Source organism: Anopheles funestus, unplaced genomic scaffold, assembly GCF_943734845.2.
Source record: "Anopheles funestus unplaced genomic scaffold, idAnoFuneDA-416_04 scaffold_31_ctg1, whole genome shotgun sequence".
NCBI lineage: Eukaryota > Metazoa > Arthropoda > Insecta > Diptera > Culicidae > Anopheles > Anopheles funestus.
The window spans coordinates 247346-313025 of record NW_026045360.1 but is presented as its reverse complement, the minus strand read 5'-3'; the positions used below and the strand labels follow the sequence as shown (position 1 = coordinate 313025).

The window sequence follows — 65680 nt, the reverse complement described above, 5'->3', positions numbered from 1 at the left end:
GCTAAGGTGTCTTGGCTAAGGTGTCTTGGCTAAGGTGTCTTGGCTAATGTGTCTCGGCTAATGTGTCTTGGCTTAGGTGTCTTGGCTAATGTGTCTTGGCTAATGTGTCTTGGCTAAGGTGTCTTGGCTAAGGTGTCTTGGCTAATGTGTCTTGGCTAAAGTGTCTTGGCTTAGGTGTCTTGGCTAATGTGTCTCGGCTAAGGTGTCTTGGCTAAGGTGTCTTGGCTAATGTGTCTTGGCTAAGGTGTCTTGGCTAATGTGACTTGGCTAAGGTGTCTTGGCTAAGGTGTCTTGGCTAAGGTGTCTTGGCTAAGGTGTCTTGGCTAAGGTGTCTTGGCTAGTGTGTCTCGGCTAATGTGTCTTGGCTAAGGTGTCTTGACTAAGGTGTCTTGGCTAATGTGTCGTGGCTAAGGTGTCTTGGCTAATGTGTCTTGGCTAATGTGTCTTGGCTAAAGTGTCTTGGCTAAGGTGTCTTGGCTAAGGTGTCTTGGCTAATGTGTCTTGGCTAAGGTGTCTTGGCTAAGGTGTCTTGGCTAATGTGTCTCGGCTAAGGTGTCTTGGCTAAGGTGTCTTGGCTAAGGTGTCTTGGCTAAGGTGTCTTGGCTAATGTGTCTTGGCTAAGGTGTCTTGGCTAAGGTGTCTTGGCTAAGGTGTCTTGGCTAAGGTGTCTTGGCTAATGTGTCTTGGCTAAGGTGTCTTGGCTAAGGTGTCTTGGCTAAGGTGTCTTGGCTAAAGTGTCTTGGCTTAAGTGTCTTGGCTAATTTGTCTCGGCTCAGGTGTCTTGGCTAATGTGTCTTGGCTAATGTGTCTTGGCTAAGGTGTCTTGGCTAAGGTGTCTTGGCTAATGTGTCTTGGCTAAAGTGTCTTGGCTTTGGTGTCTTGGCTAATGTGTTTTGGCTAAGGTGTCTTGGCTAAGGTGTCTTGGCTAATGTGTCTTGGCTTAGGTGTCTTGGCTAATGTGTCTTGGCTAAGGTGTCTTGGCTAAGGTGTCTTGGCTAAGGTGTCTTGGCTAAGGTGTCTTGGCTAAGGTGTCTTGGCTAAGGTGTCTTGGCTAATGTGTCTCGGCTAATGTGTCTTGGCTAAGGTGTCTTGACTAAGGTGTCTTGGCTAATGTGTCTTGGCTAAGGTGTCTTGGCTAAGGTGTCTTGGCTAATGTGTCTTGGCTAAAGTGTCTTGGCTAATGTGTCTCGGCTAAGGTGTCTTGGCTAAGGTGTCTTGGCTAAGGTGTCTTGGCTAAGGTGTCTTGGCTAATGTGTCTTGGCTAATGTGTCTTGGCTAATGTGTCTCGGCTAAGGTGTCTTGGCTATGGTGTGTTGGCTAAGGTGTCTTGGCTAAGGTGTCTTGGCTAATGTGTCTCAGCTAAAGTGTCTTGGCTAAGGTGTCTTGGCTAAGGTGTCTTGGCTAAGGTGTCTTGGCTAAGGTGTCTTGGCTAAGGTGTCTTGGCTAATGTGTCTCGGCTAAGGTGTCTTGGCTAAAGTGTCTTGGCTAATGTGTCTCGGCTAAGGTGTCTTGGCTAATGTGTCTTGGCTAAGGTGTCTTGGCTAAGGTGTCTTGGCTAAGGTGTCTTGGCTAATGTGTCTTTGCTAAGGTGTCTTGGCTAATGTGTCTCGGCTAAGGTGTCTTGGCTAAGGTGTCTTGGCTAATGTGTCTCGGCTAAGGTGTCTTGGCTAAGGTGTCTTGGCTAAGGTGTCTTGGCTAAGGTGTCTTAGCTAAGGTGTCTTGGCTAAGGTGTCTTGGCTAATGTGTCTTGGCTAAGGTGTCTTGGCTAAAGTGTCTTGGCTAAGGTGTCTTGGCTAAAGTGTCTTGGCTAAGGTGTCTTGGCTAAGGTGTCTTGGCTAATGTGTCTTGGCTAATGTGTCTTGGCTAATGTGTCTTGGCTAAGGTGTTTCGGCTAAGGTGTCTTGGCTAAGGTGTCTTGGCTAAGGTGTCTTGGCTAAGGTGTCTTGGCTAAGGTGTCTTGGCTAAAGTGTCTTGGCTAAGGTGTCTTGGCTAAAGTGTCTTGGCTAATGTGTCTTGGCTAATGTGTCTTGGCAAATGTGTCTCGGCTAAGGTGTCTTGGCTAAGGTGTCTTGGCTAAGGTGTCTTGGCTAAGGTGTCTTGGCTAATGCGTCTCGGCTAAAGTGTCTTGGCTAAGGTGTCTTGGCTAAGGTGTCTTGGCTAAGGTGTCTTGGCTAAGGTGTCTTGGCTAAGGTGTCTTGGCTAAAGTGTCTTGGCTAATGTGTCTCGGCTAAGGTGTCTTGGCTAATGTGTCTTGGCTAAGGTGTCTTGGCTAAGGTGTCTTGGCTAAGGTGTCTTGGCTAAGGTGTCTTGGCTAAGGTGTCTTGGCTAATGTGTCTCGGCTAAGGTGTCTTGGCTAAGGTGTCTTGGCTAATGTGTCTTGGCTAAGGTGTCTTGGCTAAGGTGTCTTGGCTAAGGTGTCTCGGCTAAGGTGTCTTGGCTAATGTGTCTTGGCTAAGGTGTCTTGGCTAATGTGTCTTGGCTAATGTGTCTTGGCTAAAGTGTCTTGGCTAAGGTGTCTTGGCTAAGGTGTATTGGCTAATGTGTCTTGGCTAAGGTGTCTTGGCTAATGTGTCTCGGCTAAGGTGTCTTGGCTAATGTGTCTTGGCTAAGGTGTCTTTGCTAAGGTGTCTTGGCTAATGTGTCTTGGCTAAGGTGTCTCGGCTAAGGTGTCTTGGCTAATGTGTCTTGGCTAAGGTGTCTTGGCTAATGTGTCTTGGCTAAGGTGTCTTGGCTAATGTGTCTTGGCTAATGTGTCTTGGCTAAATTGTCTTGGCTAAGGTGTCTTGGCTAAGGTGTCTTGGCTAATGTGTCTTGGCTCAGGTGTCTTGGCTAATGTGTCTTGGCTAAGGTGTCTTGGCTAATGTGTCTTGGCTAAGGTGTCTTGGCTAACGTGTCTTGGCTAATGTGTCTCGGCTAAGGTGTCTTGGCTAATGTGTCTTGGCTAAGGTGTCTTGGCTAAGGTGTCTTGGCTAAGGTGTCTTGGCTAAGGTGTCTTGGCTAAGGTGTCTTGGCTAATGTGTCTTGGCTAAGGTGTCTTGGCTAATGTGTCTCGGCTAAGGTGTCTTGGCTAAGGTGTCTTGGCTAAGGTGTCTTGGCTAAGGTGTCTTGGCTAATGTGTCTCGGCTAATGTGTCTTGGCTAAGGTGTCTTGGCTAATGTGTCTTGGCTAAAGTGTCTCGGCTAAAGTGTCTTTGCTAAGGTGTCTTGGCTAAGGTGTCTTGGCTAAGGTGTCTTGGCTAAGGTGTCTTGGCTAATGTGTCTCGGCTAAGGTGTCTTGGCTAAAGTGTCTTGGCTAAGGTGTCTCGGCTAAGGTGTCTTGGCTAATGTGTCTTGGCTAAGGTGTCTTGGCTAATGTGTCTTGGCTAAGGTGTCTTGGCTAAAGTGTCTTGGCTAAGGTGTCTTGGCTAAGGTGTCTTGGCTAAGGTGTCTTGGCTAAGGTGTCTTGGCTAATGTGTCTTGGCTAAGGTGTCTTGGCTAATGTGTCTTGGCTAATGTGTCTTGGCTAAAGTGTCTTGGCTAAGGTGTCTTGGCTAAGGTGTCTTGGCTAATGTGTCTTGGCTAAGGTGTCTTGGCTAATGTGTCTTGGCTAAGGTGTCTTGGCTAAGGTGTCTTGGCTAAGGTGTCTTGGCTAAGGTGTCTTGGCTAAGGTGTTTTGGCTAAGGTGTCTTGGCTAAGGTGTCTTGGCTAATGTGTCTCGGCTAAGGTGTCTTGGCTAAAGTGTCTTGGCTAATGTGTCTCGGCTAAGGTGTCTTGGCTAATGTGTCTTGGCTAAGGTGTCTTGGCTAAGGTGTCTTGGCTAAGGTGTCTTGGCTAAGGTGTCTTGGCTAAGGTGTCTTGGCTAATGTGTCTCGGCTAAGGTGTCTTGGCTAAAGTGTCTTGGCTAATGTGTCTCGGCTAAGGTGTCTTGGCTAATGTGTCTTGGCTAAGGTGTCTTGGCTAATGTGTCTCGGCTAAGGTGTCTTGGCTAAGGTGTCTTAGCTAAGGTGTCTTGGCTAAGGTGTTTTGGCTAAGGTGTCTTGGCTAAGGTGTCTTGGCTAAGGTGTCTTGGCTAAGGTGTCTTGGCTAAAGTGTCTTGGCTAAGGTGTCTTGGCTAAGGTGTCTTGGCTAATGTGTCTTGGCTAAGGTGTCTTGGCTAATGTGTCTTGGCTAAGGTGTTTTGGCTAAGGTGTCTTGGCTAATGTGTCTTGGCTAAGGTGTCTTGGCTAAGGTGTCTTGGCTAAGGTGTCTTGGCTAATGTGTCTTGGCTAATGTGTCTTGGCTAAGGTGTCTTGGCTAAGGTGTCTTGGCTAAGGTGTCTTGGCTAATGTGTCTCGGCTAAGGTGTCTTGGCTAAGGTGTCTTGGCTAAGGTGTCTTGGCTAATGTGTCTCGGCTAAGGTGTCTTGGCTAATGTGTCTTGGCTAAGGTGTCTTGGCTAAGGTGTCTTGACTAAGGTGTCTTGGCTAAGGTGTCTTGGCTAAGGTGTCTTGGCTAAGGTGTCTTGAATAATGTGTCTTGGCTAAGGTGTCTTGGCTAAGGTGTCTTGGCTAAGGTGTCTTGGCTAAGGTGTCTTGGCTAATGTGTCTTGGCTAAGGTGTCTTGGCTAAGGTGTCTTGGCTAATGTGTCTTGGCTAAGGTGTCTTGGCTAATGTGTCTCGGCTAATGTGTCTTGGCTAAGGTGTCTTGGCTAATGTGTCTTGGCTAAAGTGTCTCGGCTAAAGTGTCTTGGCTAAGGTGTCTTGGCTAAGGTGTGTTGGCTAAGGTGTCTTGGCTAAGGTGTCTTGGCTAATGTGTCTCGGCTAAGGTGTCTTGGCTAAAGTGTCTTGGCTAAGGTGTCTCGGCTAAGGTGTCTTGGCTAATGTGTCTTGGCTAATGTGTCTTGGCTAAAGTGTCTTGGCTAAGGTGTCTTGGCTAAGGTGTCTTGGCTAAGGTGTCTTGGCTAAGGTGTCTTGGCTAATGTGTCTTGGCTAAGGTGTCTTGGCTAATGTGTCTTGGCTAATGTGTCTTGGCTAAAGTGTCTTGGCTAAGGTGTCTTGGCTAAGGTGTCTTGGCTAATGTGTCTCGGCTAAGGTGTCTTGGCTAAGGTGTCTTGGCTAAGGTGTCTTGGCTAATGTGTCTTGGCTAAGGTGTCTTGGCTAAGGTGTCTTGGCTAAGGTGTCTTGGCTAAGGTGTCTTGGCTAATGTGTCTCGGCTAAGGTGTCTTGGCTAAGGTGTCTTGGCTAAGGTGTCTTGACTAAGGTGTCTTGGCTATGGTGTCTTGGCTAAGGTGTCTTGGCTAAGGTGTCTTGGCTAAGGTGTCTTGAATAATGTGTCTTGGCTAAGGTGTCTTGGCTAAGGTGTCTTGGCTAATGTGTCTCGGCTAAGGTGTCTTGGCTAAGGTGTCTTGGCTAATGTGTCTTGGCTAAGGTGTCTTGGCTGAGGTGTCTTGGCTAAGGTGTCTTGGCTAATGTGTCTCGGCTAAGGTGTCTTGGCTAATGTGTCTCGGCTAAGGTGTCTTGGCTAAAGTGTCTTGGCTAATGTGTCTCGGCTAAGGTGTCTTGGCTGATGTGTCTTGGCTAAGGTGTCTTGGCTAAGGTGTCTTGGCTAAGGTGTCTTGGCTAAGGTGTCTTGGCTAAGGTGTCTTGATTAATGTGTCTTGGCTAAGGTGTCTTAGCTAAGGTGTCTTGGCTAATGTGTCTTGGCTAAGGTGTCTTGGCTAAGGTGTCTTGGCTAAGGTGTCTTGGCTAAGGTGTCTTGGCTAATGTGTCTTGGCTAATGTGTCTTGGCTAAGGTGTCTTGGCTAAGGTGTCTTGGCTAAGGTGTCTTGGCTAATGTGTCTCGGCTAAGGTGTCTTGGCTAAGGTGTCTTGGCTAAGGTGTCTTGGCTAATGTGTCTTGGCTAAGGTGTCTCGGCTAAGGTGTCTTGGCTAATGTGTCTTGGCTAAGGTGTCTTGGCTAATGTGTATTGGCTAATGTGTCTTGGCTAAAGTGTCTTGGCTACGGTGTCTTGGCTAATGTGTCTTGGCTAAGGTGTCTTGGCTAAGGTGTCTTGGCTAATGTGTCTTGGCTAAGGTGTCTTGGCTAATGTGTCTTGGCTAATGTGTCTTGGCTAAAGTGTCTTGGCTAAGGTGTCTTGGCTAAGGTGTCTTGGCTAATGTGTCTTGGCTAAGGTGTCTTGGCTAATGTGTCTTGGCTAAGGTGTCTTGGCTAATGTGTCTTGGCTAAGGTGTCTTGGCTAAGGTGTCTTGGCTAAGGTGTCTTAGCTAAGGTGTCTTGGCTAAGGTGTTTTGGCTAAGGTGTCTTGGCTAATGTGTCTTGGCTAAGGTGTCTCGGCTAATTTGTCTTGGCTAAGGTGTCTTGGCTAAGGTGTCTTAGCTAAGGTGTCTTGGCTAATGTGTCTCGGCTAAGGTGTCTCGGCTAAGGTGTCTTGGCTAAGGTGTCTTGGCTAAGGTGTCTTGGCTAAGGTGTCTTGGCTAAGGTGTCTTGGCTAATGTGTCTTGGCTAAGGTGTCTCGGCTAAGGTGTCTTGGCTAATGTGTCTTGGCTAAGGTGTCTTGGCTAATGTGTATTGGCTAATGTGTCTTGGCTAAGGTGTCTCGGCTAATTTGTCTTGGCTAAGGTGTCTTGGCTAATGTGTCTTGGCTAAAGTGTCTTGGCTAAGGTGTCTTGGCTAAGGTGTCTTGGCTAATGTGTCTTGGCTAAGGTGTCTTGGCTAATGTGTCTTGGCTAAGGTGTCTTGGCTAATGTGTCTTGGCTAAGGTGTCTTGGCTAAGGTGTCTTGGCTAATGTGTCTCGGCTAAGGTGTCTTGGCTAAGGTGTCTTGGCTAATGTGTCTCGGCTAAGGTGTCTTGGCTAAGGTGTCTTGGCTAATGTGTCTTGGCTAAGGTGTCTCGGCTAAGGTGTCTTGGCTAATGTGTCTTGGCTAAGGTGTCTTGGCTAATGTGTATTGGCTAATGTGTCTTGGCTAAGGTGTCTCGGCTAATTTGTCTTGGCTAAGGTGTCTTGGCTAATGTGTCTTGGCTAAAGTGTCTTGGCTAAGGTGTCTTGGCTAAGGTGTCTTGGCTAATGTGTCTTGGCTAATGTGTCTTGGCTAAGGTGTCTTGGCTAAGGTGTCTTGGCTAAGGTGTCTTGGCTAATGTGTCTCGGCTAAGGTGTCTTGGCTAATGTGTCTTGGCTAAGGTGTCTTGGCTAAGGTGTCTTAGCTAAGGTGTCTTGGCTAATGTGTCTCGGCTAAGGTGTCTCGGCTAAGGTGTCTTGGCTAAGGTGTCTTGGCTAAGGTGTCTTGGCTAAGGTGTCTTGGCTAAGGTGTCTTGGCTAATGTGTCTTGGCTAAGGTGTCTCGGCTAAGGTGTCTTGGCTAATGTGTCTTGGCTAAGGTGTCTTGGCTAATGTGTATTGGCTAATGTGTCTTGGCTAAAGTGTCTTGGCTACGGTGTCTTGGCTAAGGTGTCTTGGCTAAGGTGTCTTGGCTAAGGTGTCTTGGCTAATGTGTCTTGGCTAAGGTGTCTTGGCTAATGTGTCTTGGCTAATGTGTCTTGGCTAAAGTGTCTTGGCTAAGGTGTCTTGGCTAAGGTGTCTTGGCTAATGTGTCTTGGCTAAGGTGTCTTGGCTAATGTGTCTTGGCTAAGGTGTCTTGGCTAATGTGTCTTGGCTAAGGTGTCTTGGCTAAGGTGTCTTGGCTAATGTGTCTTGGCTAAAGTGTCTTGGCTAAGGTGTCTTGGCTAAGGTGTCTTGGCTAATGTGTCTTGGCAAAGGTGTCTTGGCTAATGTGTCTTGGCTAAGGTGTCTTGGCTAAGGTGTCTTGGCTAAGGTGTCTTGGCTAAGGTGTCTTGGCTAAGGTGTCTTGGCTAAGGTGTCTTGGCTAAGGTGTCTTGGCTAATGTGTCTCGGCTAAGGTGTCTTGGCTAAAGTGTCTTGGCTAATGTGTCTCGGCTAAGGTGTCTTGGCTAAGGTGTCTTGGCTAAGGTGTCTTGGCTAAGGTGTCTTGGCTAAGGTGTCTTGGCTAAGGTGTCTAGGCTAATGTGTCTTGGCTAAGGTGTCTTGGCTAATGTGTCTCGGCTAAGGTGTCTTGGCTAAGGTGTCTTGGCTAATGTGTCTTGGCTAAGGTGTCTTGGCTAATGTGTCTCGGCTAAGGTGTCTTGGCTAAGGTGTCTTAGCTAAGGTGTCTTGGCTAAGGTGTTTTGGCTAAGGTGTCTTGGCTAAAGTGTCTTGGCTAAGGTGTCTTGGCTAAGGTGTCTTGGCTAAAGTGTCTTGGCTAAGGTGTCTTGGCTAAGGTGTCTTGACTAATGTGTCTTGGCTAAGGTGTCTTGGCTAATGTGTCTTGGCTAAGGTGTCTTAGCTAAGGTGTCTTGGCTAATGTGTCTTGGCTAAGGTGTCTTGGCTAAGGTGTCTTGGCTAAGGTGTCTTGGCTAATGTGTCTTGGCTAATGTGTCTTGGCTAAGGTGTCTTGGCTAAGGTGTCTTGGCTAAGGTGTCTTGGCTAATGTGTCTCGGCTAAGGTGTCTTGGCTAAGGTGTCTTGGCTAAGGTGTCTTGGCTAATGTGTCTCGGCTAAGGTGTCTTGGCTTATGTGTCCTGGCTAAGGTGTCTTGGCTAAGGTGTCTTGACTAAGGTGTCTTGGCTAAGGTGTCTTGGCTAAGGTGTCTTGGCTAAGGTGTCTTGGCTAAGGTGTCTTGAATAATGTGTCTTGGCTAAGGTGTCTTGGCTAAGGTGTCTTGGCTAAGGTGACTTGGCTAATGTGTCTCGGCTAAGGTGTCTTGGCTAAGGTGTCTTGGCTAATGTGTCTTGGCTAAGGTGTCTTGGCTGAGGTGTCTTGGCTAAGGTGTCTTGGCTAATGTGTCTCGGCTAAGGTGTCTTGGCTAAGGTGTCTTGGCTAAGGTGTCTTGGCTAATGTGTCTTGGCTAATGTGTCTTGGCTAAGGTGTCTTGGCTAAGGTGTCTTGGCTAAGGTGTCTTGGCTAAGGTGTCTTGGCTAATGTGTCTCGGCTAAGGTGTCTTGGCTAATGTGTCTTGGCTAAGGTGTCTTGGCTAAGGTGTCTTGGCTAAGGTGTCTCGGCTAAGGTGTCCTGGCTAAGGTGTCTTGGCTAAGGTGTCTTGGCTAAGGTGTCTTGGCTAAGGTGTCTTGGCTAATGTGTCTCGGCTAAAGTGTCTTGGCTAATGTGTCTTGGCTAAGGTGTCTTGGCTAAGGTGTCTTGGCTAATGTGTCTTGGCTAATGTGTCTTGGCTAAGGTGTCTTGGCTAAGGTGTCTTGGCTAATGTGTCTCGGCTAAAGTGTCTTGGCTAAGGTGTCTTGGCTAAGGTGTCTTGGCAAAAGTGTCTTGGCTAAGGTGTCTTGGCTAAGGTGTCTTGGCTAAGGTGTCTCGGCTAAGGTGTCTTGGCTTATGTGTCTTGGCTAATGTGTCTCGGCTAAGGTGTCTTGGCTAAGGTGTCTTGGCTAAGGTGTCTTGGCTAAGGTGTCTTGGCTAAGGTGTCTTGGCTAATGTGTCTCGGCTAAAGTGTCTTGGCTAATGTGTCTTGGCTAAGGTGTCTTGGCTAAGGTGTCTTGGCTAAGGTGTCTAGGCTAATGTGTCTTGGCTAAGGTGTCTTGGCTAATGTGTCTCGGCTAAGGTGTCTTGGCTAAGGTGTCTTGGCTAATGTGTCTTGGCTAAGGTGTCTTGGCTAATGTGTCTTGGCTAAGGTGTCTTGGCTAAGGTGTCTTGGCTAAGGTGTCTCGGCTAAGGTGTCCTGGCTAAGGTGTCTTGGCTAAGGTGTCTTGGCTAAGGTGTCTTGGCTAAGGTGTCTTGGCTAATGTGTCTTGGCTAATGTGTCTTGGCTAATGTGTCTTGGCTAATGTGTCTTGGCTAAGGTGTCGTGGCTAAGGTGTCTTGGCTAAGGTGTCTTGGCTAAGGTGTCTTGGCTAAGGTGTCTTGGCTAAGGTGTCTTGGCTAAGGTGTCTTGGCTAAGGTGTCTTGGCTAATGTGTCTTGGCTAAGGTGTCTTGGCTAATGTGTCTTGGCTAATGTGTCTCGGCTAAGGTGTCTTGGCTAATGTGTCTTGGCTAAGGTGTCTTGGCTAAGGTGTCTTGGCTAAGGTGTCTTGGCTAATGTGTCTTGGCTAATGTGTCTCGGCTAAAGTGTCTTGGCTTAGGTGTCTTGGCTAAGGTGTCTTGGCTAAGGTGTCTTGGCTAAAGTGTCTTGGCTAAGGTGTCTTGGCTAAGGTGTCTTGGCTAAGGTGTCTTGGCTAAGGTGTCTTGGCTAAGGTGTCTTGGCTAAGGTGTCTTGGCTAATGTGTCTCGGCTATTGTGTCTCGGCTAAGGTGTCTTGGCTAAGGTGTCTTGGCTAAGGTGTCTTGGCTAAGGTGTCTTGGCTAAGGTGTCTTGGCTAATGCGTCTTGGCTAATGTGTCTTGGCTAATGTGTCTTGGCTAAGGTGTCTTGGCTAATGTGTCTTGGCTAATGTGTCTTGGCTAAGGTGTCTTGGCTAAGGTGTCTTGGCTAATGTGTCTCGGCTAAAGTGTCTTGGCTAAGGTGTCTAGGCTAAGGTGTCTTGGCTAAGGTGTCTTGGCTAAGGTGTCTTGGCTAAGGTGTCTTGGCTAATGTGTCTCGGCTAATGTGTCTTGGCTAAGGTGTCTTGGCTAATGTGTCTTGGCTAATGTGTCTTGGCTAATGTGTCTCGGCTAAGGTGTCTTGGCTAAGGTGTCTTGGCTAAGGTGTCTTGGCTAAGGTGTCTTGGCTAAGGTGTCTTGGCTAATGTGTCTCGGCTAAAGTGTCTTGGCTAAGGTGTCTTGGCTAAGGTGTTTTGGCTAAGGTGTCTTGGCTAATGTGTCTCGGCTAAGGTGTCTTGGCTAAAGTGTCTCGGCTAAGGTGTCTTGGCTAAGGTGTCTTGGCTAATGTGTCTTGGCTAAAGTGTCTTGGCTAAGGTGTCTTGGCTAATGTGTCTCGGCTAAAGTGTCTTGGCTAAGGTGTCTTGGCTAAGGTGTCTTGGCTAAGGTGTCTTGGCTAAGGTGTCTTGGCTAAGGTGTCTTGGCTAATGTGTCTCGGCTAAGGTGTCTTGGCTAAAGTGTCTTGGCTAATGTGTCTCGGCTAAGGTGTCTTGGCTAAGGTGTCTTGGCTAATGTGTCTTGGCTAATGTGTCTTGGCTAATGTGTCTTGCCTAATGTGTCTTGGCTAAGGTGTCTTGGCTAAGGTGTCTTGGCTAAGGTGTCTTGGCTAAGGTGTCTTGGCTAAGGTATCTTGGCTAATGTGTCTTGGCTAAGGTGTCGTGGCTAATGTGTCTCGGCTAAGGTGTCTTGGCTAAGGTGTCTTGGCTAATGTGTCTTGGCTAAAGTGTCTTGGCTAAGGTGTCTTGGCTAATGTGTCTTGGCTAATGTGTCTTGGCTAATGTGTCTCGGCTAAGGTGTCTTGGCTAAGGTATCTTGGCTAAGGTGTCTCGGCTAATGTGTCTTGGCTAAGGTGTCTTAGCTAAGGTGTCTTGGCTAATGTGTTTTGGCTAAGGTGTCTTGGCTAATGTGTCTTGGCTAATGTGTCTTGGCTAAGGTGTCTTGGCTAAGGTGTCTTGGCTAAGGTGTCTTGGCTAATGTGTCTTGGCTAATGTGTCTTGGCTAAGGTGTCTTGGCTAAGGTGTCTTGGCTAATGTGTCTCGGCTAAGGTGTCTTGGCTAATGTGTCTTGGCTAAAGTGTCTTGGCTAAGGTGTCTTGGCTAATGTGTCTCGGCTAAGGTGTCTTGGCTAAGGTGTCTTGGCTAATGTGTCTTGGCTAATGTGTCTCGGCTAATGTGTCTTGGCTAAGGTGTCTTGGCTAAGGTGTCTTGGCTAATGTGTCTTGGCTAATGTGTCTCGGCTAAAGTGTCTTGGCTAAGGTGTCTTAGCTAAGGTGTCTTGGCTAATGTGTTTTTTCTAAGGTGTCTTGGCTAATGTGTCTTGGCTAATGTGTCTTGGCTAAGGTGTCTTGGCTAAGGTGTCTTGGCTAATGTGTCTTGGCTTATGTGTCTTGGCTAATGTGTCTTGGCTAAGGTGTCTTGGCTAAGGTGTCTTGGCTAATGTGTCTCGGCTAAGGTGTCTTGGCTAATGTGTCTTGGCTAATGTGTCTTGGCTAAGGTGTCTTGGCTAAGGTGTCTTGGCTAAGGTGTCTTGGCTAATGTGTCTTGGCTAATGTGTCTTGGCTAAGGTGTCTTGGCTAAGGTGTCTTGGCTAATGTGTCTCGGCTAAGGTGTCTTGGCTAATGTGTCTTGGCTAAGGTGTCTTGGCTAAGGTGTCTTGGCTAAGATGCTTGGCTAAGGTGTCTTGGCTAAGGTGTCTTGGCTAAGATGTCTTGGCTAATGTGTCTTGGCTAAGGTGTCTTGGCTAATGTGTCTTGGCTAATGTGTCTTGGCTAAGGTGTCTTGGCTAATGTGTCTTGGCTAAGGTGTCTTGGCTAAGGTGTCTTGGCTAAGGTGTCTTGACTAAGGTGTCTTGGCTAAGGTGTCTTGGCTATGGTGTCTTGGCTAAGGTGTCTTGGCTAATGTGTCTTGGCTAAGGTGTCTTGGCTAAGGTGTCTTGGCTAAGGTGTCTTGGCTAATGTGTCTCGGCTAAGGTGTCTTGGCTAATGTGTCTTGGCTAATGTGTCTTGGCTAAGGTGTCTTGGCTAAGGTGTCTTGGCTAAGGTGTCTTGGCTAAGGTGTCTTGGCTAATGTGTCTCGGCTAAGGTGTCTTGGTTAAGGTGTCTTGGCTAAGGTGTCTTGGCTAATGTGTCTCGGCTAAGGTGTCTTGGCTAATGTGTCTTGGCTAAGGTGTCTTGGCTAAGGTGTCTTGGCTAAGGTGTCTTGGCTAAGGTGTCTTGGCTAAGGTGTCTTGGCTAATGTGTCTTGGCTAAGGTGTCTTGGCTAAGGTGTCTTGGCTAAGGTGTCTTGGCTAATGTGTCTCGGCTAAGGTGTCTTGGCTAAGGTGTCTTGGCTAATGTGTCTTGTCTAAGGTGTCTTGGCTAATGTGTCTTGGCTAAGGTGTCTTGGCTAATGTGTCTCGGCTAAGGTGTCTTGGCCAATGTGTCTTAGCTAATGTGTCTTGGCTAATGTGTCTTGGCTAATGTGTCTTGGCTAATGTGTCTTGGCTAATGTGTCTTGGCTTATGTGTCTCGGCTAAGGTGTCTTGGCTAAGGTGTCTTGGCTCATGTGGCTTGTCTAAGGTGTCTTGGCTAAGGTGTCTTGGCTAAGGTGTCTTGGCTAATGTGTCTTGGCTAATGCATCTTGGCTAAGGTGTCTTGGCTAATGTGTCTTGGCTAAGGTGTCTTGGCTAATGTGTCTTGGCTAAGGTGTCTTGGCTAATGTGTCTTGGCTAAGGTGTCTTGGCTAATGTGTTTTGGCTAATGTGTCTTGGCTAATGTGTCTTAGCTAATGTGTCTTGCCTAATGTGTCTTGGCTAAGGTGTCTTGGCTAAGGTGTCTTGGCTAATGTGTCTTGGCTAAGGTGTCTCGGCTAATGTGTCTTGGCTAAGGTGTCTTGGCTAATGTGTCTTGGCTAATGTGTCTCGGCTAATGTGTCTTGGCTAATGTGTCTTGGCTAATGTGTCTTGGCTAAGGTGTCTTGGCTAATGTGTCTTGGCTAAGGTGTCTTGGCTAATGTGTCTTGGCTAATGTGTCTTGGCTAATGTGTCTTAGCTAATGTGTCTTGCCTAATGTGTCTCGGCTAATGTGTCTTGGCTAAGGTGTCTTGGCTAATGTGTCTTGGCTAATGTGTCTCGGCTAATGTGTCTTGGCTAATGTGTCTTGGCTAATGTGTCTTGGCTAAGGTGTCTTGGCTAAGGTGTCTTGGCTAAAGTGTCTTGACTAAGGTGTCTTGGCTAAGGTGTCTTGGCTAAGGTGTCTTGGCTAAGGTGTTTTGACTAAGGTGTCTTGGCTAAGGTGTCTTGGCTAAGGTGTCTTGGCTAATGTGTCTCGGCTAAGGTGTCTTGGCTAAGGTGTCTTGGCTAAAGTGTCTTGACTAAAATGTCTTGGCTAAGGTGTCTTGGCTAAGGTGTCTTGGCTAAGGTGTCTTGACTAAGGTGTCTTGGCTAAGGTGTCTTGGCTAAGGTGTCTTGGCTAATGTGTCTCGGCTAAGGTGTCTTGGCTAATGTGTCTTGGCTAAGGTGTCTTGGCTAAGGTGTCTTGGCTAAGGTGTCTTGGCTAAGGTGTCTTGGCTAAGGTGTCTTGGCTAAGGTATCTTGGCTAAGGTGTCTTGGCTAAGGTGTCTTGGCTAAGGTGTCTTGGCTAATGTGTCTCGGCTAAGGTGTCTTGGCTAAGGTGTCTTGGCTATGGTGTCTTGGCTAAGGTGTCTTGGCTAAGGTGTCTTGGCTAATGTGTCTCGGCTAAAGTGTCTTGGCTAAGGTGTCTTGGCTAAGGTGTCTTGGCTAATGTGTCTTGGCTAATGTGTCTTGGCTAAGGTGTCTTGGCTAAGGTGTCTTGGCTAATGTGTCTCGGCTAAAGTGTCTTGGCTAAGGTGTCTCGGCTGAGGTGTCTTGGCTAAGGTGTCTTGGCTAATGTGTCTTGGCTAATGTGTCTCGGCTAAGGTGTCTTGGCTAATGTGTCTTCGCTAAGGTGTCTTGGCTAATGTGTCTTGGCTAATGTGTCTTGGCTAAGGTGTCTTGGCTAAGGTGTCTTGGCTATGGTGTCTTGGCTAAGGTGTCTTGGCTAATGTGTCTTGGCTAAGGTGTCTTGGCTAAGGTGTCTTGGCTAAGGTGTCTTGGCTAATGTGTCTCGGCTAAGGTGTCTTGGCTAATGTGTCTTGGCTAATGTGTCTTGGCTAAGGTGTCTTGGCTAAGGTGTCTTGGCTAATGTGTCTCGGCTGAGGTGTCTTGGCTAAAGTGTCTTGGCTAATGTGTCTCGGCTAAGGTGTCTTGGCTAATGTGTCTTGGCTAATGTGTCTTGGCTAAGGTGTCTTGGCTAAGGTGTCTTGGCTAAGGTGTCTTGGCTAAGGTGTCTTGGCTAAGGGGTGTTGGCTTAGGTGTCTTGGCTAATGTGTCTTGGCTAAGGTGTCTTGGCTAATGTGTCTCGGCTAAGGTGTCTTGGCTAAGGTGTCTTGGCTAATGTGTCTTGGCTAAGGTGTCTTGGCTAAGGTGTCTTGGCTAATGTGTCTTGGCTAAAGTGTCTTGGCTAAGGTGTCTTGGCTAAAGTGTCTTGGCTAAGGTGTCTTGGCTAAGGTGTCTTGGCTAATGTGTCTTGGCTAAGGTGTCTTGGCTAATGTGTCTTGGCTAAGGTGTCTCGGCTTATGTGTCTTGGCTAATGTGTCTTGGCTAAAGTGTCTTGGCTAAGGTGTCTTGGCTAAAGTGTCTTGGCTAAGGTGTCTTGGCTAATGTGTCTCGGCTAAAGTATCTTGGCTAAGGTGTCTTGGCTAAAGTGTCTTGGCTAAGGTGTCTTGGCTAAGGTGTCTTGGCTAAAGTGTCTTGGCTAAGGTGTCTTGGCTAAGGTGTCTTGGCTAAGGTGTCTTGGCTAATGTGTCTTGGCTAAGGTGTCTTGGCTAAGGTGTCTTGGCTAAGGTGTCTTGGCTAAGGTGTCTTGGCTAAGGTGTCTTGGCTAATGTGTCTCGGCTGAGGTGTCTTGGCTAAAGTGTCTTGGCTAATGTGTCTCGGCTAAGGTGTCTTGGCTAATGTGTCTTGGCTAATGTGTCTTGGCTAAGGTGTCTTGGCTAAGGTGTCTTGGCTAAGGTGTCTTGGCTAAGGTGTCTTGGCTAAGGTGTCTTGGCTTAGGTGTCTTGGCTAATGTGTCTTGGCTAAGGTGTCTTGGCTAATGTGTCTCGGCTAAGGTGTCTTCGCTAAGGTGTCTTGGCTAATGTGTCTTGGCTAAGGTGTCTTGGCTAAGGTGTCTTGGCTAATTTGTCTTGGCTAAAGTGTCTTGGCTAAGGTGTCTTGGCTAAGGTGTCTTGGCTAATGTGTCTCGGCTGAGGTGTCTTGGCTAAAGTGTCTTGGCTAATGTGTCTCGGCTAAGGTGTCTTGGCTAATGTGTCTTGGCTAAGGTGTCTTGGCTAAGGTGTCTTGGCTAATGTGTCTTGGCTAAGGTGTCTCGGCTTATGTGTCTTGGCTAATGTGTCTTGGCTAAAGTGTCTTGGCTAAGGTGTCTTGGCTAAAGTGTCTTGGCTAAGGTGTCTTGGCTAAGGTGTCTCGGCTAAAGTGTCTTGGCTAAGGTGTCTTGGCTAAAGTGTCTTGGCTAAGGTGTCTTGGCTAAGGTGTCTTGGCTAAAGTGTCTTGGCTAAGGTGTCTTGGCTAAGGTGTCTTTCCTAAGGTGTCTTGGCTAATGTGTCTTGGCTAAGGTGTCTTGGCTAAGGTGTCTTGGCTAATGTGTCTTGGCTAAGGTGTCTTGGCTAAGGTGTCTTGGCTAAAGTGTCTTGGCAAAGGTGTCTTGGCTAAGGTGTCTTGGCTAATGTGTCTTGGCTAAGGTGTCTTGGCTAATGTGTCTTGGCTAAGGTGTCTCGGCTTATGTGTCTTGGCTAATGTGTCTTGGCTAAAGTGTCTTGGCTAAGGTGTCTTGGCTAAAGTGTCTTGGCTAAGGTGTCTTGGCTAATGTGTCTCGGCTAAAGTGTCTTGGCTAAGGTGTCTTGGCTAAAGTGTCTTGGCTAAGGTGTCTTGGCTAAGGTGTCTTGGCTAAAGTGTCTTGGCTAAGGTGTCTTGGCTAAGGTGTCTTGGCTAAGGTGTCTTGGCTAATGTGTCTTGGCTAAGGTGTCTTGGCTAAGGTGTCTTGGCTAAGGTGTCTTGGCTAAGGTGTCTTGGCTAAGGTGTCTTGGCTAATGTGTCTCGGCTGAGGTGTCTTGGCTAAAGTGTCTTGGCTAATGTGTCTCGGTTAAGGTGTCTTGGCAAATGTGTCTTGGCTAAGGTGTCTTGGCTAAGGTGTCTTGGCTAAGGTGTCTTGGCTAAGGTGTCTTGGCTAAGGTGTCTTGGCTTAGGTGTCTTGGCTAATGTGTCTTGGCTAAGGTGTCTTGGCTAATGTGTCTCGGCTAAGGTGTCTTGGCTAAGGTGTCTTGGCTAATGTGTCTTGGCTAAGGTGTCTTGGCTAAGGTGTCTTGGCTAATGTGTCTTGGCTAAAGTGTCTTGGCTTAGGAGTCTTGGCTAATGTGTCTCGGCTAAGGTGTCTTGGCTAAGGTGTCTTGGCTAATGTGTCTTGGCTAAAGTGTCTTGGCTAAGGTGTCTTGGCTAATGTGTCTCAGCTAAAGTGTCTTGGCTAAGGTGTCTTGGCTAAGGTGTCTTGGCTAAGGTGTCTTGGCTAATGTGTCTTGGCTAAGGTGTCTAAGCTAAGGTGTCTTGGCTAATGTGTTTTGGCTAAGGTGTCTTGGCTAATGTGTCTTGGCTAAGGTGTCTTGGCTAAGGTGTCTTGGCTAAGGTGTCTTGGCTAATGTGTCTTGGCTAAAGTGTCTCGGCTAAGGTGTCTTGGCTAAGGTGTCTTGGCTAATGTGTCTTGGCTAAAGTGTCTTGGCTAAGGTGTCTTGGCTAAGGTGTCTTGGCTAAGGTGTCTTGGCTAAGGTGTCTTGGCTAATGTGTCTTGGCTAATGTGTCTCGGCTGAGGTGTCTTGGCTAAAGTGTCTTGGCTAATGTGTCTCGGTTAAGGTGTCTTGGCAAATGTGTCTTGGCTAAGGTGTCTTGGCTAAGGTGTCTTGGCTAAGGTGTCTTGGCTAAGGTGTCTTGGCTAAGGTGTCTTGGCTTAGGTGTCTTGGCTAATGTGTCTTGGCTAAGGTGTCTTGGCTAATGTGTCTCGGCTAAAGTGTCTTGGCTAAGGTGTCTTGGCTAATGTGTCTTGGCTAAGGTGTCTTGGCTTAGGTGTCTTGGCTAATGTGTCTCGGCTAAGGAGTCTTGGCTAATGTGTCTTGGCTAAAGTGTCTTGGCTAAGGTGTCTTGGCTAATGTGTCTCGGCTAAAGTGTCTTGGCTTAGGTGTCTTGGCTAATGTGTCTCGGCTAAGGTGTCTTGGCTAAGGTGTCTTGGCTAATGTGTCTTGGCTAAAGTGTCTTGGCTAAGGTGTCTTGGCTAATGTGTCTCGGCTAAAGTGTCTTGACTAAGGTGTCTTGGCTAAGGTGTCTTGGCTAATGTGTCTCGGCTAAGGAGTCTTGGCTAAGGTGTCTTGGCTAATGTGTCTTGGCTAAGGTGTCTTGGCTAAGGTGTCTTGGCTAATGTGTCTTGGCTAAAGTGTCTTGGCTTAGGTGTCTTGGCTAATGTGTCTCGGCTAAGGTGTCTTGGCTAAGGTGTCTTGGCTAATGTGTCTTGGCTAAAGTGTCTTGGCTAAGGTGTCTTGGCTAATGTGTCTCGGCTAAAGTGTCTTGACTAAGGTGTCTTGGCTAAGGTGTCTTGGCTAATGTGTCTTGGCTAAGGTGTCTAAGCTAAGGTGTCTTGGCTAATGTGTTTTGGCTAAGGTGTCTTGGCTAAGGTGTCTTGGCTAAGGTGACTTGGCTATTGTGTCTTGGCTAATGTGTTTTGGCTAAGGTGTCTTGGCTAAGGTGTCTTGGCTAAGGTGTCTTGACTAAGGTGTCTTGGCTAAGGTGTCTTGGCTAATGTGTCTTGGCTAAGGTGTCTAAGCTAAGGTGTCTTGGCTAATGTGTTTTGGCTAAGGTGTCTTGGCTAAGGTGTCTTGGCTAAGGTGACTTGGCTATTGTGTCTTGGCTAAAGTGTCTTGGCTAAGGTGTCTTGGCTAATGTGTCTCGGCTAAGGTGTCTTGGCTAAGGTGTCTTGGCTAATGTGTCTTGGCTAATGTGTCTCGGCTAATGTGTCTTGGCTAAGGTGTCTTGGCTTAGGTGTCTTGGCTAATGTGTCTTAGCTAATGTGTCTCGGCTAAAGTGTCTTGGCTAAGGTGTCTTGGCTAAAGTGTCTTGGCTAAGGTGTCTTGGCTAAGGTGTCTTGGCTAAGGTGTCTTGGCTAAAGTGTCTTGGCTAAGGTGTCTTGGCTAAGGTGTCTTGGCCAAGGTGTCTTGGCTAAGGTGTCTTGGCTAATGTGTCTTGGCTAATGTGTCTTGGCTAAGGTGTCTTGGCTAAGGTGTCTTTGCTAAGGTGTCTTGGCTAAGGTGTCTTGGCTAAGGTGTCTTGGCTAAGGTGTCTCGGCTAAAGTGTCTTGGCTAAGGTGTCTTGGCTAAGGTGTCTTGGCTAAGGTGTCTTGGCTAAGGTGTCTTGGCTAATGTGTCTCGGCTGAGGTGTCTTGGCTAAGGTGTCTTGGCTAAGGTGTCTTGGCTAAAGTGTCTTGGCTAAGGTGTCTTGGCTAAGGTGTCTTGGCTAAGGTGTCTTGGCTAATGTGTCTCGGCTGAGGTGTCTTGGCTAAGGTGTCTTGGCTAAGGTGTCTTGGCTAAAGTGTCTTGGCTAAGGTGTCTTGGCTAAAGTGTCTTGGCTAAGGTGTCTTGGCTAAGGTGTCTTGGCTAAGGTGTCTTGGCTAAGGTGTCTTGGCTAATGTGTCTCGGCTAAGGTGTCTTGGCTAAGGTGTCTTGGCTAATGTGTCTTGGCTAATGTGTCTCGGCTAATGTGTCTTGGCTAAGGTGTCTTGGCTTAGGTGTCTTGGCTAATGTGTCTTAGCTAATGTGTCTCGGCTAAAGTGTCTTGGCTAAGGTGTCTTGGCTAAAGTGTCTTGGCTAAGGTGTCTTGGCTAAGGTGTCTTGGCTAAGGTGTCTTGGCTAAAGTGTCTTGGCTAAGGTGTCTTGGCTAAGGTGTCTTGGCTAAGGTGTCTTGGCTAAGGTGTCTTGGCTAATGTGTCTTGGCTAATGTGTCTTGGCTAAGGTGTCTTGGCTAAGGTGTCTTTGCTAAGGTGTCTTGGCTAAGGTGTCTTGGCTAAGGTGTCTTGGCTAAGGTGTCTCGGCTAAAGTGTCTTGGCTAAGGTGTCTTGGCTAAGGTGTCTTGGCTAAGGTGTCTTGGCTAAGGTGTCTTTGCTAAGGTGTCTTGGCTAAGGTGTCTTGGCTAAGGTGTCTTGGCTAAGGTGTCTCGGCTAAAGTGTCTTGGCTAAGGTGTCTTGGCTAAGGTGTCTTGGCTAAGGTGTCTTGGCTAAGGTGTCTTGGCTAATGTGTCTCGGCTGAGGTGTCTTGGCTAAGGTGTCTTGGCTAAGGTGTCTTGGCTAAAGTGTCTTGGCTAAGGTGTCTTGGCTAAGGTGTCTTGGCTAAGGTGTCTTGGCTAATGTGTCTCGGCTGAGGTGTCTTGGCTAAGGTGTCTTGGCTAAGGTGTCTTGGCTAAAGTGTCTTGGCTAAGGTGTCTTGGCTAAAGTGTCTTGGCTAAGGTGTCTTGGCTAAAGTGTCTTGGCTTAGGTGTCTTGGCTAATGTGTCTCGGCTAAGGTGTCTTGGCTAAGGTGTCTTGGCTAATGTGTCTTGGCTAAAGTGTCTTGGCTAAGGTGTCTTGGCTAATGTGTCTCGGCTAAAGTGTCTTGACTAAGGTGTCTTGGCTAAGGTGTCTTGGCTAATGTGTCTTGGCTAAGGTGTCTAAGCTAAGGTGTCTTGGCTAATGTGTTTTGGCTAAGGTGTCTTGGCTAATGTGTCTTGGCTAAGGTGTCTTGGCTAAGGTGTCTTGGCTAAGGTGTCTTGGCTATTGTGTCTTGGCTAAAGTGTCTTGGCTAAGGTGTCTTGGCTAATGTGTCTCGGCTAAGGTGTCTTGGCTAAGGTGTCTTGGCTAATGTGTCTTGGCTAATGTGTCTCGGCTAATGTGTCTTGGCTAAGGTGTCTTGGCTTAGGTGTCTTGGCTAATGTGTCTTGGCTAAGGTGTCTAAGCTAAGGTGTCTTGGCTAATGTGTTTTGGCTAAGGTGTCTTGGCTAATGTGTCTTGGCTAAGGTGTCTTGGCTAAGGTGTCTTGGCTAAGGTGTCTTGGCTAATGTGTCTTGGCTAAGGTGTCTAAGCTAAGGTGTCTTGGCTTATGTGTTTTGGCTAAGGTGTCTTGGCTAATGTGTCTTGGCTAAGGTGTCTTGGCTAAGGTGTCTCGGCTAAGGTGTCTTGGCTATTGTGTCTTGGCTAAGGTGTCTTGGCTAAGGTGTCTTGGCTAATGTGTCTCGGCTAAGGTGTCTTGGCTAAGGTGTCTTGGCTAATGTGTCTTGGCTAAGGTGTCTTGGCTAAGGTGTCTTGGCTAATGTGTCTTGGCTAAAGTGTCTTGGCTTAGGTGTCTTGGCTAATGTGTCTCGGCTAAGGAGTCTTGGCTAATGTGTCTTGGCTAAGGTGTCTAAGCTAAGGTGTCTTGGCTAATGTGTTTTGGCTAAGGTGTCTTGGCTAATGTGTCTTGGCTAAGGTGTCTTGGCTAATGTGTCTTGGCTAAAGTGTCTTGGCTTAGGTGTCTTGGCTAATGTGTCTCGGCTAAGGTGTCTTGGCTAAGGTGTCTTGGCTAATGTGTCTTGGCTAAAGTGTCTTGGCTAAGGTGTCTTGGCTAATGTGTCTCGGCTAAAGTGTCTTGACTAAGGTGTCTTGGCTAAGGTGTCTTGGCTAATGTGTCTTGGCTAAGGTGTCTAAGCTAAGGTGTCTTGGCTAATGTGTTTTGGCTAAGGTGTCTTGGCTAATGTGTCTTGGCTAAGGTGTTTTGGCTAAGGTGTCTTGGCTAAGGTGTCTTGGCTATTGTGTCTTGGCTAAAGTGTCTTGGCTAAGGTGTCTTGGCTAATGTGTCTCGGCTAAGGTGTCTTGGCTAAGGTGTCTTGGCTAATGTGTCTTGGCTAATGTGTCTCGGCTAATGTGTCTTGGCTAAGGTGTCTTGGCTTAGGTGTCTTGGCTAATGTGTCTTAGCTAATGTGTCTCGGCTAAAGTGTCTTGGCTAAGGTGTCTTGGCTAAAGTGTCTTGGCTAAGGTGTCTTGGCTAAGGTGTCTTGGCTAAGGTGTCTTGGCTAAAGTGTCTTGGCTAAGGTGTCTTGGCTAAGGTGTCTTGGCCAAGGTGTCTTGGCTAAAGTGTCTTGGCTAATGTGTCTTGGCTAAGGTGTCTTGGCTTAGGTGTCTTGGCTAAGGTGTCTTGGCTAATGTGTCTTGGCTAATGTGTCTCGGCTAAGGTGTCTTGGCTAAGGTGTCTTGGCTAATGTGTCTTGGCTAAGGTGTCTTGGCTAATGTGTCTTGGCTAAGGTGTCTCGGCTTATGTGTCTTGGCTAATGTGTCTTGGCTAAAGTGTCTTGGCTAAGGTGTCTTGGCTAAAGTGTCTTGGCTAAGGTGTCTTGGCTAAGGTGTCTTGGCTAAGGTGTCTTGGCTAATGTGTCTTGGCTAATGTGTCTTGGCTAAGGTGTCTTGGCTAAGGTGTCTTTGCTAAGGTGTCTTGGCTAAGGTGTCTTGGCTAAGGTGTCTTGGCTAAGGTGTCTTGGCTAAAGTGTCTTGGCTAAGGTGTCTTGGCTAAGGTGTCTTGGCTAAGGTGTCTTGGCTAAGGTGTCTTGGCTAATGTGTCTCGGCTGAGGTGTCTTGGCTAAGGTGTCTTGGCTAAGGTGTCTTGGCTAAAGTGTCTTGGCTAAGGTGTCTTGGCTAAAGTGTCTTGGCTAAGGTGTCTTGGCTAAGGTGTCTTGGCTAAGGTGTCTTGGCTAATGTGTCTTGGCTAATGTGTCTCGGCTAAGGTGTCTTGGCTAATGTGTCTTGGCTAAGGTGTCTTGGCTAAGGTGTCTTGGCTAAGGTGTCTTGGCTAAGGTGTCTTGGCTAAGGTGTCTTGGCTTAGGTGTCTTGGCTAATGTGTCTTGGCTAAGGTGTCTTGGCTAATGTGTCTCGGCTAAGGTGTCTTGGCTAAGGTGTCTTGGCTAATGTGTCTTGGCTAAGGTGTCTTGGCTAAGGTGTCTTGGCTAATGTGTCTTGGCTAAAGTGTCTTGGCTAAGGTGTCTTGGCTAAGGTGTCTTGGCTAAGGTGTCTTGGCTAATGTGTCTTGGCTAAGGTGTCTAAGCTAAGGTGTCTTGGCTTATGTGTTTTGGCTAAGGTGTCTTGGCTAATGTGTCTTGGCTAAGGTGTCTTGGCTAAGGTGTCTCGGCTAAGGTGTCTTGGCTATTGTGTCTTGGCTAAGGTGTCTTGGCTAAGGTGTCTTGGCTAATGTGTCTCGGCTAAGGTGTCTTGGCTAAGGTGTCTTGGCTAATGTGTCTTGGCTAAGGTGTCTTGGCTAAGGTGTCTTGGCTAATGTGTCTTGGCTAAAGTGTCTTGGCTTAGGTGTCTTGGCTAATGTGTCTCGGCTAAGGAGTCTTGGCTAATGTGTCTTGGCTAAGGTGTCTAAGCTAAGGTGTCTTGGCTAATGTGTTTTGGCTAAGGTGTCTTGGCTAATGTGTCTTGGCTAAGGTGTCTTGGCTAATGTGTCTTGGCTAAAGTGTCTTGGCTTAGGTGTCTTGGCTAATGTGTCTCGGCTAAGGTGTCTTGGCTAAGGTGTCTTGGCTAATGTGTCTTGGCTAAAGTGTCTTGGCTAAGGTGTCTTGGCTAATGTGTCTCGGCTAAAGTGTCTTGACTAAGGTGTCTTGGCTAAGGTGTCTTGGCTAATGTGTCTTGGCTAAGGTGTCTAAGCTAAGGTGTCTTGGCTAATGTGTTTTGGCTAAGGTGTCTTGGCTAATGTGTCTTGGCTAAGGTGTCTTGGCTAAGGTGTCTTGGCTAAGGTGTCTTGGCTATTGTGTCTTGGCTAAAGTGTCTTGGCTAAGGTGTCTTGGCTAATGTGTCTCGGCTAAGGTGTCTTGGCTAAGGTGTCTTGGCTAATGTGTCTTGGCTAATGTGTCTCGGCTAATGTGTCTTGGCTAAGGTGTCTTGGCTTAGGTGTCTTGGCTAATGTGTCTTAGCTAATGTGTCTCGGCTAATGTGTCTTGGCTAATGTGTCTCGGCTAATGTGTCTTGGCTAAGGTGTCTTGGCTAAGGTGTCTTGGCTAAGGTGTCTTGGCTAAAGTGTCTTGGCCAAGGTGTCTTGGCTAAAGTGTCTTGGCTAATGTGTCTTGGCTAAGGTGTCTTGGCTTAGGTGTCTTGGCTAAGGTGTCTTGGCTAATGTGTCTTGGCTAATGTGTCTCGGCTAAGGTGTCTTGGCTAAGGTGTCTTGGCTAATGTGTCTTGGCTAAGGTGTCTTGGCTAATGTGTCTTGGCTAAGGTGTCTCGGCTTATGTGTCTTGGCTAATGTGTCTTGGCTAAGGTGTCTTGGCTAATGTGTCTTGGCTTAAGTGTCTTGGCTAAGGTGTCTTGGCTAAGGTGTCTTGGCTAAGGTGTCTTGGCTAATGTGTCTTGGCTAATGTGTCTTGGCTAAGGTGTCTTGGCTAAGGTGTCTTTGCTAAGGTGTCTTGGCTAAGGTGTCTTGGCTAAGGTGTCTTGGCTAAGGTGTCTCGGCTAAAGTGTCTTGGCTAAGGTGTCTTGGCTAATGTGTCTTGGCTAAGGTGTCTTGGCTAATGTGTCTTGGCTAAAGTGTCTTGGCTAAGGTGTCTTGGCTAAGGTGTCTTGGCTAAGGTGTCTTGGCTAATGTGTCTTGGCTAATGTGTCTTGGCTAAGGTGTCTTGGCTAAGGTGTCTTGGCTAAGGTGTCTTGGCTAAGGTGTCTTGGCTAAGGTGTCTCGGCTAAAGTGTCTTGGCTAAGGTGTCTTGGCTAAGGTGTCTTGGCTAAGGTGTCTTGGCTAAGGTGTCTTGGCTAATGTGTCTCGGCTGAGGTGTCTTGGCTAAGGTGTCTTGGCTAAGGTGTCTTGGCTAAAGTGTCTTGGCTAAGGTGTCTTGGCTAAAGTGTCTTGGCTAAGGTGTCTTGGCTAAGGTGTCTTGGCTAAGGTGTCTTGGCTAATGTGTCTTGGCTAATGTGTCTCGGCTAAGGTGTCTTGGCTAATGTGTCTTGGCTAAGGTGTCTTGGCTAAGGTGTCTTGGCTAAGGTGTCTTGGCTAAGGTGTCTTGGCTAAGGTGTCTTGGCTTAGGTGTCTTGGCTAATGTGTCTTGGCTAAGGTGTCTTGGCTAATGTGACTTGGCTAATGTGTCTTGGCTAAGGTGTCTTGGCTAATGTGTCTTGGCTAAGGTGTCTTGGCTAATGTGACTTGGCTAATGTGTCTTGGCTAAGGTGTCTTGGCTAATGTGTCTTGGCTATGGTGTCTTGGCTAAGGTGTCTTGGCTAAGGTGTCTTGGCTAATGTGTCTTCACTAATGTGTCTTGGCTAATGTGTCTTGGCTAAGGTGTCTTGGCTAAGGTGTCTTGGCTAAGGTGTCTTGGCTAATGTGTCTTGGCTAAGGTGTCTTGGCTAAGGTGTCTTGGCTAATGTGTCTTGGCTAAAGTGTCTTGGCTAAGGTGTCTTGGCTAAGGTGTCTTGGCTAATGTGTCTTGGCTAAGGTGTCTTGGCTAATGTGTCTTGGCTAAGGTGTCTCGGCTTATGTGTCTTGGCTAATGTGTCTTGGCTAAAGTGTCTTGGCTAAGGTGTCTTGGCTAAAGTGTCTTGGCTAAGGTGTCTTGGCTAATGTGTCTCGGCTAAAGTGTCTTGGCTAAGGTGTCTTGGCTAAAGTGTCTTCGCTAAGGTGTCTTGGCTAAGGTGTCTTGGCTAAGGTGTCTTGGCTAAGGTGTCTTGGCTAAGGTGTCTTGGTTAAGGTGTCTTGGCTAATGTGTCTTGGCTAAGGTGTCTTGGCTTATGTGTCTTGGCTAATGTGTCTTGGCTAAAGTGTCTTGGCTAAGGTGTCTTGGCTAAAGTGTCTTGGCTAAGGTGTCTTGGCTAAGGTGTCTTGGCTAAGGTGTCTTGGCTAATGTGTCTTGGCTAATGTGTCTCGGCTAAGGTGTCTTGGCTAATGTGTCTCGGCTAAAGTGTCTTGGCTAATGTGTCTTGGCTAAAGTGTCTTGGCTAAGGTGTCTTGGCTAAGGTGTCTTGGCTAAGGTGTCTTGGCTAAGGTGTCTTGGTTAAGGTGTCTTGGCTAATGTGTCTTGGCTAAGGTGTCTCGGCTTATGTGTCTTGGCTAATGTGTCTTGGCTAAAGTGTCTTGGCTAAGGTGTCTTGGCTAAAGTGTCTTGGCTAAGGTGTCTTGGCTAAGGTGTCTTGGCTAAGGTGTCTTGGCTAATGTGTCTTGGCTAATGTGTCTCGGCTAAGGTGTCTTGGCTAATGTGTCTTGGCTAAGGTGTCTTGGCTAAGGTGTCTTGGCTAAGGTGTCTTGGCTAAGGTGTCTTGGCTAAGGTGTCTTGGCTTAGGTGTCTTGGCTAATGTGTCTTGGCTAAGGTGTCTTGGCTAATGTGACTTGGCTAATGTGTCTTGGCTAAGGTGTCTTGGCTAATGTGTCTTGGCTATGGTGTCTTGGCTAAGGTGTCTTGGCTAAGGTGTCTTGGCTAATGTGTCTTCACTAATGTGTCTTGGCTAATGTGTCTTGGCTAATGTGTCTCGGCTAAGGTGTCTTGGCTAAGGTGTCTTGGCTAATGTGTCTTGGCTAAGGTGTCTTGGCTAAGGTGTCTTGGCTAATGTGTCTTGGCTAAAGTGTCTTGGCTAAGGTGTCTTGGCTAAGGTGTCTTGGCTAATGTGTCTTGGCTAAGGTGTCTTGGCTAATGTGTCTTGGCTAAGGTGTCTCGGCTTATGTGTCTTGGCTAATGTGTCTTGGCTAAAGTGTCTTGGCTAAGGTGTCTTGGCTAAAGTGTCTTGGCTAAGGTGTCTTGGCTAATGTGTCTCGGCTAAAGTGTCTTGGCTAAGGTGTCTTGGCTAAAGTGTCTTCGCTAAGGTGTCTTGGCTAAGGTGTCTTGGCTAAGGTGTCTTGGCTAAGGTGTCTTGGCTAAGGTGTCTTGGTTAAGGTGTCTTGGCTAATGTGTCTTGGCTAAGGTGTCTTGGCTAAGGTGTCTTGGCTAAGGTGTCTTGGCTAAGGTGTCTTGGCTAAGGTGTCTTGGCTAATGTGTCTCGGCTGAGGTGTCTTGGCTTAAGTGTCTTGGCTAATGTGTCTCGGCTAAGGTGTCTTGGCTAATGTGTCTTGGCTAAGGTGTCTTGGCTAAGGTGTCTTGGCTAAGGTGTCTTGGCTAAGGTGTCTTGGCTAAGGTGTCTTGGCTAAGGTGTCTTGGCTTAGGTGTCTTGGCTAATGTGTCTTGGCTAAGGTGTCTTGGCTAATGTGTCTCGGCTAAGGTGTCTTGGCTAAGGTGTCTTGGCTAATGTGTCTTGGCTAAGGTGTCTTGGCTAAGGTGTCTTGGCTAATGTGTCTTGGCTAAAGTGTCTTGGCTTAGGTGTCTTGGCTAATGTGTCTCGGCTAAGGTGTCTTGGCTAAGGTGTCTTGGCTAATGTGTCTTGGCTAAAGTGTCTTGGCTAAGGTGTCTTGGCTAATGTGTCTCGGCTAAAGTGTCTTGGCTAAGGTGTCTTGGCTAAGGTGTCTTGGCTAATGTGTCTTGGCTAAGGTGTCTAAGCTAATGTGTCTTGGCTAATGTATTTTGGCTAAGGTGTCTTGGCTAATGTGTCTTGGCTAAGGTGTCTTGGCTAAGGTGTCTTGGCTAAAGTGTCTTGGCTTAGGTGTCTTGGCTAATGTGTCTCGGCTAAGGTGTCTCGGCTAAGGTGTCTTGGCTAATGTGTCTTGGCTAAAGTGTCTTGGCTAAGGTGTCTTGGCTAATGTGTCTCGGCTAAAGTGTCTTGGCTAAGATGTCTTGGCTAAGGTGTCTTGGCTAATGTGTCTTGGCTAAGGTGTCTAAGCTAAGGTGTCTTGGCTAATGTGTTTTGGCTAAGGTGTCTTGGCTAATGTGTCTTGGCTAAGGTGTCTTGGCTAAGGTGTCTTGGCTAAGGTGTCTTGGCTATTGTGTCTTGGCTAAAGTGTCTTGGCTAATGTGTCTTGGCTAAAGTGTCTTGGCTAAGGTGTCTTGGCTAATGTGTCTCGGCTAAAGTGTCTTGGCTAAGATGTCTTGGCTAAGGTGTCTTGGCTAATGTGTCTCGGCTAAAGTGTCTTGGCTAAGATGTCTTGGCTAAGGTGTCTTGGCTAATGTGTCTTGGCTAAGGTGTCTAAGCTAAGGTGTCTTGGCTAATGTGTTTTGGCTAAGGTGTCTTGGCTAATGTGTCTTGGCTAAGGTGTCTTGGCTAAGGTGTCTTGGCTAAGGTGTCTTGGCTATTGTGTCTTGGCTAAAGTGTCTTGGCTAAGGTGTCTTGGCTAATGTGTCTCGGCTAAGGTGTCTTGGCTAATGTGTTTTGGCTAAGGTGTCTTGGCTAAAGTGTCTTGGCTAAGGTGTCTTGGCTAAAGTGTCTTGGCTAAGGTGTCTTGGCTAAGGTGTCTTGGCTAAAGTGTCTTGGCTAAGGTGTCTTGGCTAAGGTGTCTTGGCTAAGGTGTCTTGGCTAATGTGTCTTGGCTAAGGTGTCTGGGCTAAGGTGTCTTGGCTAAGGTGTCTTGGCTAAGGTGTCTTGGCTAAGGTGTCTTGGCTAATGTGTCTCGGCTGAGGTGTCTTGGCTAAAGTGTCTTGGCTAATGTGTCTCGGCTAAGGTGTCTTGGCTAATGTGTCTTGGCTAAGGTGTCTTGGCTAAGGTGTCTTGGCTAAGGTGTCTTGGCTAAGGTGTCTTGGCTTAGGTGTCTTGGCTAATGTGTCTTGGCTAAGGTGTCTTGGCTAATGTGTCTCGGCTAAGGTGTCTTGGCTAAGGTGTCTTGGCTAATGTGTCTTGGCTAAGGTGTCTTGGCTAAGGTGTCTTGGCTAATATGTCTTGGCTAAAGTGTCTTGGCTTAGGTGTCTTGGCTAATGTGTCTCGGCTAAGGTGTCTTGGCTAAGGTGTCTTGGCTAATGTGTCTTGGCTAAAGTGTCTTGGCTAAGGTGTCTTGGCTAATGTGTCTCGGCTAAAGTGTCTTGGCTAAGGTGTCTTGGCTAAGGTGTCTTGGCTAATGTGTCTTGGCTAAGGTGTCTAAGCTAAGGTGTCTTGGCTAATGTGTTTTGGCTAAGGTGTCTTGGCTAAGGTGTCTTGGCTAAGGTGTCTTGGCTAATGTGTCTTGGCTAAGGTGTCTTGGCTAAGGTGTCTTGGCTAAGGTGTCTTGGCTAAGGTGTCTTGGCTAAGGTGTCTTGGCTAAAGTGTCTTGGCTAAGGTGTCTTGGCTAAGGTGTCTTGGCTAAGGTGTCTTGGCTAAGTTGTCTCGGCTTATGTGTCTTGGCTAATGTGTCTTGGCTAAAGTGTCTTGGCTAAGGTGTCTTGGCTAAAGTGTCTTGGCTAAGGTGTCTTGGCTAATGTGTCTCGGCTAAAGTGTCTTGGCTAAGGTGTCTTGGCTAAGGTGTCTTGGCTAAAGTGTCTTGGCTAAGGTGTCTTGGCTAAAGTGTCTTGGCTAAGGTGTCTTGGCTAAGGTGTCTTGGCTAAGGTGTCTTGGCTAATGTGTCTTGGCTAAGGTGTCTTGGCTAAGGTGTCTTGGCTAAGGTGTCTTGGCTAAGGTGTCTTGGCTAAGGTGTCTTGGCTAATGTGTCTCGGCTGAGGTGTCTTGGCTAAAGTGTCTTGGCTAATGTGTCTCGGCTAAGGTGTCTTGGCTAATGTGTCTTGGCTAAGGTGTCTTGGCTAAGGTGTCTTGGCTAAGGTGTCTTGGCTAAGGTGTCTTGGCTAAGGTGTCTTGGCTAAGGTGTCTTGGCTAAGGTGTCTTGGCTAAGGTGTCTTGGCTAAGGTGTCTTGGCTTAGGTGTCTTGGCTAATGTGTCTTGGCTAAGGTGTCTTGGCTAATGTGTCTCGGCTAAGGTGTCTTGGCTAAGGTGTCTTGGCTAATGTGTCTTGGCTAAGGTGTCTAAGCTAAGGTGTCTTGGCTAATGTGTTTTGGCTAAGGTGTCTTGGCTAAGGTGTCTTGGCTAAGGTGTCTTGGCTAATGTGTCTTGGCTAAGGTGTCTTGGCTAAGGTGTCTTGGCTAAGGTGTCTTGGCTAATGTGTCTTGGCTAAGGTGTCTAAGCTAAGGTGTCTTGGCTAATGTGTTTTGGCTAATGTGTCTTGGCTAATGTTTCTTGGCTAAGGTGTCTTGGCTAAAGTGTCTTGGCTTAGGTGTCTTGGCTAATGTGTCTCGGCTAAGGTGTCTTGGCTAAGGTGTCTTGGCTAATGTGTCTTGGCTAAAGTGTCTTGGCTAAGGTGTCTTGGCTAATGTGTCTCGGCTAAAGTGTCTTGGCTAAGGTGTCTTGGCTAAGGTGTCTTGGCTAATGTGTCTTGGCTAAGGTGTCTAAGCTAAGGTGTCTTTGCTAATGTGTTTTGGCTAAGGTGTCTTGGCTAATGTGTCTTGGCTAAGGTGTCTTGGCTAAGGTGTCTTGGCTAAGGTGTCTTGGCTATTGTGTCTTGGCTAAGGTGTCTTGGCTAAGGTGTCTTGGCTAATGTGTCTCGGCTAAGGTGTCTTGGCTAAGGTGTCTTGGCTAATGTGTCTTGGCTAAGGTGTCTTGGCTAAGGTGTCTTGGCTAATGTGTCTTGGCTAAAGTGTCTTGGCTAATGTGTCTTGGCTAATGTGTTTTGGCTAAGGTGTCTTGGCTAATGTGTCTTTTCTAAGGTGTCTTGGCTAAGGTGTCTTGGCTAAGGTGTCTTGGCTAAGGTGTCTTGGCTATTGCGTCTTGGCTAAGGTGTCTTGGCTAAGGTGTCTTGGCTAATGTGTCTCGGCTAAGGTGTCTTGGCTAAGGTGTCTTGGCTAATGTGTCTTGGCTAAGGTGTCTTGGCTAAAGTGTCTTGGCTAATGTGTCTTGGCTAAGGTGTCTTGGCTAATGTGTCTCGGCTAAGGTGTCTTGGCTAAGGTGTCTTGGCTAATGTGTCTTGGCTAAGGTGTCTTGGCTAAGGTGTCTTGGCTAATGTGTCTCGGCTAAGGTGCCTTGGCTAAGGTGTCTTGGCTAATGTGTCTTGGCTAAGGTGTCTTGGCTAAGGTGTCTTGGCTAATGTGTCTTGGCTAAAGTGTCTTGGCTTAGGAGTCTTGGCTAATGTGTCTCGGCTAAGGTGTCTTGGCTAAGGTGTCTTGGCTAATGTGTCTTGGCTAAAGTGTCTTGGCTAAGGTGTATTGGCTAATGTGTCGCGGCTAAAGTGTCTTGGCTAAGGTGTCTTGGCTAAGGTGTCTTGGCTAATGTGTCTTGGCTAAGGTGTCTAAGCTAAGGTGTCTTGGCTAATGTGTTTTGGCTTAGGTGTCTTGGCTAATGTGTCTCGGCTAAGGTGTCTTGGCTAAGGTGTCTTGGCTAATGTGTCTTGGCTAAAGTGTCTTGGCTAAGGTGTCTTGGCTAATGTGTCTCGGCTAAAGTGTCTTGGCTAAGGTGTCTTGGCTAAGGTGTCTTGGCTAATGTGTCTTGGCTAAGGTGTCTAAGCTAAGGTATCTTGGCTAATGTGTTTTGGCTAAGGTGTCTTGGCTAATGTGTCTTGGCTAAGGTGTCTTGGCTAAGGTGTCTTAGCTTAGGTGTCTTGGCTATTGTGTCTTGGCTAAGGTGTCTTGGCTAAGGTGTCTTGGCTAATTTGTCTCGGCTAAGGTGTCTTGGCTAAGGTGTCTTGGCTAATGTGTCTTGGCTAAGGTGTCTTGGCTAAGGTGTCTTGGCTAATGTGTCTTGGCTAAAGTGTCTTGGCTTAGGTGTCTTGGCTAATGTGTCTCGGCTAAGGTGTCTTGGCTAAGGTGTTTTGGCTAATGTGTCTTGGCTAAAGTGTCTTGGCTAAGGTGTCTTGGCTAATGTGTCTTGGCTAAGGTGTCTAAGCTAAGGTGTCTTGGCTAATGTGTTTTGGCTAAAGTGTCTTGGCTAAGGTGTCTTGGCTAAGGTGTCTTGGCTAATGTGTCTTGGCTAAGGTGTCTAAGCTAAGGTGTCTTGGCTAATGTGTTTTGGCTAAGGTGTCTTGGCTAATGTGTCTTGGCTAAGGTGTCTTGGCTAAAGTGTCTTGGCTAAAGTGTCTTGGCTTAGAAGTCTTGGCTAATGTGTCTCGGCTAAGGTGTCTTGGCTAAGGTGTCTTGGCTAATGTGTCTTGGCTAAAGTGTCTTGGCTAAGGTGTCTTGGCTAATGTGTCTCGGCTAAAGTGTCTTGGCTAAGGTGTCTTGGCTAAGGTGTCTTGGCTAATGTGTCTTGGCTAAGGTGTCTAAGCTAAGGTGTCTTGGCTAATGTGTTTTGGCTAAGGTGTCTTGGCTAATGTGTCTTGGCTAAGGTGTCTTGGCTAAGGTGTCTTGGCTAAGGTGTCTTGGCTATTGTGTCTTGGCTAAAGTGTCTTGGCTAAGGTGTCTTGGCTAATGTGTCTCGGCTAAGGTGTCTTGGCTAAGGTGTCTTGGCTAATGTGTCTTGGCTAATGTGTCTCGGCTAATGTGTCTTGGCTAAGGTGTCTTGGCTTAGGTGTCTTGGCTAATGTGTTTTGGCTAATGTGTCTCGGCTAAAGTGTCTTGGCTAAGGTGTCTTGGCTAAAGTGTCTTGGCTAAGGTGTCTTGGCTAAGGTGTCTTGGCTAAGGTGTCTTGGCTAAGGTGTCTTGGCTAAGGTGTCTTGGCCAAGGTGTCTTGGCTAAAGTGTCTTGGCTAATGTGTCTTGGCTAAGGTGTCTTGGCTTAGGTGTCTTGGCTAATGTGTCTTGGCTAATGTGTCTTGGCTAATGTGTCTTGGCTAATGTGTCTTGGCTAATGTGTCTCGGCTAAGGTGTCTTGGCTAAGGTGTCTTGGCTAATGTGTCTTGGCTAAGGTGTCTTGGCTAATGTGTCTTGGCTAAGGTGTCTTGGCTAAGGTGTCTTGGCTAATGTGTCTTGGCTAAAGTGTCTTGGCTAAGGTGTCTTGGCTAAAGTGTCTTGGCTAAGGTGTCTTGGCTAAGGTGTCTTGGCTAAGGTGTCTTGGCTAATGTGTCTTGGCTAATGTGTCTTGACTAAGGTGTCTTGGCTAAGGTGTCTTTGCTAAGGTGTCTTGGCTAAGGTGTCTTGGCTAAGGTGTCTTGGCTAAGGTGTCTCGGCTAAAGTGTCTTGGTTAAGGTGTCTTGGCTAAGGTGTCTTGGCTAAGGTGTCTTGGCTAAGGTGTCTTGGCTAATGTGTCTCGGCTGAGGTGTCTTGGCTAAAGTGTCTTGGCTAATGTGTCTCGGCTAAGGTGTCTTGGCTAATGTGTCTTGGCTAAGGTGTCTTGGCTAAGGTGTCTTGGCTAAGGTGTCTTGGCTAAGGTGTCTTGGCTAAGGTGTCTTGGCTTAGGTGTCTTGGCTAATGTGTCTTGGCTAAGGTGTCTTGGCTAAGGTGTCTTGGCTAAGGTGTCTTGGCTAATGTGTCTTGGCTAATGTGTCTTGGCTAAGGTGTCTTGGATAAGGTGTCTTGGCTAATGTGTCTTGGCTAAAGTGTCTTGGCTAAGGTGTCTTGGCTAAAGTGTCTTGGCTAAGGTGTCTTGGCTAAGGTGTCTTGGCTAATGTGTCTTGGCTAAGGTGTCTCGGCTTATGTGTCTTGGCTAATGTGTCTTGGCTAAAGTGTCTTGGCTAAGGTGTCTTGGCTAAAGTGTCTTGGCTAAGGTGTCTTGGCTAATGTGTCTCGGCTAAAGTGTCTTGGCTAAGGTGTCTTGGCTAAAGTGTCTTGGCTAAGGTGTCTTGGCTAAGATGTCTTGGCTAAAGTGTCTTGGCTAAGGTGTCTTGGCTAAGGTGTCTTGGCTAAGGTGTCTTGGCTAATGTGTCTTGGCTAAGGTGTCTTGGCTAAGGTGTCTTGGCTAAGGTGTCTTGGCTAAGGTGTCTTGGCTAAGGTGTCTTGGCTAAGGTGTCTTGGCTAATGTGTCTCGGCTGAGGTGTCTTGGCTAAAGTGTCTTGGCTAATGTGTCTCGGCTAAGGTGTCTTGGCTAATGTGTCTTGGCTAAGGTGTCTTGGCTAAGGTGTCTTGGCTAAGGTGTCTTGGCTAAGGTGTCTTGGCTAAGGTGTCTTGGCTTAGGTGTCTTGGCTAATGTGTCTTGGCTAAGGTGTCTTGGCTAATGTGTCTCGGCTAAGGTGTCTTGGCTAAGGTGTCTTGGCTAATGTGTCTTGGCTAAGGTGTCTTGGCTAAGGTGTCTTGGCTAAGGTGTCTTGGCTAATGTGTCTTGGCTAAAGTGTCTTGGCTTAGGTGTCTTGGCTAATGTGTCTCGGCTAAGGTGTCTTGGCTAATGTGTCTTGGCTAAGGTGTCTAAGCTAAGGTGTCTTGGCTAAGGTGTCTTGGCTAAAGTGTCTTGGCTAAGGTGTCTTGGCTAAGGTGTCTTGGCTAATGTGTCTTGGCTAAGGTGTCTAAGCTAAGGTGTCTTGGCTAATGTGTCTTGGCTAAGGTGTCTTGGCTAAAGTGTCTTGGCTAATGTGTCTCGGCTAAGGTGTCTTGGCTAATGTGTCTTGGCTAAGGTGTCTTGGCTAAGGTGTCTTGGCTAAGGTGTCTTGGCTAATGTGTCTTGGCTAAAGTGTCTTGGCTAAGGTGTCTTGGCTAATGTGTCTCGGCTAAAGTGTCTTGGCTAAGGTGTCTTGGCTAAGGTGTCTTGGCTAATGTGTCTTGGCTAAGGTGTCTAAGCTAAGGTGTCTTGGCTAATGTGTTTTGGCTAAGGTGTCTTGGCTAATGTGTCTTGGCTAAGGTGTCTTGGCTAAGGTGTCTTGGCTAATGTGTCTCGGCTTAGGTGTCTTGGCTAATGTGTCTCGGCTAAGGTGTCTTGGCTAAGGTGTCTTGGCTAATGTGTCTTGGCTAAAGTGTCTTGGCTAAGGTGTCTTGGCTAATGTGTCTCGGCTAAAGTGTCTTGGCTAAGGTGTCTTGGCTAAGGTGTCTTGGCTAATGTGTCTTGGCTAAGGTGTCTAAGCTAAGGTGTCTTGGCTAATGTGTTTTGGCTAAGGTGTCTTGGCTAATGTGTCTTGGCTAAGGTGTCTTGGCTAAGGTGTCTTGGCTAAGGTGTCTTGGCTATTGTGTCTTGGCTAAGGTGTCTTGGCTAAGGTGTCTTGGCTAATGTGTCTCGGCTAAGGTGTCTTGGCTAAGGTGTCTTGGCTAATTTGTCTTGGCTAAGGTGTCTTGGCTAATGTGTCTTGGCTAATGTGTCTTGGCTAAGGTGTCTTGACTTAGGTGTCTTGGCTAATGTGTCTCGGCTAAGGTGTCTTGGCTAAGGTGTCTTGGCTAATGTGTCTTGGCTAAAGTGTCTTGGCTAAGGTGTCTTGGCTAATGTGTCTCGGCTAAAGTGTCTTGGCTAAGGTGTCTTGGCTAATGTGTCTTGGCTAAGGTGTCTAAGCTAAGGTGTCTTGGCTAATGTGTCTTGGCTAAGGTGTCTTGGCTAATGTGTCTTGGCTAAAGTGTCTTGGCTTAGGTGTCTTGGCTAATGTGTCTCGGCTAAGGTGTCTTGGCTAAGGTTTCTTGGCTAATGTGTCTTGGCTAAAGTGTCTTGGCTAAGGTGTCTTGGCTAATGTGTCTCGGCTAAAGTGTCTTGGCTAAGGTGTCTTGGCTAATGTGTCTCGGCTAAGGTGTCTTGGCTAAGGTGTCTTGGCTAATTTGTCTTGGCTAAGGTGTCTTGGCTAATGTGTCTTGGCTAATGTGTCTTGGCTAAGGTGTCTTGACTTAGGTGTCTTTGCTAATGTGTCTCGGCTAAGGTGTCTTGGCTAAGGTGTCTTGGCTAATGTGTCTTGGCTAATGTGTCTTGGCTAATGTGTTTTGGCTAAGGTGTCTTGGCTAATGTGTCTTGGCTAAGGTGTCTTGGCTAAGGTGTCTTGGCTATTGTGTCTTGGCTAAAGTGTCTTGGCTAAGGTGTCTTGGCTAATGTGTCTCGGCTAAGGTGTCTTGGCTAAGGTGTCTTGGCTAATGTGTCTTGGCTAATGTGTCTCGGCTAATGTGTCTTGGCTAAGGTGTCTTGGCTTAGGTGTCTTGGCTAATGTGTCTTGGCTAATGTGTCTCGGCTAAAGTGTCTTGGCTAAGGTGTCTTGGCTAAAGTGTCTTGGCTAAGGTGTCTTGGCTAAGGTGTCTTGGCTAAGGTGTCTTGGCTAAGGTGTCTTGGCTAAGGTGTCTTGGCTAAGGTGTCTTGGCCAAGGTGTCTTGGCTAAAGTGTCTTGGCTAATGTGTCTTGGCTAAGGTGTCTTGGCTTAGGTGTCTTGGCTAATGTGTCTTGGCTAATGTGTCTTGGCTAATGTGTCTTGGCTAATGTGTCTTGGCTAATGTGTCTCGGCTAAGGTGTCTTGGCTAAGGTGTCTTGGCTAATGTGTCTTGGCTAAGGTGTCTTGGCTAATGTGTCTTGGCTAAGGTGTCTCGGCTTATGTGTCTTGGCTAATGTGTCTTGGCTAAAGTGTCTTGGCTAAGGTGTCTTGGCTAAAGTGTCTTGGCTAAGGTGTCTTGGCTAAGGTGTCTTGGCTAAGGTGTCTTGGCTAATGTGTCTTGGCTAATGTGTCTTGGCTAAGGTGTCTTGGCTAAGGTGTCTTGGCTAAGGTGTCTTGGCTAAGGTGTCTCGGCTAAAGTGTCTTGGCTAAGGTGTCTTGGCTAAGGTGTCTTGGCTAAGGTGTCTTGGCTAAGGTGTCTTGGCTAATGTGTCTCGGCTGAGGTGTCTCGGCTAAGGTGTCTTGGCTAAGGTGTCTTGGCTAAGGTGTCTTGGCTAAGGTGTCTTGGCTAAGGTGTCTTGGCTAAGGTGTCTTGGCTAAGGTGTCTTGGCTTAGGTGTCTTGGCTAATGTGTCTTGGCTAATGTGTCTCGGCTAAAGTGTCTTGGCTAAGGTGTCTTGGCTAAAGTGTCTTGGCTAAGGTGTCTCGGCTAATGTGTCTCGGCTAAGGTGTCTTGGCTAAGGTGTCTTGGCTAAGGTGTCTTGGCTAAGGTGTCTTGGCTAAGGTGTCTTGGCTTAGGTGTCTTGGCTTAGGTGTCTTGGCTAATGTGTCTTGGCTAAGGTATCTTGGCTAATGTGTCTCGGCTAAGGTGTCTTGGCTAAGGTGTCTTGGCTAATGTGTCTTGGCTAAGGTGTCTTGGCTAATGTGTCTTGGCTAAAGTGTCTTGGCTTAGGTGTCTTGGCTAATGTGTCTCGGCTAAGGTGTCTTGGCTAAGGTGTCTTGGCTAATGTGTCTTGGCTAAAGTGTCTTGGCTAAGGTGTCTTGGCTAATGTGTCTCGGCTAAAGTGTCTTGGCTAAGGTGTCTTGGCTAAGGTGTCTTGGCTAAGGTGTCTTGGCTAAGGTGTCTTGGCTAAGGTGTCTTGGCTAATGTGTCTTGGCTAAGGTGTCTATGCTAAGGTGTCTTGGCTAATGTGTTTTGGCTAAGGTGTCTTGGCTAATGTGTCTTGGCTAAGGTGTCTTGGCTAAGGTGTCTTGGCTAAGGTGTCTTGGCTATTGTGTCTTGGCTAAAGTGTCTTGGCTAATGTGTCTCGGCTAATGTGTCTCGGCTAAGGTGTCTTGGCTAAGGTGTCTTGGCTAAGGTGTCTTGGCTAATGTGTCTCGGCTAATGTGTCTTGGCTAAGGTGTCTTGGCTTAGGTGTCTTGGCTAATGTGTTTTGGCTAATGTGTCTCGGCTAAAGTGTCTTGGCTAAGGTGTCTTGGCTAAAGTGTCTTTGCTAAGGTGTCTTGGCTAAGGTGTCTTGGCTAAGGTGTCTTCGCTAAGGTGTCTTGGCTAAGGTGTCTTGGCTAAGGTGTCTTGGCTAAGGTGTCTTGGCTAAAGTGTCTTGGCTAAGGTGTCTTGGCTAAGGTGTCTTGGCTAATGTGTCTTGGCTAAGGTGTCTTGGCTAATGTGTCTTGGCTAAGGTGTCTCGGCTTATGTGTCTTGGCTAATGTGTTTTGGCTAATGTGTCTTGGCTAAGGTGTCTTGGCTAATGTGTCTCGGCTAAGGTGTCTTGGCTAAGGTGTCTTGGCTAAGGTGTCTTTGCTAAAGTGTCTTGGCTAAGGTGTCTTGGCTAATGTGTCTTGGCTAAGGTGTCTTGGCTAATGTGTCTTGGCTAATGTGTCTCGGCTAAAGAGTCTTGGCTAAGGTGTCTTGGCTAAAGTGTCTTGGCTAAGGTGTCTTGGCTAAGGTGTCTTGGCTAATGTGTCTTGGCTAAGGTGTCTTGGCTAAGGTGTCTTGGCTAAGGTGTCTTGGCTAATGTGTCTCGGCTAAAGTGTCTTGGCTAATGTGTCTCTGCTAATGTGTCTTGGCTAAGGTGTCTTGGCTAAGGTGTCTTGGCTAATGTGTCTTGGCTAAGGTGTCTTGGCTAATGTGTCTCGGCTAAAGTGTCTTGGCTAAGGTGTCTTGGCTAATGTGTCTTGGCTAAGGTGTCTTGGCTAAGGTGTCTTGGCTAAGGTGTCTTGGCTAAGGTGTCTTGGCTAATGTGTCTCGGCTAAGGTGTCTTGGCTAATGTGTCTTGGCTAATGTGTCTTGGCTAATGTGTCTTGGCTAAGGTGTCTTGGCTAAGGTGTCTTGGCTAATGTGTCTCGGCTAAGGTGTCTTGGCTAAGGTGTCTTGGCTAAGGTGTCTTGGCTAAGGTGTCTTGGCTAAGGTGTCTTGGCTAAGGTGTCTTGGCTAAGGAGTCTTGGCTAAGGTGTCTTGGCTAAGGTGTCTTGGCTAAGGTGTCTTGGCTAATGTGTCTCGGCTAAGGTGTCTTGGCTAAGGTGTCTTGGCTAAGGTGTCTTGGCTAAGGTGTCTTGGCTAAGGTGTCTTGGCTAAGGTGTCTTGGCTAAGGTGTCTTGGCTAAGGTGTCTTGGCTAAGGTGTCTTGGCTAAGGTGTCTTGGCTAAGGTGTCTTGGCTAAGGAGTCTTGGCTAAGGTGTCTTGGCTAATGTGTCTTGGCTAAAGTGTCTTGGCTAATGTGTCTCGGCTAAGGTGTCTTGGCTAATGTGTCTTGGCTAAGGTGTCTTGGCTAATGTGTCTTGGCTAATGTGTCTTGGCTAATGTGTCTTGGCTAATGTGTCTTGGCTAAGGTGTCGTGGCTAAGGTGTCTTGGCTAAGGTGTCTTGGCTAAGGTGTCTTGGCTAAGGTGTCTTGGCTAAGGTGTCTTGGCTTAGGTGTCTTGGCCAAGGTGTCTTGGCTAAGGTGTCTTGGCTAAGGTGTCTTGGCTAAGGTGTCTTGGCTAATGTGTCTTGGCTAAAGTGTCTTGGCTAAGGTGTCTTGGCTAATGTGTCTCGGCCAAAGTGTCTTGGCTAAGGTGTCTTGACTAAGGTGTCTTGGCTAATGTGTCTTGGCTAAGGTGTCTTGGCTAATGTGTCTCGGCTAAGGTGTCTTGGCTAAGGTGTCTTGGCTAATGTGTCTTGGCTAAAGTGTCTTGGCTAAGGTGTCTTGGCTAATGTGTCTCGGCTAAGGTGTCTTGGCTAAGGTGTCTTGGCTAAGGTGTCTTGGCTAAGGTGTCTTGGCTAATGTGTCTTGGCTAATGTGTCTTGGCTAATGTGTTTTGGCTAAGGTGTCTTGGCTAATGTGTCTTGGCTAAGGTGTCTTGGCTAAAGTGTCTTGGCTAAGGTGTCTTGGCTAAGGTGTCTTGGCTAAGGTGTCTTGGCTAAGGTGTCTTGGCTAATGTGTCTTGGCTAAGGTGTCTTGGCTAATGTGTCTTGGCTAATGTGTCTTGGCTAAGGTGTCTTGGCTAATGTGTCTTGGCTAAGGTGTCTTGGCTAAGGTGTCTTGGCTAAGGTGTCTCGGCTAAAGTGTCTTGGCTAAGGTGTCTTAGCTAAGGTGTCTTGGCTAATGTGTTTTGGCTAAGGTGTCTTGGCTAAGGTGTCTTGGCTAAGGTGTCTTGGCTAAGGTGTCTTGGCTAAGGTGTCTTGGCTAATGTGTCTTGGCTAAGGTGTCTTGGCTAAGGTGTCTTGGCTAAGGTGTCTTGGCTAATGTGTCTTGGCTAAGGTGTCTTGGCTAATGTGTCTTGGCTAAGGTGTCTTGGCTAAGGTGTCTTGGCTAAGGTGTCTTGGCTAATGTTTCTCGAATAAGGTGTCTTGGCTAAGGTGTCTTGCCTTATGTGTCTCGGCTAAGGTGTCTTGGCTAAGGTGTCTTGGCTAAGGTGTCTTGGCTAATGTGTCTTGGCTAATGTGTCTTGGCTAAAGTGTCTTGGCTAATGTGTCTCGGCTAAGGTGTCTTGGCTAATGTGTCTCGGCTAATGTGTCTTGGCTAAGGTGTCTTGGCTAAGGTGTCTTGGCTAAGGTGTCTTGGCTAAGGTGTCTTGGCTAAGGAGTCTTGGCTAAGGTGTCTTGGCTAATGTGTCTCGGCTAAGGTGTCTTGGCTATGGTGTCTTGGCTAATGTGTCTTGGCTAAGGTGTCTTGGCTCAGGTGTCTTGGGTAATGTGTCTTGGCTGAAGTGTCTTGGCTAATGTGTTTTGGCTAAGGTGTCTTGCCTAAAGTTTCTTGGCTAAGGTGTCTTGGCTAATGTGTCTTGGCTAAGGTGTCTTGGCTAATGTGTCTCGGCTAAGGTGTCTTGGCTAATGTGTCTTGGCTAAGGTGTCTTGGCTAAGGTGTCTTGGCTAAGGTGTCTTGGCTAATGTGTCTCGGCTAAGGTGTCTTGGCTAAGGTGTCTTGGCTAAGGTGTCTTGGCTATTGTGTCTTGGCTAAGGTGTCTTGGCTAATGTGTCTCGGCTAAGGTGTCTTGGCTAATGTGTCTTGGCTACGGTGTCTTGGCTAATGTGTCTTGGCTAATGTGTCTTGGCTAATGTGTCTTGGCTAAGGTGTCTTGGCTAATGTGTCTCGGCTAAGGTGTCTTGGCTAAGGTGTCTTGCCTTATGTGTCTCGGCTAAGGTGTCTTGGCTAAGGTGTCTTGGCTAAGGTGTCTTGGCTAATGTGTCCTGGCTAAAGTGTCTTGGCTAAGGTGTCTTGGCTAATGTGTCTCGGCTAAGGTGTCTCGGCTAAGGTGTCTCGGCTAATGTGTCTTGGCTAAGGTGTCTTAGCTAAGGTGTCTTGGCTAATGTGTTTTGGCTAAGGTGTCTTGGCTAATGTGTCTTGGCTAAGGTGTCTTGGCTAAGGTGTCTTGGCTAAGGTGTCTTGGCTAAGGTGTCTTGGCTAAGGTGTCTTGGCTAAGGTGTCTTGGCTAATGTGTCTCGGCTAAGGTGTCTTGGCTAATGTGTCTCGGCTAAGGTGTCTTGGCTAAGGTGTCTTGCCTTATGTGTCTCGGCTAAGGTGTCTTGGCTAAGGTGTCTTGGCTAAGGTGTCTTGGCTAATGTGTCCTGGCTAAGGTGTCTTGGCTAAGGTGTCTTGCCTTATGTGTCTCGGCTAAGGTGTCTTGGCTAAGGTGTCTTGGCTAAGGTGTCTTGGCTAATGTGTCTTGGCTAAGGTGTCTTAGCTAAGGTGTCTTGGCTAATGTGTTTTGGCTAAGGTGTCTTGGCTAAGGTGTCTTGGCTAAGGTGTCTTGCCTAAAGATTCTTGGCTAAGGTGTCTTTGCTAATGTGTCTTGGCTAAGGTGTCTTGGCTAATGTGTCTCGGCTAAGGTGTCTTGGCTAATGTGTCTCGGCTAAGGTGTCTTGGCTAAGGTGTCTTGCCTTATGTGTCTCGGCTAAGGTGTCTTGGCTAAGGTGTCTTGGCTAAGGTGTCTTGGCTAATGTGTCCTGGCTAATGTGTCTTGGCTAAGGTGTCTTGGCTAATGTGTCTCGGCTAAGGTGTCTCGGCTAAGGTGTCTCGGCTAATGTGTCTTGGCTAAGGTGTCTTAGCTAAGGTGTCTTGGCTAATGTGTTTTGGCTAAGGTGTCTTGGCTAATGTGTCTTGGCTAAGGTGTCTTGGCTAAGGTGTCTTGGCTAAGGTGTCTTGGCTAAGGTGTCTTGGCTAAGGTGTCTTGGCTAATGTGTCTCGGCTAAGGTGTCTTGGCTAATGTGTCTCGGCTAAGGTGTCTTGGCTAAGGTGTCTTAGCTAAGGTGTCTTGGCTAATGTGTTTTGGCTAATGTGTCTTGGCTAAGGTGTCTTGGCTAAGGTGTCTTGGCTAAGGTGTCTTGGCTAATGTGTCTCGGCTGAGGTGTCTCGGCTAAGGTGTCTTGGCTAAGGTGTCTTGGCTAAGGTGTCTTGGCTAAGGTGTCTTGGCTAAGGTGTCTTGGCTAAGGTGTCTTGGCTTAGGTGTCTTGGCTAATGTGTCTTGGCTAATGTGTCTCGGCTAAAGTGTCTTGGCTAAGGTGTCTTGGCTAAAGTGTCTTGGCTAAGGTGTCTCGGCTAATGTGTCTCGGCTAAGGTGTCTTGGCTAAGGTGTCTTGGCTAAGGTGTCTTGGCTAAGGTGTCTTGGCTAAGGTGTCTTGGCTTAGGTGTCTTGGCTTAGGTGTCTTGGCTAATGTGTCTTGGCTAAGGTGTCTTGGCTAATGTGTCTCGGCTAAGGTGTCTTGGCTAAGGTGTCTTGGCTAATGTGTCTTGGCTAAGGTGTCTTGGCTAATGTGTCTTGGCTAAAGTGTCTTGGCTTAGGTGTCTTGGCTAATGTGTCTCGGCTAAGGTGTCTTGGCTAAGGTGTCTTGGCTAATGTGTCTTGGCTAAAGTGTCTTGGCTAAGGTGTCTTGGCTAATGTGTCTCGGCTAAAGTGTCTTGGCTAAGGTGTCTTGGCTAAGGTGTCTTGGCTAAGGTGTCTTGGCTAAGGTGTCTTGGCTAAGGTGTCTTGGCTAATGTGTCTTGGCTAAGGTGTCTATGCTAAGGTGTCTTGGCTAATGTGTTTTGGCTAAGGTGTCTTGGCTAATGTGTCTTGGCTAAGGTGTCTTGGCTAAGGTGTCTTGGCTAAGGTGTCTTGGCTATTGTGTCTTGGCTAAAGTGTCTTGGCTAATGTGTCTCGGCTAATGTGTCTCGGCTAAGGTGTCTTGGCTAAGGTGTCTTGGCTAAGGTGTCTTGGCTAATGTGTCTCGGCTAATGTGTCTTGGCTAAGGTGTCTTGGCTTAGGTGTCTTGGCTAATGTGTTTTGGCTAATGTGTCTCGGCTAAAGTGTCTTGGCTAAGGTGTCTTGGCTAAAGTGTCTTTGCTAAGGTGTCTTGGCTAAGGTGTCTTGGCTAAGGTGTCTTCGCTAAGGTGTCTTGGCTAAGGTGTCTTGGCTAAGGTGTCTTGGCTAAGGTGTCTTGGCTAAAGTGTCTTGGCTAAGGTGTCTTGGCTAAGGTGTCTTGGCTAATGTGTCTTGGCTAAGGTGTCTTGGCTAATGTGTCTTGGCTAAGGTGTCTCGGCTTATGTGTCTTGGCTAATGTGTTTTGGCTAATGTGTCTTGGCTAAGGTGTCTTGGCTAATGTGTCTCGGCTAAGGTGTCTTGGCTAAGGTGTCTTGGCTAAGGTGTCTTGGCTAAAGTGTCTTGGCTAAGGTGTCTTGGCTAATGTGTCTTGGCTAAGGTGTCTTGGCTAATGTGTCTTGGCTAATGTGTCTCGGCTAAAGAGTCTTGGCTAAGGTGTCTTGGCTAAAGTGTCTTGGCTAAGGTGTCTTGGCTAAGGTGTCTTGGCTAATGTGTCTTGGCTAAGGTGTCTTGGCTAAGGTGTCTTGGCTAAGGTGTCTTGGCTAATGTGTCTCGGCTAAAGTGTCTTGGCTAATGTGTCTCTGCTAATGTGTCTTGGCTAAGGTGTCTTGGCTAAGGTGTCTTGGCTAATGTGTCTTGGCTAAGGTGTCTTGGCTAATGTGTCTCGGCTAAAGTGTCTTGGCTAAGGTGTCTTGGCTAATGTGTCTTGGCTAAGGTGTCTTGGCTAAGGTGTCTTGGCTAAGGTGTCTTGGCTAAGGTGTCTTGGCTAATGTGTCTCGGCTAAGGTGTCTTGGCTAATGTGTCTTGGCTAATGTGTCTTGGCTAATGTGTCTTGGCTAAGGTGTCTTGGCTAAGGTGTCTTGGCTAATGTGTCTCGGCTAAGGTGTCTTGGCTAAGGTGTCTTGGCTAAGGTGTCTTGGCTAAGGTGTCTTGGCTAAGGTGTCTTGGCTAAGGTGTCTTGGCTAAGGAGTCTTGGCTAAGGTGTCTTGGCTAAGGTGTCTTGGCTAAGGTGTCTTGGCTAATGTGTCTCGGCTAAGGTGTCTTGGCTAAGGTGTCTTGGCTAAGGTGTCTTGGCTAAGGTGTCTTGGCTAAGGTGTCTTGGCTAAGGTGTCTTGGCTAAGGTGTCTTGGCTAAGGTGTCTTGGCTAAGGTGTCTTGGCTAAGGTGTCTTGGCTAAGGTGTCTTGGCTAAGGAGTCTTGGCTAAGGTGTCTTGGCTAATGTGTCTTGGCTAAAGTGTCTTGGCTAATGTGTCTCGGCTAAGGTGTCTTGGCTAATGTGTCTTGGCTAAGGTGTCTTGGCTAATGTGTCTTGGCTAATGTGTCTTGGCTAATGTGTCTTGGCTAATGTGTCTTGGCTAAGGTGTCGTGGCTAAGGTGTCTTGGCTAAGGTGTCTTGGCTAAGGTGTCTTGGCTAAGGTGTCTTGGCTAAGGTGTCTTGGCTTAGGTGTCTTGGCCAAGGTGTCTTGGCTAAGGTGTCTTGGCTAAGGTGTCTTGGCTAAGGTGTCTTGGCTAATGTGTCTTGGCTAAAGTGTCTTGGCTAAGGTGTCTTGGCTAATGTGTCTCGGCCAAAGTGTCTTGGCTAAGGTGTCTTGACTAAGGTGTCTTGGCTAATGTGTCTTGGCTAAGGTGTCTTGGCTAATGTGTCTCGGCTAAGGTGTCTTGGCTAAGGTGTCTTGGCTAATGTGTCTTGGCTAAAGTGTCTTGGCTAAGGTGTCTTGGCTAATGTGTCTCGGCTAAGGTGTCTTGGCTAAGGTGTCTTGGCTAAGGTGTCTTGGCTAAGGTGTCTTGGCTAATGTGTCTTAGCTAAGGTGTCTTGGCTAATGTGTTTTGGCTAAGGTGTCTTGGCTAATGTGTCTTGGCTAAGGTGTCTTGGCTAAAGTGTCTTGGCTAAGGTGTCTTGGCTAAGGTGTCTTGGCTAAGGTGTCTTGGCTAAGGTGTCTTGGCTAATGTGTCTTGGCTAAGGTGTCTTGGCTAATGTGTCTTGGCTAATGTGTCTTGGCTAAGGTGTCTTGGCTAATGTGTCTTGGCTAAGGTGTCTTGGCTAAGGTGTCTTGGCTAAGGTGTCTCGGCTAAAGTGTCTTGGCTAAGGTGTCTTAGCTAAGGTGTCTTGGCTAATGTGTTTTGGCTAAGGTGTCTTGGCTAAGGTGTCTTGGCTAAGGTGTCTTGGCTAAGGTGTCTTGGCTAAGGTGTCTTGGCTAATGTGTCTTGGCTAAGGTGTCTTGGCTAAGGTGTCTTGGCTAAGGTGTCTTGGCTAATGTGTCTTGGCTAAGGTGTCTTGGCTAATGTGTCTTGGCTAAGGTGTCTTGGCTAAGGTGTCTTGGCTAAGGTGTCTTGGCTAATGTTTCTCGAATAAGGTGTCTTGGCTAAGGTGTCTTGCCTTATGTGTCTCGGCTAAGGTGTCTTGGCTAAGGTGTCTTGGCTAAGGTGTCTTGGCTAATGTGTCTTGGCTAATGTGTCTTGGCTAAAGTGTCTTGGCTAATGTGTCTCGGCTAAGGTGTCTTGGCTAATGTGTCTCGGCTAAGGTGTCTTGGCTAAGGTGTCTTGGCTAAGGTGTCTTGGCTAAGGTGTCTTGGCTAAGGTGTCTTGGCTAAGGTGTCTTGGCTAAGGTGTCTTGGCTAATGTGTCTCGGCTAAGGTGTCTTGGCTATGGTGTCTTGGCTAATGTGTCTTGGCTAAGGTGTCTTGGCTAAGGTGTCTTGGGTAATGTGTCTTGGCTGAAGTGTCTTGGCTAATGTGTTTTGGCTAAGGTGTCTTGCCTAAAGTTTCTTGGCTAAGGTGTCTTGGCTAATGTGTCTTGGCTAAGGTGTCTTGGCTAATGTGTCTCGGCTAAGGTGTCTTGGCTAATGTGTCTTGGCTAAGGTGTCTTGGCTAAGGTGTCTTGGCTAAGGTGTCTTGGCTAATGTGTCTCGGCTAAGGTGTCTTGGCTAAGGTGTCTTGGCTAAGGTGTCTTGGCTATTGTGTCTTGGCTAAGGTGTCTTGGCTAATGTGTCTCGGCTAAGGTGTCTTGGCTAATGTGTCTTGGCTACGGTGTCTTGGCTAATGTGTCTTGGCTAATGTGTCTTGGCTAATGTGTCTTGGCTAAGGTGTCTTGGCTAATGTGTCTCGGCTAAGGTGTCTTGGCTAAGGTGTCTTGCCTTATGTGTCTCGGCTAAGGTGTCTTGGCTAAGGTGTCTTGGCTAAGGTGTCTTGGCTAATGTGTCCTGGCTAAAGTGTCTTGGCTAAGGTGTCTTGGCTAATGTGTCTCGACTAAGGTGTCTCGGCTAAGGTGTCTCGGCTAATGTGTCTTGGCTAAGGTGTCTTAGCTAAGGTGTCTTGGCTAATGTGTTTTGGCTAAGGTGTCTTGGCTAATGTGTCTTGGCTAAGGTGTCTTGGCTAAGGTGTCTTGGCTAAGGTGTCTTGGCTAAGGTGTCTTGGCTAAGGTGTCTTGGCTAATGTGTCTCGGCTAAGGTGTCTTGGCTAATGTGTCTCGGCTAAGGTGTCTTGGCTAAGGTGTCTTGCCTTATGTGTCTCGGCTAAGGTGTCTTGGCTAAGGTGTCTTGGCTAAGGTGTCTTGGCTAATGTGTCCTGGCTAAGGTGTCTTGGCTAAGGTGTCTTGCCTTATGTGTCTCGGCTAAGGTGTCTTGGCTAAGGTGTCTTGGCTAAGGTGTCTTGGCTAATGTGTCTTGGCTAAGGTGTCTTAGCTAAGGTGTCTTGGCTAATGTGTTTTGGCTAAGGTGTCTTGGCTAATGTGTCTTGGCTAAGGTGTCTTGCCTAAAGTTTCTTGGCTAAGGTGTCTTGGCTAATGTGTCTTGGCTAAGGTGTCTTGGCTAATGTGTCTCGGCTAAGGTGTCTTGGCTAATGTGTCTCGGCTAAGGTGTCTTGGCTAAGGTGTCTTGCCTTATGTGTCTCGGCTAAGGTGTCTTGGCTAAGGTGTCTTGGCTAAGGTGTCTTGGCTAATGTGTCCTGGCTAATGTGTCTTGGCTAAGGTGTCTTGGCTAATGTGTCTCGGCTAAGGTGTCTCGGCTAAGGTGTCTCGGCTAATGTGTCTTGGCTAAGGTGTCTTAGCTAAGGTGTCTTGGCTAATGTGTTTTGGCTAAGGTGTCTTGGCTAATGTGTCTTGGCTAAGGTGTCTTGGCTAAGGTGTCTTGGCTAAGGTGTCTTGGCTAAGGTGTCTTGGCTAAGGTGTCTTGGCTAATGTGTCTCGGCTAAGGTGTCTTGGCTAAGGTGTCTTAGCTAAGGTGTCTTGGCTAATGTGTTTTGGCTAATGTGTCTTGGCTAAGGTGTCTTGGCTAATGTGTCTCGGCTAAGGTGTCTTGGCTAAGGTGTCTTGGCTAAGGTGTCTTGGCTAATGTGTCTTGGCTAATGTGTCTTGGCTAATGTGTCTCGGCTAATGTGTCTTGGCTACGGTGTCTTGGCTAATGTGTCTTGGCTAATGTGTCTTGGCTAAGGTGTCTTGGCTAATGTGTCTCGGCCAAAGTGTCTTGGCTAAGGTGTCTTGGCTAAGGTGTCTTGGCTAAGGTGTCTTGGCTAATGTGTCCTGGCTAAAGTGTCTTGGCTAAGGTGTCTTGGCTAATGTGTCTCGGCTAAGGTGTCTCGGCTAAGGTGTCTCGGCTAATGTGTCTTGGCTAAGGTGTCTTAGCTAAGGTGTCTTGGCTAATGTGTTTTGGCTAAGGTGTCTTGGCTAATGTGTCTTGGCTAAGGTGTCTTGGCTAATGTGTCTTGGCTAATGTGTCTTGGCTAATGTGTCTTGGCTAAGGTGTCTTGGCTAATGTGTCTTGGCTAATGTGTCTCGGCTAAGGTGTCTTGGCTAATGTGTCTCGGCTAAGGTGTCTTGGCTAAGGTGTCTTAGCTAAGGTGTCTTGGCTAATGTGTTTTGGCTAATGTGTCTTGGCTAAGGTGTCTTGGCTAATGTGTCTCGGCTAAGGTGTCTTGGCTAAGGTGTCTTGGCTAAGGTGTCTTGGCTAATGTGTCTTGGCTAATGTGTCTTGGCTAATGTGTCTCGGCTAAGGTGTCTTGGCTAAGGTGTCTTGGCTAAGGTGTCTTGGCTAATGTGTCTCGGCTAAGGTGTCTTGGCTAAGGTGTCTTGCCTTATGTGTCTCGGCTAAGGTGTCTTGGCTAAGGTGTCTTGGCTAAGGTGTCTTGGCTAATGTGTCTTGGCTAATGTGTCTTGGCTAAAGTGTCTTGGCTAATGTGTCTCGGCTAAGGTGTCTTGGCTAATGTGTCTTGGCTAAGGTGTCTTGGCTAAGGTGTCTTGGCTAAGGTGTCTTGGCTAAGGTGTCTTGGCTAAGGTGTCTTGGCTAATGTGTCTTGGCTAATGTGTCTCGGCTAAAGTGTCTTGGCTAAGGTGTCTTGGCTAAAGTGTCTTGGCTAAGGTGTCTCGGCTAATGTGTCTCGGCTAAGGTGTCTTGGCTAAGGTGTCTTGGCTAAGGTGTCTTGGCTAAGGTGTCTTGGCTAAGGTGTCTTGGCTTAGGTGTCTTGGCTAAGGTGTCTTGGCTAATGTGTCTTGGCTAAGGTGTCTTGGCTAATGTGTCTCGGCTAAGGTGTCTTGGCTAAGGTGTCTTGGCTAATGTGTCTTGGCTAAGGTGTCTTGGCTAATGTGTCTTGGCTAAAGTGTCTTGGCTTAGGTGTCTTGGCTAATGTGTCTCGGCTAAGGTGTCTTGGCTAAGGTGTCTTGGCTAATGTGTCTTGGCTAAAGTGTCTTGGCTAAGGTGTCTTGGCTAATGTGTCTCGGCTAAAGTGTCTTGGCTAAGGTGTCTTGGCTAAGGTGTCTTGGCTAAGATGTCTTGGCTAAGGTGTCTTGGCTAATGTGTCTTGGCTAAGGTGTCTATGCTAAGGTGTCTTGGCTAATGTGTTTTGGCTAAGGTGTCTTGGCTAATGTGTCTTGGCTAAGGTGTCTTGGCTAAGGTGTCTTGGCTAAGGTGTCTTGGCTATTGTGTCTTGGCTAAAGTGTCTTGGCTAATGTGTCTCGGCTAATGTGTCTCGGCTAAGGTGTCTTGGCTAAGGTGTCTTGGCTAAGGTGTCTTGGCTAATGTGTCTCGGCTAATGTGTCTTGGCTAAGGTGTCTTGGCTTAGGTGTCTTGGCTAATGTGTCTTGGCTAATGTGTCTCGGCTAAAGTGTCTTGGCTAAGGTGTCTTGGCTAAAGTGTCTTTGCTAAGGTGTCTTGGCTAAGGTGTCTTGGCTAAGGTGTCTTCGCTAAGGTGTCTTGGCTAAGGTGTCTTGGCTAAGGTGTCTTGGCTAAGGTGTCTTGGCTAAAGTGTCTTGGCTAAGGTGTCTTGGCTAAGGTGTCTTGGCTAATGTGTCTTGGCTAAGGTGTCTTGGCTAATGTGTCTTGGCTAAGGTGTCTCGGCTAATGTGTCTTGGCTAATGTGTCTCGGCTAATGTGTCTTTGCTAATGTGTCTTGGCTAAGGTGTCTTGGCTAATGTGTCTCGGCTAATGTGTCTTGGCTAATGTGTCTTGGCTAAGGTGTCTCGGCTTATGTGTCTTGGCTAATGTGTTTTGGCTAATGTGTCTTGGCTAAGGTGTCTTGGCTAATGTGTCTCGGCTAAGGTGTCTTGGCTAAGGTGTCTTGGCTAAGGTGTCTTGGCTAAAGTGTCTTGGCTAAGGTGTCTTGGCTAATGTGTCTTGGCTAAGGTGTCTTGGCTAATGTGTCTTGGCTAATGTGTCTCGGCTAAAGAGTCTTGGCTAAGGTGTCTTGGCTAAAGTGTCTTGGCTAAGGTGTCTTGGCTAAGGTGTCTTGGCTAATGTGTCTTGGCTAAGGTGTCTTGGCTAAGGTGTCTTGGCTAAGGTGTCTTGGCTAATGTGTCTCGGCTAAAGTGTCTTGGCTAATGTGTCTCTGCTAATGTGTCTTGGCTAAGGTGTCTTGGCTAAGGTGTCTTGGCTAATGTGTCTTGGCTAAGGTGTCTTGGCTAATGTATCTCGGCTAAAGTGTCTTGGCTAAGGTGTCTTGGCTAATGTGTCTTGGCTAAGGTGTCTTGGCTAAGGTGTCTTGGCTAAGGTGTCTTGGCTAAGGTGTCTTGGCTAATGTGTCTCGGCTAAGGTGTCTTGGCTAATGTGTCTTGGCTAATGTGTCTTGGCTAATGTGTCTTGGCTAAGGTGTCTTGGCTAAGGTGTCTTGGCTAATGTGTCTCGGCTAAGGTGTCTTGGCTAAGGTGTCTTGGCTAAGGTGTCTTGGCTAAGGTGTCTTGGCTAAGGTGTCTTGGCTAAGGTGTCTTGGCTAAGGAGTCTTGGCTAAGGTGTCTTGGCTAAGGTGTCTTGGCTAAGGTGTCTTGGCTAATGTGTCTCGGCTAAGGTGTCTTGGCTAAGGTGTCTTGGCTAAGGTGTCTTGGCTAAGGTGTCTTGGCTAAGGTGTCTTGGCTAAGGTGTCTTGGCTAAGGTGTCTTGGCTAAGGTGTCTTGGCTAAGGTGTCTTGGCTAAGGTGTCTTGGCTAAGGTGTCTTGGCTAAGGAGTCTTGGCTAAGGTGTCTTGGCTAATGTGTCTTGGCTAAAGTGTCTTGGCTAATGTGTCTCGGCTAAGGTGTCTTGGCTAATGTGTCTTGGCTAAGGTGTCTTGGCTAATGTGTCTTGGCTAATGTGTCTTGGCTAATGTGTCTTGGCTAATGTGTCTTGGCTAAGGTGTCGTGGCTAAGGTGTCTTGGCTAAGGTGTCTTGGCTAAGGTGTCTTGGCTAAGGTGTCTTGGCTAAGGTGTCTTGGCTTAGGTGTCTTGGCCAAGGTGTCTTGGCTAAGGTGTCTTGGCTAAGGTGTCTTGGCTAAGGTGTCTTGGCTAATGTGTCTTGGCTTAAGTGTCTTGGCTAAGGTGTCTTGGCTAATGTGTCTCGGCCAAAGTGTCTTGGCTAAGGTGTCTTGACTAAGGTGTCTTGGCTAATGTGTCTTGGCTAAGGTGTCTTGGCTAATGTGTCTCGGCTAAGGTGTCTTGGCTAAGGTGTCTTGGCTAATGTGTCTTGGCTAAAGTGTCTTGGCTAAGGTGTCTTGGCTAATGTGTCTCGGCTAAGGTGTCTTGGCTAAGGTGTCTTGGCTAAGGTGTCTTGGCTAAGGTGTCTTGGCTAATGTGTCTTAGCTAAGGTGTCTTGGCTAATGTGTTTTGGCTAAGGTGTCTTGGCTAATGTGTCTTGGCTAAGGTGTCTTGGCTAAAGTGTCTTGGCTAAGGTGTCTTGGCTAAGGTGTCTTGGCTAAGGTGTCTTGGCTAAGGTGTCTTGGCTAATGTGTCTTGGCTAAGGTGTCTTGGCTAATGTGTCTTGGCTAATGTGTCTTGGCTAAGGTGTCTTGGCTAATGTGTTTTTGCTAAGGTGTCTTGGCTAAGGTGTCTTGGCTAAGGTGTCTCGGCTAATGTGTCTTGGCTAAGGTGTCTTAGCTAAGGTGTCTTGGCTAATGTGTTTTGGCTAAGGTGTCTTGGCTAAGGTGTCTTGGCTAAGGTGTCTTGGCTAAGGTGTCTTGGCTAAGGTGTCTTGGCTAATGTGTCTTGGCTAAGGTGTCTTGGCTAAGGTGTCTTGGCTAAGGTGTCTTGGCTAATGTGTCTTGGCTAAGGTGTCTTGGCTAAGGTGTCTTGGCTAAGGTGTCTTGGCTAATGTGTCTCGGCTAAGGTGTCTTGGCTAAGGTGTCTTGCCTTATGTGTCTCGGCTAAGGTGTCTTGGCTAAGGTGTCTTGGCTAATGTGTCTTGGCTAATGTGTCTTGGCTAAAGTGTCTTTGCTAAGGTGTCTCGGCTAAGGTGTCTTGGCTAATGTGTCTCGGCTAAGGTGTCTTGGCTAAGGTGTCTTGGCTAAGGTGTCTTGGCTAAGGTGTCTTGGCTAAGGTGTCTTGGCTAAGGTGTCTTGGCTAAGGTGTCTTGGCTAATGTGTCTCGGCTAAGGTGTCTTGGCTATGGTGTCTTGGCTAATGTGTCTTGGCTAAGGTGTCTTGGCTAAGGTGTCTTGGGTAATGTGTCTTGGCTGAAGTGTCTTGGCTAATGTGTTTTGGCTAAGGTGTCTTGCCTAAAGTTTCTTGGCTAAGGTGTCTTGGCTTATGTGTCTTGGCTAAGGTGTCTTGGCTAAGGTGTCTCGGCTAAGGTGTCTTGGCTAATGTGTCTTGGCTAAGGTGTCTTGGCTAAGGTGTCTTGGCTAAGGTGTCTTGGCTAATGTGTCTCGGCTAAGGTGTCTTGGCTAATGTGTCTTGGCTACGGTGTCTTGGCTAATGTGTCTTGGCTAATGTGTCTTGGCTAAGGTGTCTTGGCTAAGGTGTCTTGGCTAATGTGTCTCGGCTAAGGTGTCTTGGCTAAGGTGTCTTGCCTTATGTGTCTCGGCTAAGGTGTCTTGGCTAAGGTGTCTTGGCTAAGGTGTCTTGGCTAATGTGTCCTGGCTAAAGTGTCTTGGCTAAGGTGTCTTGGCTAATGTGTCTCGGCTAAGGTGTCTCGGCTAAGGTGTCTCGGCTAATGTGTCTTGGCTAAGGTGTCTTAGCTAAGGTGTCTTGGCTAATGTGTTTTGGCTAAGGTGTCTTGGCTAATGTGTCTTGGCTAAGGTGTCTTGGCTAAGGTGTCTTGGCTAAGGTGTCTTGGCTAAGGTGTCTTGGCTAAGGTGTCTTGGCTAATGTGTCTCGGCTAAGGTGTCTTGGCTAATGTGTCTCGGCTAAGGTGTCTTGGCTAAGGTGTCTTGCCTTATGTGTCTCGGCTAAGGTGTCTTGGCTAAGGTGTCTTGGCTAAGGTGTCTTGGCTAATGTGTCCTGGCTAAGGTGTCTTGGCTAAGGTGTCTTGCCTTATGTGTCTCGGCTAAGGTGTCTTGGCTAAGGTGTCTTGGCTAAGGTGTCTTGGCTAATGTGTCTTGGCTAAGGTGTCTTGGCTAAGGTGTCTTGGCTAATGTGTCTTGGCTAAGGTGTCTTGGCTAATGTGTCTTGGCTAAGGTGTCTTGCCTAAAGTTTCTTGGCTAAGGTGTCTTGGCTAATGTGTCTTGGCTAAGGTGTCTTGGCTAATGTGTCTCGGCTAAGGTGTCTTGGCTAATGTGTCTCGGCTAAGGTGTCTTGGCTAAGGTGTCTTGCCTTATGTGTCTCGGCTAAGGTGTCTTGGCTAAGGTGTCTTGGCTAAGGTGTCTTGGCTAATGTGTCCTGGCTAAAGTGTCTTGGCTAAGGTGTCTTCGCTAATGTGTCTCGGCTAAGGTGTCTCGGCTAAGGTGTCTCGGCTAATGTGTCTTGGCTAAGGTGTCTTAGCTAAGGTGTCTTGGCTAATGTGTTTTGGCTAAGGTGTCTTGGCTAATGTGTCTTGGCTAAGGTGTCTTGGCTAAGGTGTCTTGGCTAAGGTGTCTTGGCTAAGGTGTCTTGGCTAAGGTGTCTTGGCTAATGTGTCTCGGCTAAGGTGTCTTGGCTAATGTGTCTCGGCTAAGGTGTCTTGGCTAAGGTGTCTTAGCTAAGGTGTCTTGGCTAATGTGTTTTGGCTAATGTGTCTTGGCTAAGGTGTCTTGGCTAATGTGTCTCGGCTAAGGTGTCTTGGCTAAGGTGTCTTGGCTAAGGTGTCTTGGCTAATGTGTCTTGGCTAATGTGTCTTGGCTAATGTGTCTCGGCTAATGTGTCTTGGCTACGGTGTCTTGGCTAATGTGTCTTGGCTAATGTGTCTTGGCTAAGGTGTCTTGGCTAATGTGTCTCGGCCAAAGTGTCTTGGCTAAGGTGTCTTGGCTAAGGTGTCTTGGCTAAGGTGTCTTGGCTAATGTGTCCTGGCTAATGTGTCTTGGCTAATGTGTCTAGGCTAAGGTGTCTTGGCTAATGTGTCTTGGCTAATGTGTCTCGGCTAAGGTGTCTTGGCTAAGGTGTCTTAGCTAAGGTGTCTTGGCTAATGTGTTTTGGCTAATGTGTCTTGGCTAAGGTGTCTTGGCTAATGTGTCTCGGCTAAGGTGTCTTGGCTAAGGTGTCTTGGCTAAGGTGTCTTGGCTAATGTGTCTTGGCTAATGTGTCTTGGCTAATGTGTCTCGGCTAATGTGTCTTGGCTACGGTGTCTTGGCTAATGTGTCTTGGCTAATGTGTCTTGGCTAAGGTGTCTTGGCTAATGTGTCTCGGCCAAAGTGTCTTGGCTAAGGTGTCTTGGCTAAGGTGTCTTGGCTAAAGTGTCTTGGCTAATGTGTCTTGGCTAAGGTGTCTTGGCTAAGGTTTCTTGGCTAAGGTGTCTTGCCTTATGTGTCTCGGCTAAGGTGTCTTGGCTAAGGTGTCTTGGCTAAGGTGTCTTGGCTAATGTGTCCTGGCTAAGGTGTCTTGGCTAAGGTGTCTTGCCTTATGTGTCTCGGCTAAGGTGTCTTGGCTAAGGTGTCTTGGCTAAGGTGTCTTGGCTAATGTGTCTTGGCTAAGGTGTCTTAGCTAAGGTGTCTTGGCTAAGGTGTCTTGGCTAATGTGTCTTGGCTAAGGTGTCTTGGCTAAGGTGTCTTGGCTAAGGTGTCTTGGCTAAGGTGTCTTGGCTAAGGTGTCTTGGCTAATGTGTCTTGGCTAAGGTGTCTTGGCTAATGTGTCTTGGCTAAGGTGTCTTGGCTAAGGTGTCTTGGCTAAGGTGTCTTGGCTAATGTTTCTCGAATAAGGTGTCTTGGCTAAGGTGTCTTGCCTTATGTGTCTCGGCTAAGGTGTCTTGGCTAAGGTGTCTTGGTTAAGGTGTCTTGGCTAATGTGTCTTGGCTAATGTGTCTTGGCTAATGTGTCTCGGCTAATGTGTCTTGGCTACGGTGTCTTGGCTAATGTGTCTTGGCTAATGTGTCTTGGCTAAGGTGTCTTGGCTAATGTGTCTCGGCCAAAGTGTCTTGGCTAAGGTGTCTTGGCTAAGGTGTCTTGGCTAAAGTGTCTTGGCTAATGTGTCTTGGCTAAGGTGTCTTGGCTAAGGTGTCTTGGCTAAGGTGTCTTGGCTTATGTGTCTCGGCTAAGGTGTCTTGGCTAAGGTGTCTTGGCTAAGGTGTCTTGGCTAATGTGTCCTGGCTAAGGTGTCTTGGCTAAGGTGTCTTGCCTTATGTGTCTCGGCTAAGGTGTCTTGGCTAAGGTGTCTTGGCTAAGGTGTCTTGGCTAATGTGTCTTGGCTAAGGTGTCTTAGCTAAGGTGTCTTGGCTAATGTGTTTTGGCTAAGGTGTCTTGGCTAATGTGTCTTGGCTAAGGTGTCTTGCCTAAAGTTTCTTGGCTAAGGTGTCTTGGCTAATGTGTCTTGGCTAAGGTGTCTTGGCTAATGTGTCTCGGCTAAGGTGTCTTGGCTAATGTGTCTCGGCTAAGGTGTCTTGGCTAAGGTGTCTTGCCTTATGTGTCTCGGCTAAGGTGTCTTGGCTAAGGTGTCTTGGCTAAGGTGTCTTGGCTAATGTGTCCTGGCTAAAGTGTCTTGGCTAAGGTGTCTTGGCTAATGTGTCTCGGCTAAGGTGTCTCGGCTAAGGTGTCTCGGCTAATGTGTCTTGGCTAAGGTGTCTTAGCTAAGGTGTCTTGGCTAATGTGTTTTGGCTAAGGTGTCTTGGCTAATGTGTCTTGGCTAAGGTGTCTTGGCTAAGGTGTCTTGGCTAAGGTGTCTTGGCTAAGGTGTCTTGGCTAAGGTGTCTTGGCTAATGTGTCTCGGCTAAGGTGTCTTGGCTAATGTGTCTCGGCTAAGGTGTCTTGGCTAAGGTGTCTTAGCTAAGGTGTCTTGGCTAATGTGTTTTGGCTAATGTGTCTTGGCTAAGGTGTCTTGGCTTATGTGTCTCGGCTAAGGTGTCTTGGCTAAGGTGTCTTGGCTAAGGTGTCTTGGCTAATGTGTCTTGGCTAATGTGTCTTGGCTAATGTGTCTCGGCTAATGTGTCTTGGCTACGGTGTCTTGGCTAATGTGTCTTGGCTAATGTGTCTTGGCTAAGGTGTCTTGGCTAATGTGTCTCGGCCAAAGTGTCTTGGCTAAGGTGTCTTGGCTAAGGTGTCTTGGCTAAGGTGTCTTGGCTAATGTGTCCTGGCTAAAGTGTCTTGGCTAAGGTGTCTTGGCTAATGTGTCTCGGCTAAGGTGTCTCGGCTAAGGTGTCTCGGCTAATGTGTCTTGGCTAAGGTGTCTTAGCTAAGGTGTCTTGGCTAATGTGTTTTGGCTAAGGTGTCTTGGCTAATGTGTCTTGGCTAAGGTGTCTTGGCTAATGTGTCTTGGCTAATGTGTCTTGGCTAAGGTGTCTTGGCTAATGTGTCTTGGCTAATGTGTCTCGGCTAAGGTGTCTTGGCTAATGTGTCTCGGCTAAGGTGTCTTGGCTAAGGTGTCTTAGCTAAGGTGTCTTGGCTAATGTGTTTTGGCTAATGTGTCTTGGCTAAGGTGTCTTGGCTAATGTGTCTCGGCTAAGGTGTCTTGGCTAAGGTGTCTTGGCTAAGGTGTCTTGGCTAATGTGTCTTGGCTAATGTGTCTTGGCTAATGTGTCTCGGCTAAGGTGTCTTGGCTAAGGTGTCTTGGCTAAGGTGTCTTGGCTAATGTGTCTCGGCTAATATAATCCACTGGAGTGGGATTCACGCGAAGACGCGATATTTTTTAGAAGTTTAAAGGAGACTGAAACGCGGATACGACCGTTCTTGTTGCGTTGTAACTTGTAAGTGTGTTTATTGAAAAATTTCGTTTCTTATATACTAAAAATTAGTTGTGAGAAATGGAGGTAAGAGTGAGATGGGTAATTAGAAAGAGATAGTTTCCTTTTGGATAACGTTGTCCTAGATGCCTTATCCTGGCATATGTTTACATGAGTTCTGGGTAGGCATTCTAAGGCTTACCAATATCTCACACGCATTTCGGTACATGTGGTATCACTTAAGTTGTGTACCCTTGTCTCGTTTTACTTTCCTCGGTTATAGTTTGACCGTATGCAGTTATGCTGCCTTTGCTTATTGCCGGGTAATATGTTTAGTTTCGATTGTCAAGTGCTTCGTCCTTTTTGGACGTTTTATGATATTGCCTGAAACTATGATCATGTTACGTAACGTATGAAGTGGGTAAGGATTTGGGATCTTTTTATGTTAATGTTGCATATGGTCCTTGAGATGCATCGGTATGTAATTGCGCTTACGTTTTCTCATAGAACGTTATTTTGACCTGAAAGCTGAGATTACACACATGGCTTTTCTAGGATGTCAACATGTTAATGTTGGTAGAACATTATTTGACCTGAAAGCTGAGATTAACCACATGTCTTTTCTAGGATGTCAATACGTTTATGTTGCGTAGCTATTTCAAATTCCCTTTCTTACGATAGTTTGGATTCTCACGCGTACGCTTTGAATTTTGTCGCATACGTAACAGTAGATATGAACCTAAGTTGGCCAGGCGATCCCGCGTAGCGTCCTGTTTATTTAGAACGGCGTACCATTCTTTATTCATTTTTCTTCTCGAACTTATTGCCTGTGCTACGTTCGTCTTGATCGACGTCGAGTCTAATCTATGGCTTGTAATTCTCTTAAATGATCATATAATAGTTTGAAATGTATTTGAAAAACGTGAATTAGAACGATTGACCGTTGCGTTCACAACATTCCGGCCCTCGTAAAACTATAAGTTTTACCAAAATACGCAACGTCTTAGCTATGAATAAAATGAGAATGAAAGGTGTAATCTAACTTTTCGTTATTTACCTAATAAAATGCGTGCAATCATTGACGTTCGCAGTTGTTGTTACGCGAAGAGCACTGCGGTTGAAGATATGAAGCTGTAGGAGTCGTCATCTCGTTGTTTGCTGGAGGCGCGACGCTTTTACGCGATGGGAACAGAAACCTCGGTTTTCCGTGGCACGGAATTACCTCAATCGTGTGCGGTTCTTCATTTAGTTGTTCTTCTAGCGGAATGTTGACGTAGTTTTGCGTGCTTGCTTCGTTGGCTGCTTGCTGTCTATGGCCGCGATGAGATAGCAGATTGGTCAAGGAGTCCCAAAAGGATGCAATCAATTGCCATCCTACTCCGTAGATTTCGAATAGAATTCTGCCATTTATTATTGTATCTATTATGAACTTAATGGTTCTTCCACATACATAGATACCGATAGCTGTTGACGTAATGTTTCCGAGCCAAGCTGACCAAGAGACTAGTTTAGACCAGTATTTGTTGAAGGCGTTGTGAATTACCTTTTCTGACACGAGCCCATCGAAGGTAAATCCTTGCAGATTCGGATGTTCGCCGTTGATCATCTTGTGTAGTACTGATGCCGCTATTCTTTTATCTCCTTGTTCGTACACCATATTTTTCATTTTTTGTAGGTTTTCGGCGTCGTAGACACCGCTCTCCATTAGATTCGGCAGTGGCGTATATGTCCAGCTTGTTACGATATCGGTTGTTAGCTGCTGTGGTGCTGTTGTTTCGCGCAAGCGTTGGTCGGTCGTATACCATTTTCCACCGATGGTAAATTTCGCAGGCAGAAGCGGAGTGCAATCCATTTGTATACCTCTTAGTTGTAACATTCTGGTTACTGGAGCTATGAACATTGACCGGTTATCGTATTTTACCGGAATCTCCTGATAGCAGTCTTCTTTGCTTTCGTATGTAACGTAGACTGGCTTACATTCAAGGATGTATAATACTTCTGCTGCTACGACGGCCGTATATCCGGGACGTTTCACCAGGTTTGTGACGAATTCACTAGGATTTAGTCGAGCCAGAGTCAGCTTGGTTTCCAGAAGTGTCTTATCGACTTTGCACATCTCGGTCATTACTGTGAAGCATACATCGTTTAGCTTTTGGCCGAGATAGTTTTCTACCAGAGTGATTTTTGAGTTGAAGTACGTGAATAAGTCGAGGTTTCTTCCGTCGACCGCTTTTCGTTGGAATGGCGATTGATAACCACTTAGCTCGAGGATGAAAATCTTAGGATGGTCGGTGACGTAGCTATTGAAGCCGCATATTTGTGTAGCGTCTCGTGCTCTTATCGAAAACATATGCTCTTTCGAGATTAAGGTGTAGACTGTATTTGCTGCATTTACCTTTGCATTATCGATGGTTTTGTTTACAATACCTTTGTTGCGCGGCGGATTATAGGTTCGACCAAGCGAAGGAAATGGCCACTCTGAACCTTAGCCCCAACCGTCAACCGATGGGGAGCGAACTCGAACGCTGTTGATGATCCCGTCTCCCAAGTCGAAATGACAAACCTCTCCGCTAGTTGTTCTTCGCGATCGAGAACCTATGCCGCAAGAGGGGGGAGTTGGGTTGCCAACACTTCGAGCCGTCCCTGGGTGAACTGAAACCTGGAAGCTTGAAAGCTGAAGCAAGACTCTCTAGTTCTGGTTTGCAATTAATTTATTTCGAGTGCGAGCACTCCTTATATACTCAAGAATTGGTTTACAAGCTTAACTTAACTTATTATTATTTTACTTACTTACTTCCTATTTGTTACTTACTTCCTATTTGTTATTTACTTCCTATAAACGTAACTGAACCTGCACCTGAACGTAGTAACCCTAACCTACTTACGACGACGTACTAGAACGGCCATACCTCGCGTACGCCGACGGCTAGCGCTTCCGCGGTGCAGAATGTTTTGGAAAGCGTCAGCGCTTCTGTGGCGTTAGGAATGTTTTGTAAGCAACCTACATGAAAGGTGGCTTACGCCGTTCTTGCGCACGTCGTGTGTTACCAAAAAACGCTACGTTTGAGCTTTTTTGCAACGAACCGTTTATGCGCGCGTTGGGCACGCAACATTCTCCCCCTCGTAATTCGATCCTAGGATTACCTTATTTCGCTGCTTAAACGGTGGTTTGAACTTGGGTTTGGGTTGTTCCGTTGGGTTAGGTGATGGTTCCGCGATTACTTCTATTTCTAACTGTTCGATAGGCACGTCTTGTTTGTTTCTTCTCCTGTAGAACGTTACCCCGACGGTAACTCCTACTAAGATCAACAAAACATTAAATGAAATCGCAATAGCGAGAGCGTAGTGTTCAGTTGGAATTAGCGTTTGACCTAATGGCTCTTGGGTTTGATTATTTTGGAAGAAGAGTTTTTTCTTTCTTCCTCTTATAATCGTAGCTCTTACTTCCTTGCTGTCCGTTTTAATCGCACAATCATTTCCTAAGTTCACTATGCCGGCCATGTTTGATAGTTTTACCTTTTGTCCCTTGCATGTTAGAACAACCTTGGTCAGATCGTCTACGTAGTACAACACGGAATTGGATTCGTGCATGCGTATGAGTTCAGAGTAAGGCTTCGATATCTTCGTAGTCTCGCATTTGACCCCATTCGACATGAAAAGTTTCCCAGATACGCATGTCTCCTGACTGTCCAAAACTGGCTGAGAAGTCAGAAAATGTGTCTGGTTTATTTTCTCAAGAGTTTGAGGAACAAAATGCTGCTTTGATTCACTAGCAGCAATCAAAGCGTTTTCAAAAACGGCAATTGTTCTATCTCTTTCATCCGGCACTGCGTATGCCCGAAATTCTTCGTACACTGTTCTTTCGACAATAGTTACTGTGGTGGAAATGATTATACGATTTTCCATTTCCTCAATTTCAATTGATGTTAAATTTTTGAGAATCATAACATCTGTAGAAAGTTCTTCTTCGACATGGGAATAGATTTTAGCAAGATCACTAGGAGCTATAGGTTCCGTTCTCAGTAGGTCGTACTTTCGAATGATACTGTCAACCAACTGATGGGCCAATAGGGTGTGCTGGATGATACCTATCCTAACATGAGCACGTTTGATCTCGTCATTAGCTAGCGCGATTTCCCTATCTAGTGTGGCGGTGCGATTGGCAAAATCTCCAGCGATCCTAACCGTTTTTTCGCTGATCGCATCGAGGGTACCGAACAGTTTCTTATTTTTAAGCTCTTCGACTGTTTGCATGCGATGCAATTCATCTTCTACGTCGTCTCCACCGAATATCATTCCTTTTATCATCCCTAACAATCCGCCGCTCCGTTTGACCCTACGCGATCCACGTGCTACGTACCAGATCTCACGTTCAGCAGCTATCGTCTGTTGGCGTATCATGGCCACCGAATCGTGTAGGGCATGATCGACGGAAGGTTGACTTCGTACATTGTCGCGGAGCCTCTCCAATTCGAATCGTACCTTGTGCAGCCTGCTGATGTCCTGCCGTGGTTGAACGTCCGTCTCGAAAGTTCTCAGTACTTCTCCACGCTGCACCAGACAGGTTCCAAGATGAGTAAACACGAGTCCTCCTTGGGTGATTGGCTGTACATCGTATGCGAGGGATGAACATAAGACGCTGAGGATTGTTGTGGTTAATAACAATTTCGTGGCCCATGAGCATGGGGCGATGCGTCGTTTCGGCGGGGGGTGGTGTTGAATAGAATCCTTATCACTGACGTCTCGTCCTCTTTTTATTGGCGGTTTATGCCTTGCCCATAAGTGTGACAAGAGATGTTCTTTCTGGCGTACATCCACTGCCGCGACTTTTACTGCTGGTCTTGTCAGTACAGTCTCTCCAACTTGTATTTCCACTGAGCGAACCTGGCCGTCTGTCGCCTCAAAAGTTTTAAGTACTCGTCCCTTTAGCCACTTTCCGGGAGGCGCGTTGTCGTCGGTAAGGACGACGACGTCATTTACTTTTAATGGGTCGATCTTATCCGTCCATTTGTTGCGCCGGATAAGGGTAGGAAGATATTCCTTCTTCCATCGATCCCAATATATTTTGGCGTGGTGTTGCACCAACTTCCACTGCTTCCGATTTACACCTGACGGAACGTCTGCGAAAGGAGGTACTTCGTCCACTGCTCTGCCAATTAGGAAGTGGAATGGCGTTAACACTTCATCTTCCATACACGTTACCGGAATGTCAGTTAAAGGTCTCGAATTCAACATAGCTTCAATCTGAATTAACGTGGCGCGCAAGGTTTCGGGTGTTGGTTTTCGGAGGTTCCATTGTTCGAACATGAATCTAAGGGCCTTTTTGATTGTTTGGATCAATCGTTCCCATGATCCTCCGAAGTGTGGTGCTGCGGGTGGATTGAAAGTCCATTGAATGTCGTATTTCAATGCCGCTTCTTTTCCCATTCTGCGATCTATTTCTTGCAACAGCTGGCTCAATTCTTTTTCGGCTCCAACGAAATTGGTACCGTTATCGCTGTACAGGTGTGTTATTTTGCCACGTCGATGTTGGAAGTTCTTCAGACACACTAAGAAGCTATCTGTGTCTAGCTTTTCGGCTACTTCGATATGCACTGCCCTAGTAGACATGCAAGTGAAGATTGCGCCCCATCTTTTCTCGGTAGAACGTCTGACACTTACTTCGATTGGACCGAAGTAGTCGACTCCTGTATGAAGAAATGGAGGCTTGTACGGGTTTGCTCTGAATGCTGGAAGTGGTGCCATCATCGGGGATCGAGGAGCAGCTGTTCGAAGAATGCATCTTTGACAGCATGCTTTAACATTCTTTAACACCGCTCGAAGATTAATTACCCAGAATCTTTGTCGTAGAGCTGTGATTACCACGTTGTCTGCTTGGTGAAGGTTTATTTCATGGTAATGGCGCACGATTAGCTTGACGATTCGGGGCTTTTGAGGAAGAAGATTTGGAGTTCTTGCATCGTTGGTAAGGAATGTGAGATTTTCTAAACGACCTCGCGATCTCATCAGTCCATTTTCATCCAAAAATGGAGCTAGTTTGTTCAGCGAACTTTTACGGCTGACGGCCTCCCCCTTCGTAAGGGACGTCATTTCCTCGGGAAACCCTTCCCATTGGGCTTTTCTGTACAGGGCATTTCTGGTCGAGATCACATCTTGGAGATTTATACTTTTCGTGAAGTTCTTCTTATCTCGCAGATAATCGATGTATTGAATGTCATATAGATCGAATGAGACAATAACTTTTCCCATGATGAATAATGCTCCTCTGGTATTACCGAATTAATTACTCGATGGATAGCTACTACTCGTTTCTCTTCATCAGTAGTAGATATGGGTATCTTTTGCGGCCAATCATCCTCATTGTTCTTCAGGAAGTTTGGTCCGTTGAACCACATAACTTCATCGTTCGAAAGCTTGGTTGCAAGGTCGGCTGGGTTCTGTTTGGAAGGAACCCATCGCCACTGATTTACCGAAGAGGAATCTAAAATTTCACTGATGCGGTGGGCAACAAATTGGTGATACTTCCGATGATTGCTGTTGATCCATGCCAGAACTGTACTAGAATCGCTCCAATATACCGTTCGTTCTACGCCGATTCGAAGCTCCTTCTTAACTGCTTCAGTTAGACGCGTGCCCAGCACTGCAGCTTGCAGCTCCAGACGTGGAATGGAGAGAGTTTTGATTGGAGCAACACGTGATTTACCTGCTACCAGCCTGACGACATATGACGAGCCTGACCACGATCTGGCATACACACATGCAGCAAATGCTTCCTCTGATGCATCGACGAATGTATGAAGTTCCGTTACGTTACAACTGGGAGCCACAATTTGCCGAGGGATACTAACTTGCTCTGCACTGCACACTAGCTTCAACCACTCTTTCCATTTAGCTTCCAGTTTGTTGGGAATGGGCTCGTCCCACGAGTCCGACGCTGTAGTTATAGCTTGCATGAGGATCCTGCCCTGGATAGTTAGGTGACTTATTAAGCCAAGGGGATCGTACATTCTCATGACACAACTTAAAGCCTCTCGTCTTGTAGGATTCTTGTGTACGTCAATATTAGTAAAATTCACTTTGTACATGAAACGATCCGTAGATGTGTGCCATTGAACACCTAATATTTTCTCGAATTCAGCGTTCTTTTCCTCGAAATTCACCACTTCATTTCTTTTCTGCACTCTTTCAATTGGGATCTTGTTCAGTAGTTCGCACTTGTTTGAGGTGAAATTCCGAATGTGGAAACCTCCATTCTGATGCACTTCAATTACTTCACGCACGGTGGTGATAGCTTCATCCAAGGTGTGGAAGCTGTCCAAGTAATCGTCCACGTAATGTTGCCGTATTATGGGGTTAAATGCATAGGGATGTGTCTCCTTATGCTCTTCCGCGTTTGTATTTTTCATTATTTGTGCACAAGCCGGAGAACAAGTCGCTCCGAACGTCATTACCTGCATCACATACGTGTCGGGTTCTCTTTCCTCGATTTACGATTTACGATTTACTGCATTGTTACGTCCATTCGGGAGCTTCGGTTCGTCATGTTTCCATAACAAACCTACTTCGTATCGACCGTTTTCCTTTCTTATGGTCTGTTGAATAATGGCTCTGGCGCGTTCTTCATCATTTAACCTTACCGGTTCAACACATTTTACTCCGAAGTTTTCTATGGAAAAGTACTGTCGAATCATCTGGTTCATGATTTCCTCGTTTTGATGGATCATGAGGTGTTCGGTGTCACCTAGTTCCTGGTCTTCTTCTGTGCCGAAGATTACCCATCCAAGTTTGGTTCGAATTGCCATGGGTTCGTTCGGGCCTCCCATTTTACGCTCGTAGGGAATCATAAGATGACTATGCCTCAGTCCTATAAGAACGGTTGGATATGCGTCTGTAAAGGATGTAACAAGTTTACGTTTCTGAAGCAAGGCGAGATGGGGATAGGCCTTTGCCATTCTTTTGGCATCGATGGTCTGACGTGGAAGTTGTAGGTTATGGATGGTTCGGATTCCATCTAGGAGGAATTCAGCCTTTTCCGAATTGCCCTTTATTTGGCATCGGACTATTCGACTTTCGTCTTCTTGCACATGCAAGTCCCGGGTCCAAGTCATTATGAATGGATTTTTGGGCCCCTGTAGGTTAAGCTTCTCCGCCATGGTCTCTTCAATCAGAGTTAGCGATGATCCACCATCCAGGAAGGCGAAGGTTTTCACGCTGATATTTCCGTTTCGTAAGGTAACAGGAACTATTTGATAGTACACTTGCTGGCTCGATTGAGTAGATTCAAAGGTGTCCGCCTCATTCTTGAGTTCGAATTTATCGATGCAGTTTTCTTTGTCATTCTTCGATTGGAACTTTTCTTGCTGAGTTGACATAGCGGATGGTTGTTGAGTGTGCATTTTTTGTTTCGATGTAGTGGGGTTGCTTGAAGATGGGTTTGGCCAGACAGAAGCATGTTGTTGTTGTTTTTCAAACTTTGCTGACACGGCCGGGTGTTTTGAAGAGCGTTTTGCTGTAGGTGGTGGTTTCTGCTTGGAGAATGCCCGGTCGTTCGTTGATTCATGACGATTATTGGTGACCGATTTCGATTGACCTTGCAGAGTTTTGTTGTTATCCGCCGTGTAGTCACGTGAGTTACGAACTGTCTTGCTTGCAACTTCTATGTTTTCTACTATAGGAGCGGCGGTTCTAACATTTCCTTTTCTTTGATTTTTAAAGTCTCTATGAAAATTAATCGGGTTACGTGTACGGTCGCCTTTGTTTACTAACTGTCGTAAGTTTCTTGCCCAAGGAACCAACCAGTCGCTCAAATCTTCTAACGTTACAACCCTATTACCCTTTTCCACTTCAGTTTTATGTTCCAGCCAGCGAATTTGCTTGTCAGTAGAAAATTTACTGACAAGCTCATTGATCAAACGTTGATCACGAAAATATTCGCTTTTATTTAAAACCTTCATGTTGGTTATTAAATTTTCTAAGGCGTCTGAAAGTTCAGGAATTTTAAATTGGTTATCAATCTTGATCCTTTACACATCTTTCAGCATTTCCTGGTACACTTGGTCTGGCCGACCAAATTGCTCCTCTAATCGCTCCAATATTTTCGGAATATTGTCGGGATCGAGGAAAAGAGATCGTACGGCTCTTTCTGCATCGCCCTTTAAGAAGCGTTGCAGCCGATTGAGATTTTCCAAGGAACTAAATTGAGCTTCCCTGGTCGTCTCGTCGAACGCTTGTTTAAACTTGGGCCAGTCCTTCGACTTTCCGTCGAAGTACGGTAAGTTTAACAGCGTAGATCGCTTCAATTGCGTTTGCCCTTGAAGGGTTGTCTGCTGTAAAGCTTTGACCAATTCCAACATGGTCACATTTTCAGCTGATTTTGATGCATATTTTATGCGATCAGTTGTGCATTTAATGCAAATCCAAGGAGTGTCAACGCCTGGCTTAATCTTCAACTTGGTGCATTTAATATGGAACCAGCGATCACATTCGTCGCAGGCGATCATGTCATCCTCGTCGTCTGGCATAACGCAGAGACGGCAATGGCCATTCTTGTTATCCACGAAAGGAGTTGTCATGATGCAAGCTCAAATTTTCTGAATAGTGTAAAATATCCTAATTTCAACACCTAAAATAGAGCTTGTTTCTCTCTATGTGAGAGATGGGTTAAGCTTCCTGTGAGCTTGTTTCTCTCTATGTGAGAGATGAGGTGAGTTTCCTCTCTGGAGCCACCAATGTTGCGCGGCGGACTACAGGTTCGACCAAGCGAAGGAAATGGCCACTCTGAACCTTAGCCCCAACCGTCAACCGATGGGGAGCGAACTCGAACGCTGTTGATGATCCCGTCTCCCAAGTCGAAATGACAAACCTCTCCGCTAGTTGTTCTTCGCGATCGAGAA

General features: G+C 47.1%; 1 protein-coding gene and 2 long non-coding RNA genes across 4 annotated transcripts; 2 read left to right on the top strand and 1 right to left on the bottom strand.

The window, feature by feature from the left end:
- The first annotated feature begins 8535 nt into the window (after window positions 1-8535).
- LOC125774569 (uncharacterized) lies at window positions 8536-50663 on the top strand. Its single transcript, XR_007421052.1, has 3 exons — window positions 8536-9134; window positions 35244-35285; window positions 50042-50663. It is a non-coding gene; the product is annotated as an uncharacterized LOC125774569 (long non-coding RNA).
- On the top strand, window positions 20389-24909 carry LOC125774573 (uncharacterized). 2 transcript variants are annotated; one of them, XR_007421057.1, is made up of 3 exons: window positions 20389-20431; window positions 22070-22097; window positions 23904-24909. It is a non-coding gene; the product is annotated as an uncharacterized LOC125774573 (long non-coding RNA). The 2 variants fall into 2 exon arrangements; XR_007421056.1 differs by lacking the exon at window positions 20389-20431 and adding an exon at window positions 21397-21439.
- Window positions 50664-55700: 5037 nt separating the features above from the next.
- LOC125774563 (uncharacterized) lies at window positions 55701-57653 on the bottom strand. The gene is made up of 2 exons (XM_049444682.1): window positions 56381-57653; window positions 55701-56308 (listed from the first exon to the last, which is right to left on the bottom strand). Exon 1 carries the CDS (start codon window positions 57637-57639, stop codon window positions 56863-56865), a length of 777 nt encoding a protein of 258 aa, XP_049300639.1. The 5' UTR covers window positions 57640-57653; the 3' UTR covers window positions 55701-56308; window positions 56381-56862.
- Window positions 57654-65680: the final 8027 nt, after the last annotated feature.

Coding starts and splice junctions, on each gene's coding strand:
- LOC125774563 (XM_049444682.1), bottom strand. CDS start 57,639: ATGGATTGCACTCCGCTTCTGCCTGCGAAATTTACCATCGGTGGAAAA.